A 72,089-nucleotide genomic window follows, 5' to 3' on the forward strand; every position below is an offset into this window, starting at 1 on the left:
TAAATCCTGATTTTTAAATCAATCACAGTCATTGCTTTTTTGAAAATTTTGATCATGTGCATGGACTCAAAATCTTATATTTTTCCATCTCTAAGGCACGTTGATAATAACGCCGATACTTTGGAGTCTGCTAGCGTTGCTGCATGTAATTTTATTATATAATCATGTAATTTTGCATTTGTACACGTACACATTTTTTTGCAATTATATTAGGAATACCCGCAATCGTTATTGCAACTGAAACACAAATTGGTACAACTACTGGTGCCATCATTGTTATTGTTAATAATAATACGCCGGTTCCAGCAATAACAACAGACGCTTAATAAACAATTATATCTACAATAACTACACGCATGAGACATTTCTTTATTTTTACTACATTCTCGTCAACGATAGTTTTTAATTTTGTTTGCCATTCACGTGCTTCATTATATATATATATATATATATATATATATATATATATATATATATATATATATATATATATATATATATAATGTTGCGCTGCAACATCACGTTGAATACTCATTATATTTTAATTAGGTGGGAACTTAGCTACTAATTCAAGACACCAATAATAAATCAAGCCGATTTTTTTTCTTCTTATGGTTCCTTCCACAGTAAATGTTACCTCGTCGTTTTGACCTAACATCACTAACAATGTACCACCTGACAGAGTCAGTGGATAACGTCGTAAAATCGTGGTAGATATTATAAATGCTGCAACACCGAGTACTGATAGCCTGTATATACCGGTAACGTCAGCACGATGTTTAATGGTTTTATTAAGTGGTGACCATAATACTTGGTCAGTTGCTACTGTATATACACTGTACGCTGATGACACCCAAATATACAAATCTAGCCACCCAACTGAAGTTGATGCTACCATCCAAGGTGTAGAGAGGTGCATTTCTGATGTGAAATCATGGATGACATGTAACAAGCTGCAGATGAATGATGATAAAACTGAGGCCATTCTGATCACAACACAAAGACTTTCTCATTCACATCCTTTACATCACACACTAAATATCAGCAACACCAACATTAAATTCACACAATCAGTACGAGACCTAAGTGTTACTCTGGACAGTACTCTCACATTGTACCAACATGTCATGAACATATGCAAGGTTGCATATCTTGAGCTGAAACGCATCAACTCAATTCGCAAATATCTTTCAGTTGATGCCACTAAAACACTTGTGTGTTCATTAGTGCTTTCAAGACTGGACTATTGCAACTCAATTCTGGCTGGTTCATCTCAATATCCACTCCAGAAACTTCAAAAAGTTCAAAACACAGCTGCTCGGATCATACTTAGAGTACCACGATCAGAGCACACCTCCCCGCTGCTCTTTCCCCTACACTGGCCATCCATTCAATCCAGAATCAAGCAGAAAATTTGTTCTCTGTGCTATGTTTCACTGTCGGACTCTGGTCCAACATACCTATCCGACCTCACCCATGTGTACACACCAGCAAGATACTTACGCTCCTCTTCTGACAATCGTATACTCATTATTCCCACTATGAAAACAAAGTCATATGGACAGCGTTCTTTTGCATACCTGGACCCAGCAACGTGGAATGAATTGTCCACTGAACTTAGACACAAAGACACAGTGATCACATTCAAGAGGGCTCTCAAAACTCACGTATTTCGACTGCAAGAACAAACTTAAAGACCTAATAATGTTTCCTACCTGAAATATTCTCAGCATGTTTTTTTATCTTTTAATGTTTTTCTAATTTCATGGTGTTTGTTTTTGTAATAATATTATTATATTTTTTTTATCTTAATTTTATTTTTTATCTTATAGGTGTTGTCTAATGTTGTAAAGCGCTTAGAGCTTCGAAAGATTAGGCGCTATACAAAGTCCTCATTATTATTATTATTATTATTATTATTATGATTATATACCATGTTGCTAATTTGCTTGTGGGGAATTTTATGCAGATTAATTTTTTTTAACGATATCAGGAATCCCATCTAGGTTTTTTCTGATCGTTTCAGTATCTTATAGCTCTATTAATAATGCCAAGTTTTGTGCTAATATCAACGAGTTTTACGTCAGCTGTCTATGGGGTGCCAAAGAAATCATCGGCGATTTTATGAAGTTTTTGAAAATTTACACGAGTATTTAAAACATATTTACGGGAACGTCATGCTCAGCTCGTAGGGTGAATAATTTAGTATCTACTGTTTCTACATATTTTTCTGCAGCATCCTCGTCAGATGTTGGACCTCTTAAAACAAATATCTTACTGTCATTCATGTTGAATTCACCTGTCATTGTATCGCCAGTGTTCCGCAAACGATTAGCAACACTTTTTGTAATTTCAGTTCTAATAGTTGCGATTGATATACTCGAGTCTCTGATTTTACCGTCATTGGTAAATGCTGGACTATTATCCGTAGTGGCACCGAGAACTTATGAACTATGTCATTCCATTTGATATTACACGTTTTTAAAACACCGTGTTTATCCTGAAAAATAACAACTTCATCTTGGTCAACTACAGAGAGGTTCATAATGTCAACGAGTACATCTTTAGTCGCGTCATTTGACAGATCAATATCATCTTTTTCCTTGCCCTTAGTGGTACCACTAAGAGAAGATCTTCCGTAAATATCAACCATTATACTTTAAGATATGTTTAAAGCGACGCGGTTACTTGTATAATCATGCACGACCTTATGATGTGGTAATGCTGATTTTGATATAGCACTGAGCACATTAATTACTTCACGACCACATATTGGTCGATCAGTTAGTGTTTGTGTTGACAATGATGAATACCAAAGTGGAATGTTTCTGGCGTATTTTAAAAATTATATTGGATGAGGAATCCCGTATGAATCAAAATAAATAGAACCGCGTGGATCAAATGCGTATGCAACCCAATGAGTTCCAAAACCAGAATTATCATCAAGATTTATAATTCCCGTCTCAGTATCATGCGGTTGTTTTGGTAATTGATCGCGCATAAAAACACTTCTGAAATTTTATATATTTAAATTTTTAGCAGTATCAAGTGAATCAAAATTTGACATAGGCAGAATTAGCGAAGTGTTCCTGGAAGTCTCATACCTTTTCGTACCGATAATGGGTCCCTGGTAATATTAGGCCTCTTCCCTTTCTTCTCTCCCTGTCCTGTTGCTTTCTTTAATGCCATTCCAGCGGCGGTTCCTACAGCACCAAGTGCAGCTGCTTTTGCTACAGCGGTGGCTTCAGCGGCTATTAACGCTGGTATAGCCGCAAGAAGTGGAAATATACCGCCTGTTTTAATTGAGTCTTTAATGGTACTCGGGCAAAGATGAAGTTTGAACTCCGGGTTTTGATTCTAAAGCCTTATTAAAGTGTTTAAGTTGAGTCTTGGTTAATGATACTTTGTTTGGACCACCACTAGAAATTTGATCTTTTTTAGTGATATTTTTGTTCCTCATTTACTTGGAAGTTATGATTATAATTTTTTCACCTGACCGGAAGTCAGACTCACATTAGCGTGACTGTACGACATTTTTATAATATGATAAGTGATTTAATTACATGTTTTCTACTGGAATGTCAACAACTATCATTCTCCTACCAACACCTTCAAGTAATATTGATTTATCTGAAAGAATAACTGCGATTGCTCTGTAATTAACACCACCAGATGGGTTTACACGAGCTCGAAAGTGAATATCAACAATAGATTGTTTAAATAAATCTAAATGTTCCAACGAAAAGTAATAGATCGGATACAGATTTCTAAAATCTAACTGCGATGTATGTGAAACAGTATCTATAGTTTGATCACGTCACATAAATGTCATTAACCGATGACACGCGCAATATAGTTATTTTCAAAAATTTAAAGTTATATCTTAAGATGTTATTGATGTCCATTTATCCGTAAAGAAACTTCACTAACTGCAAGTGTGTCAAATATCATATGAGTACGTTCTTGATTGACACAGAAACTACTTGTTGCTTTGCTATTTGCCACGTCAATAACCCAGCAAGATTGCTCTGAATGCTATCAGTGGTCATTGTTAACCATGATAACAATGATTTACCACCTGAATCCATAAAAGAATGTAATATTTGTTCCTCAGCAATTGATGGAGTCATTACTGGCATCCACAATGAAAGTTTAAATAATATTACTTTACCAGCAGAACTAGGGCTGGTCGCCAAATACCATCATTATCGTTACCCTTTCTTACAAGTACAACTTTATGTTTCGTTCCAAAGATAACGTTTCTGACATTTTTACAAAATCCGAAGATGTGTGACAGTGGGATCGCGCATGAAAATCTTATGCGACCATCTTTCAACATTGATTTACGTGTAGCAAAACCTTAGTTGTAGTCTGCATCGATTGATACAATTGCTGGCCCATCAGCTGCTCCTACAGCTGCTCTTACATTTCCCTCAACCTCTCATATTTTGAGGATGACCTGTATTATCTTTGGCAAAGATTATTGATGGACCAGCTGATCTTGTATACTCATCTGAATATCTTGCTAAACCTATTATCGTTGTAGCAACATCGACGTCTTTTTGAACTGATTCAATATTTCTTCCATCAATCATATAATTATTAGGACAGAACTTTTAAGAAAATGTATTACGACTGAAATTTATTCTGAATTGTATTAAAAGTAATTTTTCATTAATTTATATTGAAAATAATTTTCAACTAAAATGTATGGAGATAAAATGTATATATTTGTGTAATATAACTGCATGCTATTTTATAAAGATCGCACTTTATAAGCAGGTGCAGAAACCCATACAATACATTTCGCTCGTAACTAAATATCAACAATTGTCAGTACAAAATACATTTCGCTCGTATCTAAATGTCATCATTTAAGATGGGGGGGGGGGGGCTGCTGAACAGACACATTATTATATCAATAATGGATGCGTTACGCAGATGGTTCACACGATTGCCATAGAAAAGTTCAAGGGGCATGTCCTCACTAGACTGGGCAAACGAAAAAACTGTATAAATAGCGAATCAGGCTTACGAAGAATTAGTTCGTTGCTCGAGTCAGAACAGCTCTGTATTTTCCTTACAGTTAAGAATCGTCTGCATTCGCAAACTTCTTTAAAGAATGTGTACTTTTTAATATTTGAGACTTTAACGGTAAAGTTCATATTTTCCAACATTTTTGTGAGTTCTTTTTATTTTATATTATAATATAATGGAATGTTTAATTGTATTTGTGGTATGTATTATTGGAAAAGATGAATTCGCTACCAACTTTACGTTTAGATTTAATTTGGAAATAAAAGATTCTTTAAGTAATATTGAGTAATGTTTAGTAACCTGTTCCAAATTAGTATCCTATTTTAAATTTAGCACGATACATTTCTTCAGAATGATTGTTGCATGATTCGCAACTATTGAATTTTATACTCGTTGGATATCATGAAGTTAATCGAGATTTAACTATCTATATTACATTCTAAAAGGCAGATATTATACAATGAAGTTGGTAAGCACGATGGGAAAGTGTAAGTTTATATGTATTTCCTGTATTAATATAAAGGCTTTATTAACGTATCTTTAGAATTTAGCATTATATATATCACGAACAGCCTCAATAGACTTCATCCCTAATTGTTTTGCAATTGGTATTGCTTTTGGGGCTATCCTTTTAAATAGACATTGAACAACATCACCGAGAAAATCTCCGTAAATCTCTTTGTAAGTTAGTAATCGTGAGTTTACTACTCTGATAATTACAGGCCCACGTTGAGCAGTGTGTATGATCACTTTTTAAATTACGTGATGATTAATTAGTTGTTATTTTTAGTCGCTGTGATAATCATCAGCGATTTCATCAATGAGAGAACGATAAACATTGATATCCATAATACCGCCTGTAAATAATCTTTGACAAATATCAGATATTTCATTAATGATTTCTGGAGAATTATTCCCAGAACGTTTTCCTCCAATCAGAACTTCTAATCTACCTGCGTCAGAAAGAATATTGTTAGGACAAGCAATAAGACCGCTTCCTCCAGTCGTAGTTGAGTAAAAGCCACTTCCAGTAGCGCCGGGAGGATCTTCTGGATCATGAAATTCTTCTTCGTCCTCTTCATTAGCATCATTTGCTTTTTATCACTCACAGCCCGTCTAAAATTCTTAAAATTTGTAATCGTCACTAATATAACCAAGAGCTCTTTTAACAAGATAAATATCTTTTATCCACTCATCTTCATTCTTCCAAGAGTCAATATATCTAGGACTTGCGTATTTTCCACGTTGTGGAAATCCAAGTGCAGCAATACCTACATGTTTTGCGAATTCTGTAATTTCTTTAATAGTCTTAGAGGTAAATATTTTCGTAATATACGATGATTGAGCTTGTTTAGGAGACTGTGGTTTTTGTTGAGGAGGATGTGATTGTGGTTCTTGTTGAGGAGCATGTGGTTGTGGTTCTTGTTGTGGCCAAGGAATTAGTGAAGGAGATTGTGTTTGTTTCTGTTGTCGTTATATTTATTGCTGCTTTATAGAAAGTCGAAAAGAAGGTTCTTGCTGAGAAGGTTGAGATTCTGATTCTTTCAGTGCCTCATTATAAAGTCTTTTTATTTTTTTAACAAAATTTGTATATTTCAAATCATCATATTTGACTTGTTTTTGTTGAAATATATACGATATACCCACTTGATGAATTTATTTTCACATTACATTAGCATGTTCCGGTTTTAAAAAATTGTCTTTTTGAAAAATACCTTTCGATGTCAACTAGACAAATCTTTCTCTTTAATTTCTTTAATTTTTTCAATAATACCTTCCCTACATGTTTTAATCAGTTCAGTATTTTATTGTATTACTTTAGGTTTCAGTATACGAGCTTTTATTTGACCAATACCTTCAAGTATTTCCTCATCTGCGGGGGGAGGTTGAGCAGCAGCTATTTCAGTTGTAAGATCTCGTAAAATCTTTTTTTTTCTTTCTTTCTGCTATTTTTCTAGTATCTGTAGCAGTCTGTTCTAACTTTGGGCGAAGACCTTCAGTTGTTTCTGCAACTCTTTCAGTAACCTATGTAATAGGTTTAAATAATTTTTCTGTACCTTCTGCATATTCAACATGAGATTCTTGACGTTCTTGAAACTTTTAAGAAAATCACGAACAGGCCAAACGTTTTGATTGCTTCCAATCTTTCTCTAGCTAATCTAGCTGTATAATATTCCGTACCCGGTGTCATTATTGATATGTAATGATCTAATTAAAGCAGCAGAGGAGGCGCGACTTCAATGAGACGTCTGGTGGATAAACAAAAACACATACAAATTTAGACAAAAATAAAGTAACCCAATTAGAGGAACTCTCGGTAAAGTTAGAGGCTTTGGTTTAGCGTCAGTGACCTTAATTTCTTTATTTCGTAGGAAGCTTTTATTTTAAGCAAATGACGTTTCAGCAAAAGGTCTAATTGCTTCCATTGCTGCTAAAATGAAGGTCTGATTGCCTCCTTTGCTGCTAAAATGAAGGTGAAATACTATTAATTTTAGCTGCAAAGAATGCTCCCGATGGCGCCCCTTGTGCCTGTTGCATAGGTCAGTTGCCCCTCCCAACCCCCCTCGCACCGCCAATTGGCTTACTATTTTCTTACTTGATTCCTGAATACATTACCCATCTACAGTTATCACAACGTCATGTGAGGTCAAACTACGTCATTTACTACTTCACATAATAACTTCTCGAGTTAGGATTACATTAGGACAACACACGTTTCACCTTGACTCCGGAATAGCTTTTTAGCTAGTAACAGTCGTTACACATTTTCCAGACATTAAATTTTGAACGCCATATCAAAATACATAAACTGTCTCCTATACTAAAATATCTTATTATTCAGGTGCTTTTCACAGATTCGGGTAAAAAATTTAGATAGAGGTCCTGATATAAAATTATAAATACAAGTCTTGACACCAAAAAGTATAAATACAAGTCGTGACACCAAAAAGTATAAATACAAGACCAGATTGACGATAATCATGACTGAAATAATTTTAATGCAATCCAAAAACTATTTGGACATAAATCCAGGTTTTAAAAGTTTACACATGGTCCTTACTCAACACATAAGTTTGTTTTCGAATGTATACATTTTTGTTTTTCTTTTGGCAGCAAAAAGTAAATAATCATTTTTTTCTAATTTCTTTTCACACAAAATAACACTTTTCGTTAAAGAATAAGAAAAGAACATGTTACCCGTAATGTAACTTGGCATCACTTTCTGCTGAAATTACAATCGAATCGTTTTAGTTCGCTATTAAGAATATGACAACTCTCTCTCTCTCTCTGTTATTTAATCTAGAGCAGAATAAAATCATTCCAGCGTATCTAACACATCAGAAAAACTGCTGGACAGGTCTGAAATACTGTTCTGTAATAGCTTAGAAGCATCTAGAGATCTGTCCAACGTCGAGGAATTGCTATTTCTGTCTACTGATTGAAAACTCAAGGCACCCATAATTCCACTGTATTCCCAGGATCTATAAAGGTAGCGGAATGGTGTTTGAACTATCCTTTTAATACGGCCTAATGTGTTCCAAAACTTCTCTTTAGTAGAGGACATGCCACTTGGAAATTGCCATGATGACTGGAAAATAGAAATTGGGTAGAATATATACACTTGTTCAATGGTTCAATGGTTGACACTAATACATTTTTTTAAAAAGTGAAAAACATTCGGAAATATTAAAAAGAAAACCATAAATATAATTTGCTTTCTCTTTATACAAACTATCAATACCATCAATGGTAAACACCAAAGGCCTTTTCATATAGACCTTCCTTTATTTGAATTTCTCCTCTCTCGCTCAGATACACACGCACAAACACACATACTCACGTACACACATACACCCAGTCTTTCATTACATGAAGTGGTAAAACGACAGATGAAAAATTTAGTTTCTCACTCATCTGCAAGGAATTTAGTTACAATTCTCAGAAAAATAAATGTGTATTCATGTTCTACCATCAGTTAAATCAAGATTTTATTCGTATCTCATTTTCGATTTATGTGTCAATAGCTAAGATTCAAAACAGTTTCCTCGGATAAAGAGCATCGAACCTAGCAATGCCTTTATAACTACAAAACATTCTATTACCGTGAAGAAATATATATTAATTTCATATGACTAAAAGCTACGTATCATTACCTGGCTCGCAGACTGGTCCTCATCTGTAGAAGTCCGTACTGACATACCCGTTTCGTCTGTAGTTCCTGATGTATGACTAGCATTGGCGAATCTTTGTTGGCTCAATCTCTTTGCGTGGTACACACAGGGATTAGACGGGCCAAGGAAATAATCCAACTTTCTCTGACAGTCTTCACAGGAATCGTCAACCTCAACAAAGCTGGAGTTTGCAAAGGGTTTCCAGTTCTCAAAACTTGAATCGAAATCCAGACTTTGCTCTTGATGAAATTCGAAGGACCTGTCCAAAACGTGAGATGGCTCATTGATTCTGTTCTCTTCTTTTGCAAGAAAGGGCGAGTCACCGGACCCTTTCGACGAGTTCAATCCGGACACATCTCGGCTGTAGTCGGTTAAGTACTCTTTTTGTGGCTTCACACTTAGGAGAGCATCTAGATTCGCCTTTTGTCCTTCTCGAATGTTTCTTTCTGCATTTGGAGAACCTTTTTGCCAAGGTGAAGTGTTCATTAGCTTGAATGGGGCATGGCATGGTGAAGGATTTGTGGGAGCACACAGATCGGATCTCGTTTTCTTTTGTGGTGTCCACAAAGGAGATTCTCTTTCTCTCTTGACACCGCGGTTGTCTCCCGTTTGGAGTCCAATTGATTTACTTTTTGGCTTTTTCATCTTGGGCCTCTCCATCGTTTCGTGTGTCCTTTCCCCTGAAAGTAACAACTTATAATTGAATCCTTTTTTCTTTACCAAATTTTTGGACTGCATTAGCCATTCAGCTGTTGAATGGTATATATCTAACTGCCACAGATTCTATTTGAATGAACATTTAATGGGGTTGAGAGACCTTTAACTTTTTTCCCCACCCCACTCACAGGGGACACTATTTTTTTTAAAAACTCTGACAAGTTTATGGCGCTTTCGTTCATCATAGTATTTCATGATGTTTCGTCAAATATAATTGCAATGCCAGTAGCTGGTACAGGAAAGTAACATTTCCATTGGTCAGATTCTTACCACGTGATCAAAATGAATTGCGTTCATTTCTGTATGAACTGTAAGGAGAACTACTTTTCTAAGAATACACACTTCTATAAATAGAGTCACGTGTACAGCATAATATAAACACTGCTAGTGAAGGCAGACACGAAGTAAGCAATAAAGGAAAAGAACATTCTTACAATTTAAACAAAAAGAATTAAATCTTAAAGACTAAAGCAACCGATATTTCTCATCTTTTATGAATAAAATCATTCTTTCTTTGGGGAAATTTGTTAAAAATATGGATAAAAATGTTTGAAAGTGCGCTAGGTCAAGGTCACCAGTATACGGTATTTATAGCTATCCAACGCTGAAACTGATATGTCAGAATTTGGAGATATTTCGCTAACTTTGCCTTATCAGATAGATTATATGCAGGAAGATATTGAAAATTTTGACCCATCCATATTTGACGAGCCTTTTGAAGTGGAAGAATCACAAATTGAGTTACCATTTAGTTTGAATGAACCAACACCAGTCACGTTCCCATTTGATAACAAGGATGACCACAAACCAAAACGCTTCAAATCCCTTAAAGAGGAAGATCTCTTAAACATATCTGAACAGCGGTACTCAAAGTCTACGAAGAAAAATACTCAATGGGGCTACAACACTTTCGCAGGTAGATTTATTCATTCATTTAATAATCATAATAAATTAACAACAACAACAACAACAACAATAATAATAATAATAATAATAATAATAATTAGTAGTATATTGGACTGTTCATCAATGTAAGCTTAAAGTAACGTTGCTTGATACTTAATTTGCTCTTATTTATTATTTTCTTAAATTATGTTATGAAAAGGCATTATTTTGTTAATTTTTATGCAAAAAGAAACAACAAAAAATAATTATAAATGATTCATGCCATTTTTTTTTATAAAAATGAGACTTAACTTTCTCTGCAGTGAATAAGGTGTACTTTATCTTTAAAGTAATACTTGTGATAGCCTAAAAATGTAACCAATCTTTTATATAATAGTAACTAATAATAAAAAAATGAAGAGAAGATATGCATGAATGATTCTTCCCAAAGATCTAAATATTTTAAATGTTAAAAAATTAGATACTACCAAGCTGAAAAACATGAATTTCAGAATGGTGCAAAGAGAAGAATATTGAGATTGATCTGAAGTCAGCTGAGTCTTCACATTTGGCCCAAATGTTAGCCATATTTTATGCCGAAGCAGCCCCCAAGGTCACCGAAACAAGAAAGAGGATGCTCCCTGATGCCCAAGCTGAGGAATACCATAAAAACACATTAAAAAATGTCCGTGCTGCTATTAATCGCTACATGCAGGTTGAATGTGGTCGTCAAATCAATATTGTTACAGACCCTGAGTTTAGAAAAGCAAATGACATGTTAAATGGAAAATTAAAGTTTAACACAAAGAATGGTTTATCAAGATCAACTCAACACAAACCCATTATTCCTCCATCAGACATGTATGTAATCAATAAGTACCTGATGCAAGATAACCCTATCACACTCAGATACAGGATTTGGTTATATCTGTCCATCCACTATGTTACTCGTGGATTAGAATTTCACAGTCAATTAACACCCAACAGTCTTGAAATCAGGTGTGATGAAACAGGGGCTGAATATGTCATTCTGACCCATCAAACTATACAAAAAAATCATCAGGGAGACTTAAATGCTAAGGAGGAAAATTATGACAAGAGAATGTATGCAACTGGTGGTCAAAACTGCCCAGTCAGGTCAGTAAAATACTACCTTACACGCATTAATCCAAAAGCTGAATCATTATTTTGTCACACTGATAAAAATGCTTTTGAAAATCACAAATTTTGTCAAATATGGTACACAACAAGATGTGTTGGAAAGAGACAATTTAGCTGTTTTATGCCTGACATATGCAAAAATGCCCATATATCTGCAAGATATACTGCTCACTCTCTTCGTGCCACAGCTTTGAATGCAATGACAGATGCCAACCTTCCAGCTAGGCACATTATGTCTTTGTCTGACCACTCCAATGAACTATCACTGAAACCATACACAAGGCCCAGCACTCAACATAAACAACAAATGAGCAACATTCTTTCCAATGTATGTTCAAATGTAGCATTGTCTGCTCAAGACTCTTCAGCAATGCTATCTCATGCAAATGTAAATGTTCAAATGACCCCTACAAACTCAAGCGGTACTAAGCAAGCAAATGTTAAAATGACCACTACAAACTCTAGCAGTACAAATCAAGTAAATGTTAGCACTGAATCTGCTCAAAATCACCTACAAGCACTGTCACATAGTACAATGAACTCTATGACAGGTTTCATTACACAATCAACCTGTCATTTCAATAACTGCACATTCCAGTTTAGTTCCAACTAAAATGAGTAAGTGCAAACAAGTTAAGGAAATACATGATTTTCAAGTTAAGTGCCCCATCTCAACTATCAAGGCTAGAATAATAATTTACAAAACATCATGTACAACTCCTGGTTTTTATTATATGGCAATTTTCAATGAATAATTATAGACAAATTAAGAAAATGCATAACAAATAGTTAGATACAAGTACAAATATCAAAGTAGTAAATACATGAATGTGTCATACAATTTTTCATTTTTATAGTGATATTGCTGTATTGTAATTATTGTTACACTATACTTAGAAAAGTGTGTAAACAATAAACACAAAATTCAACAAATTAAATTGTCTTGCTGTTTTGAACCCCTGAGTTAAAAAGTCATAGCTTCTTCCACAAGGAGCATTCTATATCAGCATTTGCCTCAGTTTGCATCTGTCCTTTTGTGTGTCTATTTTCAACAATGATGTCACACATTTGATGAGAGGGATCAGGTTATAAACCATTGTCACTAATCAAATCATAATAATAACTTAAGGGATAAAATAAATACTCAGTTATATTAGATGTGTGTGTGTGTGTATGTCTGAACTAACAAAACTGATCACAGACTTTATATAACCTAACATCATACACATAAATGTATTAGTCTATCTTGTTTATAAACACGAAAATAGGTTTTGAATAGCGAAATTAGATCACTCATGTGCCAGAACAGTGATGAATCTGCCAAATCACATTCAGTCAGTCTACGAATGCATACATTCTTACAGCCATGACATCGTGACTTTAAATATTGATCTCTCACTTTGAATAAACGTGTCCATTAAGGCAAAATATACAAATCATGGCAGCATTGTTATAATTCCTTACATGGGCTATCATTGGTTGAAGGACTGGTATTATGGTGACCTTGTTACGATCAAGCAGGACAAGCCTAACTGCTATAAATAGCTACGTAACAGAAAAACCCCAAACATGTATTACTACGCTCAATTAAGATTTATATTTTTTAATGATGCAAACAAAATAACATAAAAAATAATTAAAATTTCAATTATAAGAGTTTAACGTTGTTTTTTCTGAGTTCATCGTGGTATAAACTGTCAGTTGCCGACTCACACAGCTTACATAACGCCCTTCGGGCGTTATTTGCCGTGTGAGTCGGCAACTGACAGTTTATACCACGATGAACTCAGAAAAAACAACGTTAAACTCTTAAATAAATGGGGGCGCCACCTTGCACAGGTCGAGATATACACCTTATAGTGACCTCTCTCAAAAGATCGAAATAAGGGTGTAAGTATTGAACTGTAGCAAGCTAGAATAGGCACGTTTGTGCAACCTAGAAAGGTAAAAACAAAAATACGAGTGTTAAGGATATGAAGATCAAGTACTTAATGATGGGTTTTCCAAAGATAAGAATGAAAATGAAATATGCATTGCAAATAATGGGTTCAGCATAGTATATTATTTTATAGCCTCTGCAGAGTTGTTTCCCTTTATATAATACTACTGATGACAGAGGAATTCTCCCATTTTCAGATTCTATTGTACCGAGAAAATTGCTAATAAATTGAATAATTTTAGGTTACTTGATCAGATTGCAAGTGATTATATATATATATATATATATATATATATATATATATATATATATATATATATATATATATATATATATATGTATGTATGTATGTATGTATGTATGTATGTATATAATGAATAGGTCAGTGAAGATGGCGTTAGCGATGACCTTGATGATGATGACGACGATAACAATAGGTAATTTTTCGATCGAAAGACACAAATGAGGAATCTTTTCTCCACCTTTCTGAGCAGAATTTTATTGAACATGCCGATATAACTGATTTAAAATATTTAAGTATCAACGATTGTGTAAATGCAGACACAGATGTTCCAAGTTCACCGCAAAATTACAAACATCGGGGGGGGGGGGTCAAGACTGCGATAATGCTAAACAAGGTGAAATTTCAACTTTTAAGAGAATTTAGATTGACAAACCAAATTATTCATTTAGATGCGTACGTTCACGATAGAAAGAAGAACTTGTGTAATTTGAAGAAGTCATTATATGAAAAGTAAATGAGAGATATACTTGTACAATCAAGAAATGACCCTATACTCATTAAGGCAATTGTGAATGAACAAATACCATAACAGAGTAAATGTAGGTCAATCTAGAGTAGCAAAGTTTAATTATCCTCATTTTTATTAATGTCAATCAGAGATGAAAATATGAATGACAAGTCGGGTACTGCAAGAAAGATTGACAATTTCAATTGAATAAACCAATTGCAAATCAAAAAATAATTTATATCTCTCGCCCTTTGAAAAATGAAACTCCAGGTCCCAACTAAATTCCGGTCATTTGTAACCAGCAGACTTTACCATGCATTTGTTTCATTTCTTAATGTGATCTTTAACAGGATCTTTGAAACAGGCATTTCCATGGGGCTGGTCAAAAAGTATAATGTACCCAACAGGTTTAAGAATGGTAGTATGAATAACCAGAGTGTTTGCAGGGGAATTTCTCTAATAGATGAATCTCAGGCTGACTTTTGAAACACTAGAGTAAATGTGATATTATACTCAGTTTGCATGCATTTGCTCAGAATTATATATGTAAATCTAGTAGTAGGTTTCGCTTTGTATGTAATGATTTCTCAAATGATTTTGATCGTGAACAACATAATAAACCATGGCTTTCTCTTGAACAGAAAGGTATAGATGGAAATATTTTACAAGTTTAAAAAAAATATCTATTCTTGTTTGACAATCTGTGTACGGATACCAAATGGACGTCCCAGATATTTTAATTGCAATGTGGGAACAAGACAAACTGTATACGAAATACCAAATGGACTACACAAATATTTTAATTGCAATGTGGAAACAAGACAAAGATGTGTCCAAGCCCCTTTTTTTTTTTGGGGGGGGGGTACTGATGATTTAGTTAAAACATTACAAACTATGGGTATTTTCATCAAAGAAAAGATACCAGAGATCTTTGTTGCCGTACTATATGCAAATGATGTGACTAATTGTTCTGAAAACTGTATGGGTATTGCAACAACTAATTAATGTCACAGATGAATCTGTATTGAAATAGGAATGGAAAAGAATCTAGCAAAAACATAAATAATTATCTTTCGAAATGGCGATTATCTGTGAAATTATGAGCGCTGATATTATAGAAGCAAATCTATTAAAACGGTGTAATTTTATAATTATATGGGGATTGTTTTTCTCATCGAGGTTGAGCTGGGCTAAGGAAAAAAGACATGTTAGCATAACAAGCGTTGACATTTTTATGTATCTACAAATACACACCAAAGGCACATGGGTCAGTAAAGTAACAATTGTTTTAACCTTTCAAGCTTTTTGTTTTGTAATCTAGCGCAAGAAGCGCAAGAAATAGGCGACAGAAAACATATTATATTTTCAAACAACGTCTATCTGATTCCTCGTTACAATCTGGTCAAGTCAGATAGGCGAATCTGCAAAATATGTTTATTACAGTCAGTAAAAGACGTTATTAGATATTGAAAAATATTTAACATTAGTTCTCCCTTTCATTTTCAGAAAAACATGTACATCTTTTCTATGTTCTAAACATGATTTAATCGTTTAACGAGCAAGAAAAAATAAAATTGAAAGTGATGAAAGAGTTTGCAAATTATAACTAAAGAAAATATCCAGTGTGTAGAAGATGAGTATCATTTTGCGTGTACATGTACTTCATCTACGCGATGAGTTGCAAAAAGTATCAGTTGTTACATATATCTTATTTAATTCATATTTAATTAATTGTTTGTCAGTTTTAATTTTTTGAATTCTATTATATGCTATTATAATGTAAATTTATTCACTGAAGATGATATTTTTCCAGAAAATCAGTTGACCTGAATCATTCTTTCGTAAACACTAGGTGTTGATCTAAATCCCGACCTTGTTTCAGAATTTGTAGCAACCTTCATAAACAAGTTCTATTTTATTTTAAAATGATTGGTTTTCGTCAGGGTCATTTTTGGTGTACGTGACATAAACACGATCACGTGACCCCCGCATTTCGATTTCGCAATTCCGGTTTTTCCATTACTGCGCATTTGTTAATTTTAATAGAGATGCGTAGAGAGAGATTTCTCAGTTTGGGGCTTTTTACACTGATGTCAAGTTATTTTGTTGTAGCAAGATTTTGAGTTATAATTTTCTTTAGATCAGTTGGATTTCAAAAGGATTAATTCCTTTTTTGTCTGAAAATATTTTGAGGAGTGCTCACACAGAAATGTTGGAAAGACATTGCTTACAAATTTAATTTGGATTTCCAACACCGGAGTGTCATTTTTTGTATTTCTACAAGGAACTGTAGATAAAAACAGTACTGACTACAGCATATTTCATCGTCATCCATCTTGGATTTGCCATCAAGATTCGAACTTGAAATTATTAGAACATTTATTACTAGGACTTTTGCAATTTAATTCGTGGATTATTCTTAGATTATTTTTGGATTTGATTCTTGAAATCGTAATTTTGTCTCCTTTTTTTTATTTTTGCAGAATTTTTTCTGGGGAAATAAATTATTTGTAAAATTTTAAAAAGCTTGTTGTTTTCACTCTTTCTGTGTTACTGTTTATTCGAGCCTAAACACGTAGCACAATATCATTACCTAAACAAGTGTATTTTACTATACAGTTAACGGCCGGCGCATTGTGTTTCATACAGTGTTTTATTATGGCATTAATTATGGGCCGGGTGCCTTAAGTACTGAATAAAGATTATGTTCTGTTCTGTCGTAGATAAATAGTTCACATACAAAAATAAATTGACAAACGGTTACATTTAAAATAGTACATTTTTTCCTCTGGGCTGCGTGATCGTGTAAATAAATTAAAACTTCGATAAGTTTTGTCTGCTTGTTCACTGCTGTAAATTTAGTAGCTCATGGAGACTCGAAAGCATTATTTAATAAATTAAAATTACTAGATCAGTCAGACTTGGGAATAGTTTTGAATTAGGGCTTCAGGTATGGCTGTAATAACGTGTTATGGCATCTCAGCACATTATTGACTTTATGGTGCCAACTAAAGGTAAAGTATCAAAACTATAAATATGGATTACACTCAAAACTTTAAAAGTCAAATACAACAAAATAAAATAAACCTACACATATTAAAATTATAAACATTTATATAAGATAATGTATAATGTAATACAGCAGAGTGAAAGTATGGATTTTAGACTAGGCTTACCGATCTAGGTTTCCGTCTTCTATACCACTGACCAGGTCCACGTCGTATTTTCAGTCTTAAAATGTCAATATTTTTAATTTTCCATTCGTAACATTGTTTATTTAACACCTTAAAAATTATATGACCACAGTTGTTGATGTAAAAAATACTTCGTCAGTGTAGTTTGCAAGTAACGCCGTGTAAGAATTTTTTTATTTTCTTCTGGGTAGTGAGTGTTATTTCCTAACTGCTTATACCTCAAAAGTATAGAAAAGGGCTATTAATTCCCACAAATATTGCTATTGTGACCAGGACAGTGATATTTTGAAATTTACCTATTTTCCAGAACATTCCAGATAGATTCAGTACTGAGTAAACTTGGAGTAACTTCTAGAACTTTACAGTATTATAAATAGCAAAATAAATACAGGGGCCTTAAGCCCACCGGTTCAGCTTAGTTCCCGCTGCCTAAGTGAGTACTTATCTGCATTTTTCTGAAATGGCATCAAGAGGCTGCAAGCATCCGGTAAACGCACTTTACTATGTCTGCGGCCACTTTATCAAGACAAGTACGAACAATTACTCAGTAGAAGAATCTGCTGAGATGTGTGAGGCCTACAACGCATATTTCGGCATGATTGTCGTAAATTAAGACAAAGCCTGGGCACCTCATTTTTCCTGCGAGCATTGCAAAAAAAAAATCATGAAGGTAAGATGGACAATTGTTGCTCAGAATGTTATGTTAAAAAATTTGCTACATTTTTAAAATTGTAAAAGGTTTTAATTTTAAAATGTTTTACAATGTTCAATGTTTTTGAAAAAATATATCATATGTGTAAACTGTTTGGAGAATCTCTTATTCATAGGTGAAATAAATTTTGTTGTTGTTGAGTTTAATTATAGTAGCGTTCGCACAATTGTGCATGTGCCACTTTTTTCTGACTGCACCGCAGCCTGCTAGTTGTTCCTGGGGAAGGGGATGGTGCCACCTCCCCCAGGCTTTTATGGATTCAAGGAACCCTGATAGTTTGGCCTCAATCTGTGGGTCCATAAAGGTCCCTACAGTTGAATGGTTGGCTGTCATTAGTGGGAAGGAGAGCTCGGGAACGGTCCTGCTTGCTTTACATCGCTGGTTTCTTGTTGCATTTGCCTTTTTTTTTTTTTTTTTTTTTTGAGATTTTTTTTTTTTTTTTTTTTTTCCTCTTCAAAATGTTCTAAAAGGAGGGGGGATGTTCTATGCTGTTTATAGAGGTTCTTAGTAGATATCATGTATGAAGAGAGATTTTCAAGATTATTATGGTATTACTAGTCGAGGTGTTTAGGGTGTGTTTCCTACGTTATGTTATTTATAAGTTTTTAGATATTACCTCTTTAAGTTATTTATTAATTGATGTTTTTAGAGATTGAATGTTATTTATACTTTATTTAGCAAGAGACCGGAGTCCTAGCCGATTACACGGTTCGTTAAGGACATCTAGGACAGGAATCCTAGCTGATTACTCGGTTCGTTAAGGACATCTAGGGCATCCGATTTTGCGGTTTCCTTAGTTTTTTTATAGGTGCTTCGTAAGTGAATTATTTATTAATACTTTTATAAAATTGAATGATATGTTATGGATTTTTTATGTGGTGGCTTCTACATTTATTTAGCTAGTTACTGGGTCTTTTGGTTTTGTGGGGATAGTAATTATATTTTGTTCCTAAGTCCTGCTGAGTCTATGAATTGATTTATATTTTTATATGCTAATTGTTTATTTTTATTAGAGTCCATAAGTAACTCTGGGTATGTGTGTGGTAATCCAATCTCTTTTTGGTTTTTGATAAATATTTTCCGAGCGAGTTGATATTTTGGGCATATATTGAATACGTGGTGTAGATCTTCGGTGGTGTGGCAGTTAAAGCAGTTAATGGTTGCTGGTTTGGGTCCTATAAACCTTCCAAAACTGCTTGCTAGTTTAGTTTTTCCAGTTATTATCCTGTTTATGGTTTTCTGTTCTAAATAGGTATCCTTAGGTAGCTGTATGTTCCTATCTACGTTTTTTTGGGTTTCATGGTGATTTTTCCCTTTTGTGGAGGAGTTCCAAAAATCTTGCCATGTTTGGTCTATATATGTTTGTGCGAAGCTTATTGCTTCTGTAGAGCTATAGTTAAGCTTGATAGAGTTTTGATCTCCTAGTTTGGTTTTTGCAACTTTGTCTGCTGTTTCGTTGCCAGAGATTCCAATGTGCGACGGTATCCACATGAGCTCGACTAATTGATGTGCTGTGGTGATATCGTCGATTAATTGGCATGCTCTGTCGAGGAATTGTTCCCTAGAGTGTGTATTGCGATTTTGGATCGATTTGATAACGCTTAGGGAATCGCTTATAATGACTGCTTTAGGTATTTGGTTGTCTTTGATCCATTGTAGTGATTCAAGTATAGCCCAGAATTCAGTGGTGTAAATGGAGCAATAGTCAGGTAATCTGGATCCCGTTTGTATATTGAATTCAGGAATGACTATTGCTGCTGCTGTTCTTGGTGGGTTGTTTGTTTTTGATCCATCGGTATATATTTTAACATAGTCCGGGTATTTTTGGTTGATTTCGTTTACCAGTACAGGTTTTAGTAAGTTTTCTTGTCCTTCTTTATTGCCTAATTTGGTAGCTTCAATGTTAATCCTTGGTGGTTTTTGTAACCATGGTGATTTGTTCTGGTCTGTATTGTTTGTTACCTGTTTTTTTAGTAGAGGTATCTTTTCTCTTAGTTCAAGGATTACTTTGCCACTTGGTGTGATAGGTATGATTTTGGGTTTGAAGACAACTTTACACTTATTTATAGCTATTTTGGTGGGATGGTTGTCTGGGTGGGTATCTAATCGAATGGAGTATCGGAGGAGCAGTTCTTGCCTACGTAATTTTAAGGGTAGTTCTCCTGTTAGTGTTTGTAGTTCTTCTAATGATGTTGAGGGGAGTGTTCCTGTGCATGCTAGCAAGGCTTTTCTCTGGATAGTGTCAGGTTTTTGTAGTACAGGCTGCTTAGCCGAGTTATATGCTTGGCAACCGTAATCCAGTTTTGATCTAATTAGGCTTTTATATATCGTGAGGAGGGTTTCCTGGTTGGATCCCTAGTCAGTCCCTGTGATGTTCCTGAGTAAATTGAGATCTTTGTTACAATTCTGGGTGAGTTGTTCAATGTGCTGTTTCCATGTGAGGTGGTTGTCAAAGAACATTCCTAGGAATTTTACTACTGTTACGTATTTGATTAATTGATTTTGTATATAGAAGTTTGGATAGACTAGGTTGTTATTTCGTTTGGGGGTGAATATGATTGCCACAGTTTTTTCATGAGATATTTTGAAACCCCATTTGTCCGCCCATCTCCCTATGTTGTCTAGGCTCTGCTGGATTTCTTTAACTACTGTGTTATTGGCAGGATTTCCATTCCTCCATATGCCACTATCATCTGCAAATTGTGACAAGTTTATTTTTCTGGAGGCTACATTGAGGTCAAGGTCGTTTACCATTAGGTTAAATAGTAACGGACTTATTACACTGCCTTGCGGTGTTCCATTTTCAAGTGAAAATTCTTCCGAATGGGTGTTGCCTATTCTTGTGGTAATTTTCCGGCCTGTGAGGAAATCGCCAATCCAGTTGAACAAGCGTCCAGTTATTCCAAATTGGTTTAATTTGGCCATTAGTCCATTGGTCCATACTAGGTCGAACGCTTTTTCTAGGTCTAAGAAAAACCGCTATGAGGTTGCGATCGGTTTTCCTATGTGTGTTAAAAGCGAGTTTGATGTCTGTTTCCAATCTGAGAAGTTGGTCAGTTGTGGACCGTTTGTTCCGAAAGCCACATTGATTTATGGAGAGTAGGTTATTGTTTTCTAGGTGGTGTTTTAACCTATTTGCGATTATTGTCTCCATTATTTTGCAAATATTGTTTGTAAGGGAGATGGGTCGGTACGAATTTATGTTGTTGGGATCTTTACCTAGCTTGGGGATTGGTATTACTATGGCCTGTTTCCATTTGGTGGGTAGTTGGCCTTTATCCCATATCCTATTAAAGAGTTTGATTATGGCTATTGTTATATTGATAGGTAGTTTTTTGTAGATAATGTAACCTAACTGATCCTTACCAGGGGATGTTTCGTTTTTGGATCGTAGGGCTATCTTCCATTCATGTACTGTGATGTCGCTATTAAGGTGAGATTCTTTTGTTCCTTGGTCTTGAAACATTTGAGGTTGGGTTCCCTCCATTAGTTTTTTGTGTTCTTGAAAGTTTTTGGTGTGATTATTGTTGCTACTCATGTTCGAAAAATGCTTCGCTAGGAGGTCTGCCTTATCTTTATTTGTTATGACATTTTTAATTTTTGGGGCTGAGGTAGTTGCTTTCCCTTTTATGGCTTTTATCTTGTCCCATATTTGTTCTGAGTTTGATTTTAGACTCAGTTTAGAGCAAAAGGTGAAATAAATGTACTTTTGTAGGATGGTACAGAGGGGAAAAGAGAGCCATGAAGTTCGATGCCCTTAGAATTTGGCGGAAACAGGACACTCAAGCAACTGCTACTTCTACTAGGTGGACCCTTACAAGTGTCGGGCTGGCAAAATTGCACCTGCTATCAAGTATCAGGACCTTCCTTCGTCCATCGCCCCGGTACCACATTGCACTGAGCTCCCCGTACCCACTCCTCCGGAGAGAGATCAGCCGTCTTTAGAAGAAAGCAGCAGGCCCGAGAGCGAGGAAGACGTTGTAGATCCAGATGACAATTTCAGAAGTGGAGCTGAGGAAAGAAACCCATACTATCCCAACCAAGCAGACATCAACGACTTGATCATAGATCATGGTCTCACCAAGTCCAATGCCGAACTTTTGACGTCTAGGCTCAAGCAGTGGAACTTGTTGGATGAAAGTGTGCAAGTCGAAGACCAGAGAAAGATTCACCAAACTTTTTCCAGCTTCTTCACCCGTCAAGATGAGCTCTACCTCTGACACAATGTGACCAGTCTGTTCGAGGAAAACGGAATCGCCTGTAACCAGAATGAGTGGCGCCTCTTCATTGACAGCTCGTCCAGGAGCCTCAAAGCCATGCTGCTCCATAATGTAAACAGGTACTCGTCTCTTCCCCTGGCTTACTCGGTACACCTCAAAGAGGATCACAGCAGCATCAAGACCTTGCTGGACACCTTGAAGTATGATGAGTACGGCTGGGAGGTCATCAGAGCCTTCCAAATGGTGGTATTCCCGATGATTATCCAAGGCGGTTTTACCAACTTTCCCTGCTATATTTGCTTTTGGGACAGCAAGGACACCAAGGCGCACTACCACAGGCTGAACTGGCAATAGCGGATCAAGTTCTCTGTGGGGACGAACAATGTCAAGTGGGAGCCACTGGTGGACCCCCGGAAGGTGATGATACCTCACTGCACATCAAACAGGGCCTTATGAAACAATTTGTCAAAACTCTAGATAAGGTATTGGCAGCCATCAAGCACCTTCAAGACTTCTTCCCTAAGCTGTCTGAGGCAAGAGGTCAAAGCCGGTGTCTTCGTCGGACCACATATAAAGAAGATCCTGGAGTGCAATGAATTCCCCCAAGAAGCTCACTAGTAAGGAGAAAACGGTCTGGAACAGTTTTATCGCCGTGGTTAGGGTTTTCCTTGCCAATCACACAAGGCCGAAAACTATGTGGAACTGGTTGAGACTCTGGTGATGAACTACGGCACAGTGGGCTGCAGGATGTCCCTCAAAGTTCATATTTTTGATGCTTATCTTGATAAATTCAAGGAGAGCATGGGAGCGTACTCAGAGGAGCAAGGCGAGCGCTTCCACCTGGATATGCTTCATTTTGAACGCAGCTGCCAAGGAAAGTATAACGAGAACATGATGGGAGATTACATTTGGGGGCTGATTCGTGAAAGTAATTTACAGTATAATTGTAAATCTCTAAAAACTACTCACTTCTAAATCTTTTGTGTTCATTTTGGTATTATTTTAGTATAAATTCATGTTAATTTTGACTCATATGTTGCTTCTTTGTGACTTTATGTGAACGAAAAGATACAAATTTGCCCGTTTTCTCATTGGCAATAGGTAAATTTCAAAATATCACTGTTCTGGTCACAAACGCAAAGTTTGTGGGGAATAATAGCCATTTTCTATACTCTTTAGGCATAAACAATTACTAAATAACACTTACTACCCAGGAACAAAAATTGTGCTACATAGTGTATCTTATGGATAATTCAATGCCAGTGTCTGAAAAAGTAGCGACTCGGCGAGACCAAAATCATTTCTATTTAATTTCAGCTAATACATAAATGTGCAAAATAAAGCTAAACTGGACAAGCTAATAAAAGTACTGGACATCTCAATGAAGAAATAGAAATGTATTATACACTTCACTCTTGAATAATTTTCTTGTACTCAAAATTGTATTGTGATTTTATCAGAAGTGTGTATACCAATTTCTTCCTTTTTAGGAAAAGTAAAGCACTTTTATCCTGGCAATGCTATCTACATATCATTTATTTATTGTATATCAGAAGTGAAAACGAAACATATACAATTACCTTTAAACAAGCAACGAATCTTGAATGAGATACCCACAAGAAACACGATACCAGCTGTCACCAGAAATACTCCGACATATGGCGTAAGGTCGGCCGAATGATGGAGGAGGCCAATACACGCATTCCTTAGTTCATCTAAGTAATGGATACCAAGTTCTATAAGATTTATATCTGCTAGGCTTCCGTGATCGCAGTCATGATCGGTACTAACTTCTTTTTCAGTAATAAGATTGTCTGTCAAGATTCCAAAAGATTGAATAATTAAAACATCTTTGCCACATATCACGCTGATGATTATAATATCTGTTATCCAAAGTTAATGAGCTGTTACTTCAAGCTCGTGTTCAAAACATTTTTAGATATGACACTTGTAGTAAAACCATCTCATTCAAAGCTAGACAGAGAAAAAAAGCATTGAATAATGTAACTCTAATTTTATTCATCATTCTATATTTTCTTTCTCTACCAAGAAATGAAATATACTGTCCTGAATGTTCAAGCTGTGTTGAAACAGAAATCCATTTTGTTTTCGTGATTGTCAAACATATACACAAGTATACTTATTTTTCTGATTTCTAAAGAATTGACATACTCTTACAATCTCCAGAGACAGCCAGTCAGGATCTCAAGATTTGTCAGTCTGGAACCCTACCACAATGAAAACCTGTCTAGTGGAATTAACTACTTAGCTAAATATCTCAAAGTTAAGCAAGAAGTAAATTATGCATATAAGTGATGAGTTTGATTCCTTTTTATTCACCATAACCATATATTTACTTATCTACCTGTTATCAATCTATCTACCCATCCAACATATAAAAAGTTTGCAAATATCAATAGAAAATACTATGTATATATTTGACTTTCCAGTTCAATGTTTTTATTCATATTCTCTTTATAGTTTTAGAATATCATTGTTTTAGTTTTAATGCTTCGAGCTCAAGCTTGAGGTTCTTGCTTAGCAAGTTTAAGAGCATGGTACCATTTTTTAGATGGACCTCTGAATACATTATGAAACTAAACGAATCCATGTTTCTTGTCTACTAAACATATCAGCGTCGATAACACTATTGTTATCTGCTGCTGTTGTTGTTGAGTTTAATTATAGTGGCGTGCGCACAATTGTGCATGTGCCACTTTTTCTGACTGCACCGCAGCCTGCTAGTTGTTCCTGGGGAAGGGAATGGTGCCACCTCCCCAAGGCTTTTATGGGTTCAAGGAACCCTGGTAGTTTGGCCTCAATCTGTGGGTCCATAAAGGTCCCTTACAGTTGAATGGTTGGCTGTCATTACTGGGAAGGAGAGCTCGGGAACGGTCCTGGTTGCTTCACATCGCTGGTTTCTTGTTTCGAACAAAGTATTTAAAACTAGCTAGGTAGCTTTAGCTACATTTAATGACGCTGACCTGAAAAATGTACTGAGCTAGACCTGCATATAGATAAAATTGACCATCCTGTGTGGAACGAACTAGCATAATACCAAAAGGTTCGACATCGTATGCGTTTGTGTCTTTGTCTCTCTCGAAATGTTCTTTGTGGTGTGTTCTCAAAGATGGATTTACCTTAAGTTACTATGATTTTTAATAGATTTATTGATGTTGTTGTTGTTGTTTGATTTTAGTACAACTACGTCAGGCAGAGCAGAAGTCAACAAGGGTTTCCTTTTTTTAAAAGTGGTTCTGAGCGTGTGAACACCTTGACTGAGACGACTGGTCTGAGATGACTAGACTGAGATAAGAAAAGTAAGGTTAGCAAAACAGCTAGATTTCTCTGTCGCATGGGTGAGAAAATATCGTAAAGTATCCCTAATCACGAGTCCCGTCTTTCTCAGTGACAGTGTATTTCATCTCACGAGTAAACAATTTAAGTATTTTTCACTCTTGTCTTCATCAAGCAAAGTAAATATTCCCTATAAATTCAAGCTTCTTCCACAACGTTACTTGGAGTAAGTCTAATATAACCAATGAACTCACATGATAAATATTGAACGAACAACGACTTGGGATAATGTGTAATAGGGTTTTCTTGCTTTTTGTTGTAGTTTTTTTTGTGGTATTTTGTCAAATTTTTTGTACTAAGCTCAATTTTATGAATATGCAGTATTAAATACATGATTGAAAACTACGCCCAGTCGGCGATTGGCGAAGGACTCTCTCTCCTCTCACTCATGCGTTATATGGAAATGGTCCATTGTTTTCATTCCTTTCAAGTGCTCTTTTGTCTGTAAATTCAGTATATTCTTTTTAAACGTCCTTTCAAATGTAAATACAAATTTAGCCTAATTACATATGAAATGTCTTGTTTCAATCCACTTATATAAACCGATAAATACATAATAATAGAACATAGAAGAAGAATGCGGTTTGGATTCTTACAGCACTGAGTTTCCTTACAAATCGGAACCGTATCTGTATCCAATGGAAAGAAAAGGACTTTTTCCAACAATCCAAACACGTCAAATTTGCCTCTTTCCTTTACGCTACTGTCTCTTGTTGCTCTATAACAGACCATAGAAAGCAAATTCATCAATTACTAAAGAAAATATTAATAAATGCCATCATTATCATGTCATGAAAAATAACTTGCCTATGCCTATTGTTTTGAGGGAGTCACCTGGAATCTTTAATCATCAGTATATATATATATATATATATATATATATATATATATATATACCCACCATGTCGGCCAATTCTGCACGTCGGGTAATTCTGCTAAATGATACGTCATTTCTGTAAACATTGAATCACGTGATATTTTGGGTCAAAATCCATTTTGTATCATTACAGAATCATTTCAATTTAATTAAGAAAAGTGATATTCATAAAGTGTACAACAATATTCCACAATTCGACTCGAAATGCATATCAAAATGTGATTTCCAAATGTCAACACGAAGACCCACTCCATGACCTTCTTGTACCTGTAACCCATAACATCATATTTACTATGTATCTTTTAGAATCATACAAATAAATACATTATTTAAAAGATGGAAATGTTTAGCTTTAAAAATCTGCATCTTAATCAGTTTCCAATTTTGCAAAAATTTGTTTCACACGTACAAAATCGTCTTTTACCCAAAGTGTCAACTTTTGCCGCTAGACTGGGATTCACATGAAACTCCCCGTCATATAGTCTGTTTCTAAATTCTTTAGTAATTTGTTTCCCCATTAACAAGATGTTGTAAACACATTACATCATATCATTGTTGTCTCTCTTCAACATAATAGCTTATATGTTTCTAACGTATTGAACATTACTACATTTTTTTTTACATGATCGGTTTAGTTTGCTTAATATCTCTTGCCATTGGCATTACTACGTTGAATTTTGTATAACTATCTATAAACCTGACCTAACTACTTGACTGAACTGCTGACAGATACAATCCAAAGTAATGTATTTCATTTATATAGCCCGAACATTACATCTTTTCAAAGCTGTGCGCAGAATAGGCCGACATCTCGCGAGTCAGGGAAACATGGGATGGTATCCCGTGCGTCCAAAATTATTATTTAATAAGAATATTCTGGTGACAATTGCCTCTTTTCAAATGGTAAACACTGCAGTATTTCATTTTTGTCAATCGGTCGAATTCGGTATGCATTTCGCTTAAATATTGATGACGGAAACCTTAGGTGTGCAGAAATGCCCGACAGTATCCAATAGTGAGATATGAAAAAGACTAAGATTACTTCAGGCTTAGTAACTTCAGAGGAGATAAATATTTTATTTTAATTTTTTTTTTTTTTAATATAATTACCAGTGACAATTAAAGTTTTCAAGTTTCCGCATTATCATTAAGAACAAAATTATTAAAGGGGTGGAACTTCATCGTTCCTATATTCCCTGTGTTATATCATTTATAAAAATAGTACCACAGGAGTCTGACGTTTTATCAATAAAGTACGACGAAATCTCTGACAATATGAAATCCGCTTATCGGTAATATAAATAAACAAATGTTTAATGATTTAGCTTTTTTTTACATGCTTCAATAATTTCTAACTGTTCCTTTTGGGTCCTAAGTTTTCCATTCATAGTCGAAAGTACTAGGCTTTCGTTATGTGAATTCAAATTTCAGCACCAAAGAACGGACAGAAGTTGTTACAACCCTGCATGAATGACCCACCCACACAAATCAAGTGACGTTGCTATATATTTTGTCTGTAATTAGTAAAAGAATTCTTCTAAATAGAACTTCTTAACAAAAATGATTAAGTTCAAGATAAAATTACCAAAACCAGGTGTTGGCCGAAAATCAGTCAGAGAGGTTGCAGACTGTGCACCCATGCAAGGTAAACCCGATTTGACAACTTGATGGCGGGTTCAGCATTACAAGGGTCGTGACCCTTCGATAATGAATTGAATGCCTATAGCCAATGCCGGGGGGGGGGGGGGCATGAAATAATTAAAACTCGTGTAAAAAGAACTGCTGTCAGCGAAGCAGCTAATGTGAATATATTTTGTATGCATACCCGAAGACCATTCGCGATACCATTTGAAACAAACTTTAATGTATTTAATATGAGCAAGTAGTGGGAGAAAATTGTATAAACTTTAGAGGTGTTTAAATTAATCATTAGTCAACATTATGGATTATCAGTATTTTCAAAGAGTTAAGTAACCTGTTAAAGATGTCCATTGCTCCACTTTAATTTAAGCTAAGTGCTAATCATTACACTTTTGTTTATTTATATTACCGATAAGAAATTTCACATTGTCAGAGATTTCGCCGTACTTTACTGATAAAACGTCAGACTCCTGTGATAGTACCTACAGTGAACTTAAAATCTGAGCAAATAACAATCTCGATTTTCAAAAAGCATAGAATCAACGATCTGGGAATTGGTCAAACTATCTGTTAAAAATGACAAATTACAGATACGTTTATTACTAATTGATGATTTCCGCATTTGTAACGTGCCAAATGAAATAAAAAAATATCAGTAATGGTGTCAAAGTTCAAATAGACGGAAACGAATCGATTTTAAGTGCCCAAATATCTATACTAACCTGAAAAGGAATAATATAGATAATATTATCTTTAATGTTATCATTACTTTCCAAGCGGTTAACATACCTTCCATAAACATCTACAGTTAGTAACACCATGATGCAAGTTCTTAAAACGAAACTCGACATTGTTGCCTGTCAGCATCTTAGATATCCATTACTGTAGAGAAAAAGTCAAAACAAATGACGTCATCTGTTGACGTCATAACGTTAGAAGCATAACATCGGAATAGTAATTTCCCGCCATCTCATTTTGTTCATTTTATGTCATTCATTTTAATTTCATTTTATATGCACCCTATTTGACAAAACGTCATCTGTTGACGTCATCACGTTAGAAGCATAACATCGGAATAGTAATTTCCCGCCATCTCATTTTGTTAATTTTATGTCATTTATTTTAATTTCATTTTATATGCACCCTATTTAACAAAACCATAATATGGAAAATGCTAGTTTTAAACGTCGTTCTAAAGAAATATTACATGCAAAACAAACTGAAAGTTAAATATAAACTGAAAATAAATTAGACTGAAAGAGACATATTACAAAATATGACACAAACCATAAGTGACAGACATCACGTGCAATCATTTAAACTAAATACATCAATTCACTCCATATCAGTTCAATTAATTCCAGATTCATAGCACATATAAACTTTATTGAAGTTTAAGCATCTTTTAAACCTGAGCTTTACATTTAAATCGTTTAAGGTATTCACTGAAATCTCTTGATTGTCACCTCCTTTAAATTTGATATGCGACTCCCAATAACTCCAGATAGGTATAGTTTCATGCAATTAACAACAAAGCAATGATTTACCTGATGTCATTTTATAAACCCTTGCATCCTCGGTGTGTGTGTGTGTGTGTGTGTGTGTGTGTGTGTGTGTGTTGAAAGTGTTACCCTAAAATTTGTAGCAATATTCAATCCATACCATTAAAAAATGTCAATATTTTGCAAAATGTCTCAGAAGGAATGTGAAGTACAATCTTAAAATTACTATATTAAGAAATAGGTAATTCAATATTCCACGATTCTATTACTTTAACGCAATTAAGGTTTCAGTACTGTGAATATAGATTATTACAAAAATGCCGTAATATCAGGGTGCATTCAATTGTTTTTACTTCTATATTATTATCGATCAATTCGATCTAGGATACGGTTTACCGTATAGGAGTCGGTTTACTTACATTAAATTTATATTTCTTCTCCGTGCAACTGATACATACATGATTTTATTTTTCATTTATTGAATCTTCTCTTTTCTTATTGAAAGATGGATTCTTGTTTAAAGTTACGTGCTGCTTCTTTCTATTCAGAATAAGATGGCCATACAAATTTTATTTAGTAAAACGCACGAAGCAAATAGCTTTGTTCGAAAGTTAAAACAAAGAGGATGAAAGGTGGAAGAATCACAGCGGTTTATATATAAAATTGTTTAGGACTCCATTTACATGTATTTACAGCATTTTAAGTCTGTAAGTTTGAGTAGTAGTAGTAGTAGTAGTAGTAATAGTCCTTATTTAACGATGATAACACATTCGGTCTTGAAAGACCCATCTGCCATGTGGTTCTCAATTTTATTACAGGGTTAAGTTATATATACAAAGGTAAAATGTCACTTACATTCATGTAACCTCGCACACGTACTCACACAGGTTAAAAATGGATTAATATGTGTAACTACAGTGGTAATCAGATACATATATGAGCACTATAATATGTACAGTCAGACAGAGCGTATTAATCCACAAATGTGTGGCCTAGTGGTTAGAACGTCCGCCTCAGATGCGGGATTTCGTGGGTTCGATCCCTGGCCGAGTCATAACAAAGACTTACAAAAATGGTACGAACAGCTGCCTCGCTTGGAGCTCAGCATTACGAGGTTAGTGTTAGGACTGGTCGGCCTGGTGTCAGGATAATGCGACTAGGTGGGACATGATGCTACATGTCTGAGGCATGATGCCCCAGTGCCAGACCACTATAAACGGTCACACTGAAGACATCGTAGCGATACGACTGAAAAATTGCTAAAGCTACGTTAAAAATCCAAATCACACACACACACACACACACACACACACACAAATTTAAATGATACTAGACTACTAAACCACTTAGACCATGAAGACAATTTGTGAACACATAATAATAAAGTAACGTTTTAAACAGCATAAACAATGGCACAATAAAGAGCAAAATGGCAAAGAGGTATAAATTCCTTAGCAAATCTCTAAGAAGGTACGATTATACATTTCTGTATTACTGCCCTTGATAAAAGTTACCACATGCCATACATTATATATTTAGACGACGCTCGAGTCTTCTTCGCTAGATCTGAGATTTGTGCTTTGAGTAGTTATGGGCTGACCCTTTTCCCGAAGCCAAAGGGTGTTTACTTTTTGAGCTATTCTTCGCAGCTTTAAACAAGAAAGGTTTAAACTTATCAGGGAATTTGGTGTACCGAACAATGCACACAGAACAATGTGACTTACAATATTCGACTATACGCGTCAGATTAAAGAGAACGGTTCTCTAGAGAACGATTTAAAAGGCACTCTCTGTGTAAAGACGACAGTGTGCCCGAAAAGATTATAATTTAGTGAATGATTGCGTGAGTATTAATGCGATTAGCGGTGATGCATCAAATCATGTAAAAAAATGACGCTCTAAAACCTGATGTTTGATCTAGAAAGAAAAATACCCAATAATTCACTTTAAATAATTATATTTTCATATTTGTTCCTTCTTGCCTTCTCCAGTCAGACGGATTTTATAGTGCTAGCACACAGTCATTGGACACAGTGTAGGTTCCATTGGACAATGGGGGATTCACACAAAAACTGTTTGGTGAAACTTGGAATATTTAATGCTAGCTTCTAAATTCAGGCGCGTTGTGCATACAAAACAATGTTTTAAAATGTATTAAGTTATATTTATCAAGCGATCATAGTTTCTTTGGCACATACACATCGCACTGCAATCGCATGTGCGAAATTCCAGTTATCTCTGAATGGTATTCTATCCTTGGAGGAGACTGCTAACTATGGGCAAAGTAGTACACACACACACACACACACACACACACACACACATATATATATATATATATATATATATATATATATATATATATATATATATATATATATATATATATATATATATATATATATATATATATATATATATATACATACATACATACATACATATCCATCCATTCCACGTTTTCCTCTGACATTACCCAACCGTTTATTGAAAAGTGTTTTGACTCGATGGTCTAAAACTAAGTAACAAAAGAAGCGAAAGTTATTTAAAACTTAAAAATAGTTTAATTCTCCAAGTTATGAAATGAAAATTTAAGAGGAACTTACAGCATTTTGAATTAAATAAAAAAATAATCTTAATATATTATATTACAAGTCCAACAACTAGACCACTCCGGTGGCCTAGTGGTTAGAGCGTCCGCCTCGGATGCGGGAGGTCGTGGGTTCGATCCCCGGCCGAGTCATACCAAAGACTTACAAAAATGGTACTAACAGCTGCCTCGCTTGGCGCTCAGCAATAAGAGGTTAGTGTTAGGACTGGTCGGCCTGGTGTCAGGATAATGTGACTGGGTGGGACATCATGCTACATGTCTGCAGCATGATGCCCCAGTGCTAGGCATCACTATAAACTGTCACACTGCAGACATCGTAGCGATATGACTGAAACATTGTTAAAGCTACGTTAAAAATCCATACCACACACACACACAACTAGAGTATTCCGAATGAATTCCAGGTCTTGAATGCGCTGATATACCAATATCCCTAAATACGCTGTAGTGTAAACAGTCTTGACGTAAAACAATGGCATTTTACAGAATGTCTTTGAACGAATTCACAAATACGAGAATAAAAATGATGATAGAGATGATCGAACTTGAAATAAGACAATTTTAAAATAAGTAACTGCTTGATAAAATCGGCAAGCTATGGTTTGTGATTCCTAAGAGAACATGCCTGAAATAAAAAAACTGTTAAGCAAATACAGGTGAATTAAATTACACATAATTGGCAGAATAACCTATAACAGAAAATTTCTACAATAACATAACCTTTACTTTTAAAACATGTTTTAGAAATAGCAATATGAACATTGTGAAACAATTGATTCTGTAATTTAAACTTTAAACGGGCCAGCATTCTACGAAACTCAACTTGCAATGAAAGTTGCAGGCAAGTTGACATGAACCAGAAGACATTACTCCTTATAACGTCCAACAGGAAGACGTAAAACTAGAATGTATTTTAATAAATATAGATACCGTATTATAAAATTTATCACTCACAAACATTTGTTTCCTGGATTCGGACATAACACAATTTGTTGTGTATATTTAAGAAGATAGAAATTATACAATACCTAGTTAACAAGCAGAACTTAACAACGGTAAAAAGAAAACCAATTGACAGTAGGTAGAGGTTGTTGCATTAACTGATTTATAAAGATTGAAGTTTTAAAATTGTACAATAAACTTTTCTGCCAGTTAATATCCGCAGACATTATCAGCCATATCGGCAACTTTCTGGAATGTTCGGTGACAAGATTAGCAAGTAGTTTAAACCATCTTTTGGCAACGGAAAACGGTTGGAAAGGACATTTAGAAACTCTTCTAAAGTATTCGACGTTTAAGCGCTGACAGAGCAATAGTTACGGACGGATCTTTATAAAAAGTAACATTTGTTGAATATGGGGAAGTTTGATCTGTATCTAACTCTTGTCTTCTATGCAACAGACACTTACTGGCAACTTATACAAAAGTCCGTCCCGATCAGTAATTCTAAATACCTATGACCAAACAATATAAAAGATCTGAAAATAGAATACAGCTTTAACTCGTTGCCAATAAATTGCACAGAGATAAATGAGAAGAAAGATACATTTGAGTTAAAATAGAAAGCACTCCCCATGAGAGGTCCACACTTCGAATGCAGAATGTAGTAATTATTCCGTTTATAAAATATATTTTAAAAAAAACAAGGAGAATGATATTATGAAAATGAAACTTAAAACTGTATAAGCGGGAGTGGAATAATTTAGAGGCTTGGAAAAATGCAAAGTAAGTGCTATAATTATTGTCAGTTCTAAAGTTAAAGACTTGGCATACAGTAGGTTAAAACGATTGTTGCTTGACCTTAGCAAGGATCTTAACTTAAATTATACAATAAATACTAATGCTACAAAATTACTATGATCACATATTGTTCGTCTGGCCTTGCCAGTATTTGGCCGTTCTTACATTCGCTGATTTATAATTTCATCTTGGATCATATTAATGACTTTATTAATTTCGGGTTTGATCGAACTTGTGCCACTGAGTGTGATCTCTTAGCCCATAATATAACAAAACTTAGTTTCGCTTCTTGGTGAAACTAACGGGATCAAACAAGTAGCAGCTGGGCAGTTCTCGTTATGATTTATGCTCATATTCTGAGCAAGTGTTTTTATGTGAACATAGAAGAGTTCGTGTGATTGTTTGTCACCACCATGTTTTTAATGTTCTCTTTATTGTAGGGACCATGTGCCTTTACACATCAATGGTTGACGCATATATGTACGGAGTCTACTTGATGTCATCGGCTCTCGACGCAGGCAGCTGCCATCATATTAAACTCTAGTACGTCCTCATGAATAAATGCTCTTTCACCAGGACTGTATTTGATTTGTTTTAATTAGCATATTTCGTCCTTGTTCAGTGTATTTAAGGTAACGCTTCAGTCATTAGTGGCAGCCCACATTCTAGCTTTAAATATAACATTGTTCGCATTACTGTTGTTTCTTATGGTTCATAAATACTTTTCTACCCTTGCAGTTAGTCAATATCAGTATAAGAAAAGTAGGAATATCTCAATCTGAATGAGATACAGAACGATATCCCATGTCCTATCGTCAAACTGTAATTTTAAGAACTATTTGTGCATGCTTCGAATCAGCTTAACTAGTCATGGTTCTGATATGTTAACGCTATATACACCTTGGTAGATCGATCAGATAGATATTTATTGGTTCGGGAATTTGAATTTCATTGCATGCGGTGGCGCATCAAATCAAAATCAAGTTGTTCATATGTGAACACTGTTCCTACATGACTGAGACAAGGTGAGCAAAAAACTGGAATACACTCGTATTGCTTTCTCTCTAATACACATATAACCGCTTCTCTCTGGTACATAGCCAATCTCTCGATGTTAAACTTACAATGTATCCTTTTGAAGTCGATTGCTTCTACTATTTTCGTCCGATGTACAATGCACCGCTGTTACACGCTATTGGTTGGTTGACAATACATACTAAGGGAGACAACTAATGAAATCTAATAGATGTCGCTAGGACAAAGCACTAACATATCTTATCGATCCACTAATTTGTAGATAGGATTAACGCATCGGAACTCTGGCTAGCGAAGATGGCTCCGAATTAAATGAGGAATATTAGCTTGCCCCATTTGATTCATACATATGTAACAGCGGTATGCATTTAAACACTTTTTATCTTTGTTCAGTAAGGATATTCAGCCAGTGCAACTTCCAGGGTTGTTTATTGCTTTAAATAGCATGTGTATCTTAACCTATCATATTTTATTTATTTTAAAAACAATTATAGGTTACTGCATTTGTATATGAAATACTAACGAGGTTTTCGGATGGAAATACTACACTACCTTGGGAGTGAAGTATATCCATCCGACAAAACGAGTTCATATTTTCCCATACAAATGCAATAACTTTTTATTATATGCTCCGTTTCTTATTCTACCTAAGGCTTAATTATGTAAACAAAAGTTCACTTCACGAAACAAAGTAACTGAATGTATGCCGTAAATACACAAGCGCAAATTCGTCATTACACAACGACAACATTATTAATGCGCACTTAACTCCGCCCAGATAAATTTGAACTTAGTCACGCGCTAGACATACCTTTCGGAAAAAAATGGCGTTTTGGTCTACTTAAAATTGAAATTTGGAGTCATATTGTGAATGAATGTGCATTGCAACAACTTTTCCATTTGATCTGGAATGAATAGAGTTTGGTATGTTTGTCGTTTCTAAGAAATTTTGTGATTATGCACTGGATGTATGTGAAAATTCTACATGAAGTACATTGAATTTCACCGACGACGGAACAGCGTGTTGACATCTGCAAGTGTGTTTCTGTTCTGCCATTGAATGTTTGAAATCATAATGTGGGAAAAATATGAATTCATTCAATTTCAATTATCAAAAAGACGCTATAGAATATAATGTTTATTTCATTTTGAGTGCATTAAGGAGGATGTAATTGCACTTGGAATATAGTCGAAATTACAGTACAATTTCGAAATGCGTAATCGAGCTTAAGAACCCATGACATGGCTCATGCAATTCGGATTTGCAGAATTAAGAAGGTACATTCTGAGGAAATTCAGGATGCAAAACTGTAAGTATATTTTCTGCCATTCTTATTACCAGCTAAAGAAGACAGTTTATGCCTTGTAACTTGCATGTTAGTTGTAGGTACCCACCAATTTTATGAAATTCTACGTCTATCGCCAAAATCCGAAACATTGTATCAAAAACGTTAACGCGGAATGTAGCAAAGCAGCAGGTATGTGGCAGTCCACGAAACATCTGCTTTAGTTTATTCAGAAAAATTTAATTAACCAAAACGTAAAGCGTCTGCTACACGAGTGTAGATGATTTGTTTACAAAGTAGTTCCTAATACACTATTGGGCACATGTGTCCTGCACGTGAGTGCAATATGAAGGTGTGCAATATCGTAAAATATTCCACGGTTCTGACAATGTAAAGTTAACGGAGAAAACAATGAGCATATACTAATTATATAGTGTTCGTTCATATAGTGTTCACATTTGGGTCCCATTGAGTTGTTTTCCGTAGAAAAGTGACCCCATCAAGCAGGTTTTTTTGTTTGTTACAAGGGTCTGTAATCTACGTTAACCTACACCAACAAGTTTATATCATCTCACTCCCGTTATTCACTATGCAGTGCGTTGTTATGGCACGCCATTCATGCTTTCCTAAGAATTAGCGAATTGAATATATTTCAAAATAAATCCTTTGCGTAGATTGTACAGGCTGTAGATGACAGGCGTGACTGGCAAAACACCATTAACACTGACAAGAAAGTTTCCATTCCCCGTTATCAACACAGCAATGTATATCGTATCGGAAAAAAATATTGCCCTCATCGGCCGCTTTCCTACTAACACAAAAGAAAAACATCAATCAGTCTGGTCAGTTTCTTTTCAATTTCCTGTAAGTCCATAGTTTCAGCATTGAAGCAGATTACACAGCTCCGAAAGGCATTTCTAAAACTTTAAATTTTAAAACATGGCTCAATGTAAGTTAGATAAAGTTGGGCAAACATTCTTTTAAAAACATACTATTGTTTAGAGTTATAGCCACAAAGCACAGATTATATCCATTTCATTAGTAGGATAAGTTAATAAATATCTTAACATAAAAGAAAGAAAAGCAGCCAAAAGATAACCCCAGTCCACCTCCACCCCTTAAAATTGAATAGTAGGTCATTTATCATTTGAGTGCTGCTCTTCCGTCACCTGCACTCAGTCGACATACCAACCCTAGCACTTTCCCATACGTATGGCACTCCAACCAATACTGATACAAGCAAATATGTGGGCATCTCGTGATTTGCAGGCTCATGAGCAGCTTGCTGAATGTATAGGTATAACGTCATTTACCCCTATCACTGCCAATATCACATGTAAATTGAAACCATCGTAACTTTACCATTTTTCAACCTTAATCAAAGCTTATCATTACAGATAGTGGTTGGAGTTCAGTAATACCAAACCCTAACTGAAACTGTATTCCCTTGCCCTATAACTATTGATGCAAGTGTATTCGTGCCAGTTTCATATTATCTTGAGAGTTATCGCTGTTTAATCATGTATAATTTAATCCTTCTCTCCCCCCCCCTCTCTTTATATATATTTAACCACTACGGTGGCCTAAGTGGTTAGAGCGTCCGCCTCAGATGAAGGAAGTCGCGGTTTCGAACCCCAGCCAAGTCATACCAAAATTCATACAATTGGTACTGGGTACATAAACCTTAAGGCTGCCTATTAGATAATTTGCAAGGTATGTATGTATGTATGTATGTATGTATGTATGCATGCATGCATGTATGCATGTATGTATGTAGGTTTAACGCATATCGCTACGATATTTGCAGTGTCTCAGTTTATGGTAATGTCTAATGTCGATTGTCATGGTCGATTTGTTAAACATACATACATACATACATACATACATACATACACCACGCTATGCGCTCACCATTGAGAGGTTAGTTTTAGGGCTGGTTGGCCTAGTGTCAGGATAATTTTGGCCTAATTGTCATACCCTGTGCGCGGCCCTGCCCTCACTCCCTCTGGTCCAATGCCGAATGCCATATCATAATGTCTTCAAGGAAAATGTAGCAAAACCAGAGCATGTAGATATAAACAGTGGTGCTATCCAAACATGTCAATGTGATTTTATGATTAATGACATCAATATTATTATGACACACACAGTACAAATCTCATGAACCTGTCATTACTAATGAATTATCTACAGCTTGAAAACTGAACCCATTGAAATCTGACTTTCCCATTCTCACAACTGAACTATCATCCTCTGTGAACTGGACAACGGAAGCCAGGTACGTTTGTTTACTGTTTGGATAGAGGATACTGCTAGAAACCCATCATGGGGGTGGGGGTAGTAACCCACTCTTGATGAGAAAGAAATACAGGTGGGCATGGTGTTCTAATTACCTGCGTACAAATGTATGCATTGACTTGACATACGAGGGGTACGGGTGTTCCACAACATTTGGAAACGCATCGGAGCCACAAAAATGTTCAGTGATAATAGCAATGTCAAGCAGAGGTACATGGACGAAGGGGCATTCTTTATCAAAAACTAATTGGTATAAAACTCAAGTGACAGTCCGAATCTGTCGCGTGATTTATATTCTCTGTTCGTTTTCTCCTTTCAAACTTGATAATTTTAGCTTGCGTTGGTTTCCGAAAGCACACATATCTTTCATTCCGTGTGACAGTTTTGATTAGCTCAGAGAAAACATGACTTATTTCACGGCACAAAAGTCACGAACAGTAAGACTCGCTTGGAAAACAGCACTTTGTGGCAATTAGTTAAGTACCGTACAAAATTTAAATTTAGTGATAATTTCGCTTTTTACAGATTAGAATTTAATTCAACAATTAATTTGGTCAGAAATTATTAAAAACAGAATGATCTAAGATCCAACTGGTAATATCAGCTGGGGTTAAACTGTAAAAGTCACTAATTATTTGAAAATGTACGAGATAAATTAATTTCAAATAAAACATATTACTTAAAATGTTTCGAAAAACCAATTTACTTGTACACGGATTAATAGTGCTACAAATTGTGTATTGTCTTAAAATATATAATGCACACACATTACTGTATTTTCTTAATTTCATTTCATTGGACAGCATTGAATGGAAAATCAATCATTGGCACGTGGTATTGATGACGTCAACGATACATGTATTACAGAAGCAGGAAACTGTCATTGTATAAATGTTGTTATCAAAAGGCACATATGTGTGAATCTTCAGCAGGCATTGGCAATTTCCTCCAAGGCACGTGCCGGATAAGTGATGTTTTTTAAAGCAACACTCTATGATGTAAATAAACGGACATAATTAGGTCACCGGCCTTATTTTGCCCAACACTATCTTAGTATTCTGGGAATGGTTGCATGAAGTTCTGCTTGTGCCATACTTGCGACAGATTTTTATGGTGTTCATGTGAATAGATAGTGTGCTTTACTTTACTTTTCTCTTTCTCACGCTGACAAGGCTCTCAGAAAAAAATATGATGTTCTCTATATCATGTATCTTCCTTGTTTGACAACCATTGCAGCGGCTCGCTTTGCGCTGCCTCCTGAATTGCCTTTCGGCCCATTGCATTATTAAGTTAATGAGTAATTGTCTCACTGCCCATTGCATTATTAAGTTATTGAGTATTTGTCTCACTGCCCATTGCAGTATTAAGTTACTGAGTATTTGTCTCACTGCCCAATGCAGTATTAAGTTATTGAGTATCTGTCTCACTGCCCATTGCAGTATTAGGTTATTGAGTATTTGTCTCATTGCCCTTTGCAGTATTAAGTTACTGAGTATTTGTCTCACCGCCCATTGCAGTATTAGGTTATTGAGTATCTGTCTCACTGCCCATTGCAGTATTAGGTTACTGAGTATTTGTCTCACTGCTCATTGCAGTATTAAGTTACTGAGTATTTGTCTCACTGCCCATTGCAGTATTAAGTTATTGAATATTTGTCGCACTGCCCATTGCAGTATTAAGTTACTGTGTATTTGTCTCACTGCCCATTGCAGCATTAAGTTATTGAATACTTGTCTCATTGCTCATTGCAGTATTAAGTTACTGAGTATTTGTCTCACTACCCATAGCAGAATTAAGCTATTGAGCTTAAAGGTGTAAAAGGCGTTGTGTAACGTTAACGGAAATTTGGGACAGAGTACAAAACAAGCTTTTTTATTTCTTCAATCAAACTTTCATACACGTTTAATGTTTTATTTGTATCCAAATAAATAACAATCTTATGATATAATACATCCTAACATGGAATGCGTAGGTCATCTAGTAAGCAGGACATGACAGATAAACCCCACCCTGACAAACTTGAAGCAGTCAGAGATTCTCCTTGACCATAAACCAAGAAGCAAATTCAATCGTTCCTTATCTTAATCCTTTTGTACTGGATATTCGTCGCAAATTTCGCCACTATAGTTTGCCCGTTGACGGACTTAACTAGGAAAGGGTAACCAAATAAAGCTTCTTGGGGTTCGTGCCAGGAAATAGCTATTACCGCTCTTAAGGGAAAACTGATCAATGCACCAATCATGAAGTTGCTAGAGCTGGATTAATGGTTCATTTTGAGAACTGATGCGTCCGACATTACGGGTAGTTTTACTAGGGGGACAAGAGGGGGTAAAGTTGCAAAAGTTTGTAGGTAATTACTCCGTGATAAAAAAATGGAATAGGAAAATTTAACTATTAGCCGTTTTGGCAGTAAATGTGTCTTAAAAAGGGACCATTAGTAAACATCAATACTATACATCAATAATATATATCATTCTTGTGGATGAAATGTTCATTATTCATATCTTTTTACAAGTTAAATTCTCTGATCACTTTGGTGACAGAATCGTATATTGGTCATATTTGTGTATAAATCCTAAACCTTGATGACCTTTTATGATAGAATCATACGTTGCTTATATTTGTGCATAAATTCTATGCATAGATCATCCATGGTGATAAATCCATATATCAGTCATATTTTTATAAGTCCTATATGTTGATGCTACTTTGATTACCCATTGAAGTTACAAATTATGATGAGTTCCATTTATGAACGATATAATTTCCTTCTTTTAGTTGTTGAACTCGGAACACATCATTCAGGATAATCCATTGCTGGTCTTTATGAACACAAGTATGTATCGAATTCATTCATCGTTCAATTACATTATACATAAATTTCTCAGTCACGAGCTTGCGTTCAGCAGCTTCGCTAAAATCCAATACCAACCAGACTTCATCCTGTTACATACTTGAAATACATGCTTCTCATGTTTAGCGTTTGCAATAGACACATTCTGCAGTTGAATACATGTATTTAAAAAAGTCACATGCGGTTGGTTAATACATTGTGAATACAATCATTTCAGTGCTACTATTATGTTAATTGTCCTGGTTTAACGTATCGTCGTATAAATTGTCATTACACGGTGTTAAGTATGACTAACCTTAGCTTAAAACGATATTCCTTTGTTGTGTTTCTTTTGAAGCTATCAATGTGTGTCAGATTATTTTGGTACTCGTTATACAACAAAAGCTGAAGCTAGTTTCATGCTAATATGAAGTTATCATTGTTTAAATTCGTGATTGATCCTTGTTTTATATATTCAAATATGTACTTATATTGTCGTTAATTCCTTTTTATTAGCATTTTAGCTCATCGGTCCGAGTAATATTCATAATATGGATCCAGATGGAAGCAGAATAGTAACAAAACATTTGTATATTAATTACAATTTTGTTAGTGACATCGATTGTATGAGATTTTGCCTACGTATAATATGTTGTTGCTCAGGTGTTTGCTAGTAGTGACTGAAACCTTCTTCCATGCAAAATTTTGATGGCTTTTTTAATTCCTGTAGAAATTTTTCTTCACCTGCTTTGAGCAATTATACATTCATTGTGAACCAAGCTACATTATATGTCAGGTCTTTCTTGTGATTGAATGACAAAACTCTCGAATTTCAGCGTCGCCATGGAGTATCGCTAGTCATGGTTTTTTACTTCAGCAATTCATTTGAACTATTACAATATTATTTTACAATGTAGTGATAGGAGGGATATGCGTGTGTACCGGCGGAATGTTATGATGAAAATGATATGCGTGTGCATTGCCGGAAAATCTGTATTGTTGACTCGAACGCATGATACCAAGTAATCTGAACTGCAAAATAGGTTGTCTGCTTTTATTATACTCTTCGTCTGTTGCACTCAAGCATATGTGGGGAATTCGTTTTTCCTTTATTGATGAAGTCGTAAGTAAATGTGATTGCAACATATTTTGTGTTTGTTTTTTAGATTCTGCTCTAAAATAAAACTTCACGAAGGACAATGTCTTGTATGTATTTTTCATCGCTTGCTTTTCAGTACAGATGTGCCAGCCTATCTTCCTCAGTGACCCTTATATTGCATATTTCTGTTGTGTAGAACATCATCCGGCTAGGTTCAGATTGAAATATCAGATATTGGAGTTTCTAAAATGTTAAATAATTTAGCGGGCCTTTGGACAGAATCTTTCTGATGGGGTACTGACATTTTCACCCATTGTAGTGTCAACGGTGGCGTTCGCGACTCCCCATCTCGTAGCCACCACTGTTTATGCTGCAGCACTTAAAATCGTATTGATAACACATTTTTCACATTAAAAAATATATTCACTATGTACAATATGTAAAGAGAGAGTGTACAGATGTAAAATGCCTTACGCGCTAGAGATTTCTAGAGAGGTAGGCTTATTTATTTCAAATTATGTTTACGACAAGGAAAAAAAAAGATGCACAGAGACCCAAGTATAGCTTTTAGGATAAAAGCAACAAAACAAAAGCAATGTTAAGAAGTATTTAAAAAATTTAAATATCACAATAGTTAGGGATCAAGAAGTAATACTTTTTAAAGATGAGTGCATTTCGATTGTTTGCAAGTGACAGATAAACGAGGTAACTGTTCTATGCTTTATATAGTTGCAGGTCGTTTTTAAACATTAATTTTCTAATTAATTTCAACAATTTCAGATTCAAATCTACAATTTAAACCTTATTTTTTATTTTTCAAGTTAACTACCATGATATAAATAATAAAACAACAAAAATGTACATGTGGCTGATTTTGTGTAACAGTTATCTGCTGCATTAGCTTTTCTCAGTCTCCGGTGGCCTATTTGTTAGAGCGTCCGGCTAGGAGGTTGTGGGCTCGACTTCCGGCTGAGTCATGCCAAAGGCTTACAAAAATGGTACTAACAGCTGCCTCGCTTGGCGCTCAGCATTAAGAGGTTAGTGTTAGGACTGGTCGGCCTGGTGTCAGGATAATGTGACTGGGTGGGTCATCATGCTACACTACAGACATCGTAGCGATATGACTGAAAACTTGTTAAAGCTACGTTAAAAATCCAAGTCACACACACACACACTTGTAAATCCTACCTAACGAGGACATATGAATTTTACCATCAAAACGTGGATATTTTTATTTTAACAAATTATGAGCGAAAAAGATCTATTTTAATATGCATTTGATACATACATGTCATTTCTAATTGATTTGTGGTTGATTTCCACGACACAGAACGGGGACACACAGTGCTAGAAATTATACAATCAAAATGGGGACATTCAAAAAGTATGTATTTTGAATGTAAATAGAAATCAATTAAATCTAAATACTGCAGTAATATCACCTGATACATATAGTTCCCATCGATATTAATAAACTAAATTAAAATTATCATGTTTTATCTTTATATAATGTTTGTAATGTATATAAAAATGGTGTCCAGGAATTTGAAGAAGTTGAATTGTCAGAATTGTGTGAAAATAACAGAGAATGCGTCCTTTTTTTCTAATATGAGATAATCAAATTTCTGCATGCCAGTCTTCAGTTAAAATAATTTTATTGGAAAGACTACGGTTTAGAATTTAAAATGTCCCACACAAAAACACATTGTTAACTTTGTTGTACAGAAATTTGCCACTTTAGTGCAATCCCCTTCATTAATAAAGCAATGCATGATAAAATCTCATCAATATGAAACACACCAAAATTTTATTTTGTATGATGGCATGGCTTAGTTTTAGTGAGTTCAGGTCAGAGCTGCATAAGTGTCCCTAAAGCCAAAAAGTCCCTACTGAAATCTAATTGTGTGGATTGATTGTGTGCCGCCCTGTGCAGTATTCATGATATAGACTATTAAATCGTACAGTTGAATGATTGAGAAGGGACTGTCCCGTTATCTGGAGACGCATTTTAGTCTTACTATGATGGTAAATATGGTGTCGAGTTACAGGCGAAATGAGACTTAAAATCATGATTTGACTGACTTTAGGTAGCGTAGGAAAAATAATTTCCGGTATTTGGTGTTTGAGTTGTGATTTGTATTTTATGGTAGTTAAGTACTTTCGCTACGTTACGGAAATATATTAAGGAGAAACAATGCATTTGTGAGGTAATCAGGCAATTGTAAATTTGTGATGTAAATGTGTAGTTGTGATATTGGTGGTCATGCATTAATTAGAGGAAATGTCTTATAGTTGTTTCATTCGTTCACTCAAGAGACCTCTTGTATGTAACATTATTAATGTTCTGCCTTTCGCTTAGTTAAGTCAGTTGTAAATTTAATGTTGAGTATTTGTGGCCACTGATTGATTAGATAAAAAATGACGACTGTTATCATCGGGTCCATAGAACAAAAGGAAAACAAGGGTCTTACGGCCAGAAAGAAATGAAGCTAGCAAGAAGGAAGAACGACCGACAGAAGTAACGAAGCCAAGAGAGAGAGAGAGAGAGAGAGAGTATAAAAAGGCACTGACTAAACGAAAACAGAATGTGAAATATTTGATAATTTACCTCTGATCAAACAAAATTTATCTGATTTTTTTGTTTCACATTACTTAGACTTCAGCCAGCATGCACATTTATAATACATCGAGAAACACTAAATTTGAGCGTAAAAATCTTGTATTTTTCAGCCTCGTGACTAGTGCCAAGTTCTAGCACTTACAAAAATTATTTTTATTTCTTCTTGGCTCAGTCTTAACTTGTCGGATTTTCCTCTCATGCGGTTAACTGGAGGAATGAAATGGTATTATGTTTTGATTATCATGTAGACTGTTCATTATTATGCCTGTAACCTCATTTGAATGAAATCAGTATTGATATTTTCCAAATGTGCATGGCTCAGAGTTAAATAGGAGATAAAATATACAAGCACAGATGAATTGCTAGAATCTCTTGTCTGTCGTAAAAATTGTGCATGATATCTGCATGAAACCTTTGATTAAATTTTCTTGGTTCCCGATCTAATCTGGCAAAATGTGTTATGGACGTTGGACTACCCATTAATAAACATGTATATCGATGCTCTCTGTGTTAAAATAGAAAATATATCATATATATTTGTCTATGTTTATACAAATGATTTAAATCCTCTTAGCTCTTCTTGATGCCATCTTCGGTCAGTAATTCGGTACCAAAGTGCGCAAGCCGACAGTACAACAGTGTGAAATTTTACCACGTAAACGGGGACGCAGTTTTCCAACTGATGCACACGAGCTTTTGAGTCAAGTGGGACGTGTGTATTGTTGTAGCAGCAGAGAGGGCGAACAGGCTCTATTTGGTTCACTGTCCGTTTCGCACAAAAAGCCTTCCTGGAAAATCGCAAAAAAAAAATCACGATGAGACAACCCCGTCGACTTACCCGGCCTATCGCTGATCGCGAAAAATCGCGGCGATCGCGTCGGTGTCAAGTTGGAGGCAGCGCCCTCTCTGCTGCTATTAATTTATCCAAAATTTTTATCAAGTCCGATTCGATATCTTGTTCTGGGATCATGTAAATTTATTGTTATAAACCCGTGTGGAGTAGCTTGCGCTCGTGAAAAAAAGTTTCTAAATTTATTTATATCCATGTCACCGCCACACCAAGTTTGATGAATATTTCGCAACATATGAGTATCGACTCCATTAAACACAACTAAAATATTACAGTTAGCTCTGATCACCTTTGGTATTTGTGTGTATCGCTGAGTAACATAAATCACATCAGTGTTTTTGTGTCTACCTCGAGAAAAAATTCCAGCTGGATTTGATTGTTTGCCCAGCATCACATCATCATATACAACCAAATTATTAATAAATCCGTCTAAATCATCAACACTTGTCGCTTCATCAATATCGGTAAAAATTTTATGACGTCGTCATCCAACAATCTTGCACTTTCATTAAAATCCTTGAGTACATCATAACATCATTGATCATCAGCTGATGGTGCTACCAAATACAACTTATCCCATCTTAACCATCTCATTATCAAATTAAGTAACAGTTGCGTCTTACCACTTCCAGATGGACTTATGATAATCATTCGGATAGAATTTGGTAGAGCTGCATGATGCTTGACCGGCTCTTGTTTTCTTGTCGCTGAGAAATCAATTATATCCATGTTATATATAAAATAATTATGGATCTATATTGTGTGAAATGCAGGACGCGTACCCCAACAAGTGATCTAACAACTATTACAACAAAAAATAACAGATCAGCGGTTACGGGTAATTGTACGCGGTGTGGTACAAAAAAATTTAAATGTATTCCAGCACAGTCAGCGCCAAATAATATTTTTAAAAAAAACGAGGAGGTGATATTGCAGCAAAATTAACAAAGTTACCAGGAACTCCGTGGGCTAAATACCCAGGAGAAAAACATCTCCCAGGATATAATTACTGTGGCCCTCGAACCCGACTTGATATCAGACTTGACAACCAAGACCAACCAAAACCAGGTGAATATCCGATAAACGCTATTGATAAAGCGTGTCAAGCTCATGATGTAGCTTATAAAAGTAAAGATCTGCAACATAGATACATAGCAGATGTAAAATTAATTCACGCGTTAAATTTCATTACAAATAAATCTTTCAAGGAATCATTGGCTAATTGGTTAGTAAGATCTACAATGAAAGGTAAATTAGCGCTAGTTGCTGGTAATTAATTATAAATGGAATCGATTTATTATTCCCCAAGAGGATATTGGAAAGGTAGAGCAGCGATTAGTAAACTCGCCGAAGCAACAAAAGTTATACGTGCCACTGCTGAAAAGTGGTTAGCACGACAATCAATATGGCAAATTTATATACCACCACCTAAACGAATTCACTTTGCACATTTTGATGTTGGAGTTCCTAATGAAGTTCATCAAGCTGATATTTTATTTTTACCGCATGATACTATACGTCGTAGCACGTACAAATACACGTTAACTGTCGTTGATGTTGCAAGTAGATATAAAGAAGCAGAGCCGTTGTCAACAAAGACTGCTGCTGAAGTTGCTTCTGTGTTTAAACAAATTTATCAATGAGGTGTTCTACGATGGCCACAGCTGCTACAGGTTGATTCTGGCAAAGAATTTCAGGGTGCAGTATCATCGCTGATGAAGCAACATAATGTCAAAATACGACGAGGACATACTGCAATTCATCGTGATCAGGCAATTGTTGAACAATTTAATCGAACACTTACTGAGCTGTTATTTTAGATATCAGTACGCGAAGGAATTCATTGAAGACAAGAGATCGCGCGAATGGGTTGCAAGATTAGCAGGTATGATAGCCGCGCTAAAAAATAAAATAACTCGAACAACTGAGTTGAAACCAATTATTGCAATCAAAAGAGCGCGTATAACAATACAACGACGTGATTTTTCAAAACAACTAGTGCTGGACAATGTGACTGTAAAATATTTATATGAACCCGTGGAACTTGAAGGTGGTAAAAGAAGAGCAACTGATCCTATTTGGAGTATCACGACGCACAAGATATCTAACATAACAAGATCTACTGGTAGACCCGCAGTCTACAGACTGGATTCAACTGCTCCTCAACGTTGATTTACACGTGAACAATTACAAGTAATTCTCGAAGACTCAATTACCACCGTGATCACTTAACTAGCACAAGTGTGCCAGCACCCCTGCATCGATTACATCCAAGATAGGTCAGCATCACATTTTCTCGTGTATGACCGCGACTGTTATCTTTCCTATCCACGGTAAATCGTCTTGGATCATTTTTCAGATACCGCCATAACATTAAGCAATTACAACTCGCGCAGTGATTATTCTGCTGCTGTTTCAGCGTGTTAATAAATTCAGCATCGATATCAAATTCCCGATTATGTTTATGTCACTTTGTTTATAACCAGCTAATTTTTTTCTTATTATATCTTTGTCAGTATCATCATTAATGGTTTCTGACGCGTCCATGACAATTTCCGCAACTGAGAAATTCTTCTGACTCGAGACACTGTGAGATAAACTAAATTTGACCATTCGATATAATCATCAACGATCCAAACAATTGTATCAGAGATAGTTAATCCTTGAGATGAGTGAATTGTCATCGCGTATCCTAGCGTCCACGGAGAATCGTCAGCGCGTATCGCATCCTCAACAACATTGACAGGAACCAAAACAATATCATTTAATACAAGATTCTGTTTCTCGGGTTGTCTTGGTATATCAACGTCGATATTCTGTAGTCGTGTATTAGTTGGTCTATAACAATACGGTACACGTGACGCTGAGAATTTTTCTTTATGCGCTTCAAACAACTCCCGTTGAAGTGTGTCTGACTATCTTTCTACTTGCCACTATCAAATCGTTTGGTCTCCACCTTTCCCAAAAGTCGTTCAAAGAAATTTCTTGAATTATTTTATTTGGTTGTAGTCTGATTAATTTTGTAAACTCTTTTAATTCTTCATTAAGAGATCTGTGATCATCAGTTATCTCCGAGTAATAATCTACAAAATCCTTTAGCCAATGATGTGGAGATGGTCCAACAAACGGAGGTGGTTAACCGTGACCGCCGCACATTATCACAGCTGTATTTTTTGTTAATAACCAATCAAGAAATGTTTTTAATATTTCCAACGACATATCTCGTACCAAATAATGATGCCAGGAACATATTTCTCTCCCATTCGGTCAGGAGTCCATATGCCACCGCTGTATTTGAAAAAGCTGTGATAAGTACAAGAATTAACTCCTCGTTGTTTCATCTCCCTGGTGAGTCTATGTGTTGATGTTAACACAATCATGTCATAGTGTTTCTGCCGAAATAATTTGATCACTTACCAGAACCTTCCGGTCCGTTCAAATAGACTGTCTTGTGCAATGGTACTGGATCATACACGGATGGCGCCAACGACAATTCTAATATCACAAAGTATATCTTTCGCTGTTGCATCAGTGACCACTAATTTATATTCGGCGGGATCCATAATCAATCTTGCACAATGTTGTTGATGATCAAATGCAGCGCCTTGAGTAAACTTACCGATTATTCTTCTACCGAGATCTTTCGCGGTTTTTTCACTGTTACCAAGTTTAATCCTGAGAATATTAGAAGCATCATCAACGATGACATCAATAGGAGTATTTGGACATGCTTGTTTGTATTCTTCGATTACCTCATCAATACTGATACGTTCCGGTGTTGGTAACCAAACTTCTGTTTGTTTCCGATATGATATAATTGCCTCAATAACCGTCAACGATATTAATATTTTACTGTCAAGCATATATCGTAATAACACTATAAACTTTATTCTGAAAAAAATATTTCTGATTATCAAAGAGGTATTCGATAATCGTTTTCGCTCGTGTATCTTTCATTGTAGCATCAATGAGTCGTTGGCACGTATAGTTTTAAATGTCGACCACGTGTGAGATGCACCATCATCACGAAATTTTTTTTTTAGCATTCCTGATGATAATAATTAGATCAGTCAGAGCTCGTCTCCGCAAGTCAGGGGTTAGTCTATCAAGATCAAGATCGAATCTGGAAGTTTTCAAAGGCTGGATCATGGACAATCTCTCAAACTCATCCATGTTATAATTAAGACAAACATTTAAATAAAAAATAGTATATATAATGAATCGGTGTTAATAGTTTATGGTAGGATCTTCAACTCCTTGTAACAAATCCTGTGTAAATGAATTCTGCGGACAACATTCGCAAAGTGTAATTGGAGGCAGTCTTGGTCCACAACCGTGTTTAAGATGTAGTGTCGGAATTAGAGGTAAAACACAGCTGTAAGCGGGTAGTGGTGGTAAACGATATAGAGAGTTAAAACGTTATTATGGCAAAAAAATAACACCCTTGACACTGTCAAGGTGATAAGAACCCCCGAAAACTATATAGCAAGATTTGAAGATAAATTATAATTTAGACATAATAACATTACATATAAATGGAGCAAAAAGAATTTGTGAGACATCCCATCATCAAGAATTATGAAGCATCTCGTGATGGTGTAATCAGACACTGTACGTTGAAAAAACCAGTTGGTTTTGCCAATAATGCTGGTTTTCTCATGTTTACTGTTGGGGAAAAGAAATAATATTACTGTCACATACGAGTGTTTCTTTGGGGAGGTCAAAGATGGTCTTGTGATCGATCATATTGACGCAGACCCTCAGAACAATTCTTTATCCAATCTGAGAGTTGTCACGCAAAGTCAGAATTGCAAATCCGGTAATACTGGCTGTAATGATAAGAGCGCTAAAGCAGTTGTATATTTCAATCAATGTATGCAGCTGGCAAATATTTTGACATCAGCATACCTTCAGTACGAAGAGTAGAAGAAAATATACACAAATCTGCATTCTCAAAAAAAATATAAACAAAAAATCACCTTTCAGTACTGTTAAGGTGAATATACCGCTTGTACTCGCTAAAATTTGAACTTTCAGTGTTATTCAGGGGAAATAACTCCGTTGAGGCTATGTCGTGCGATTAGTTATCTCCTTTTGACCATGTCACAGACCCACAGACATACAGACACACAGACATACAGACTTGCGAACATATAGACCCACAGACGTACAGATTTGTATACATATTTTACACATACAGACTTGCAATATATATATATATATATATATATATATATATATATATATATATATATATATATATATATATATATATTCTTTTTTTGTGGGTTGTATATTTCCAAAGTCAGTTGAGAAACCGTAATATTCGACAAACCGTTCTGCGTTTGCCGAGAATGGGTTACGGGAAGAGCATCGGTTATTTCCCCTGTTCTATATCAAGGAATATCAGTACGTACGTGTAAGGGTAAATAAGAAATAATATTTTCTTTCTAAGAAACAATATTTTCTGTTTTATTAAATTCGTTCGGTTTTCTGGTTTATCTGTATTTTTTCTGCGATAGTAATTAATAAAACAAAAAAATACGAGTATCCATACCGTTTCCTGAATTATTTTCGGGTACATATATTATCCCGAAAAATACTCACTTTACAAATCTGACTTCTTGGGTAGGAATACGTTCATAAAGTGTTTTTCTTCCCAATTTGTGTTTCAGAACTAAAATTCAGTTGTATTTTGCGATCCAAATGGGAAAATGTAAACGGTTAACTATATAATAATTTTTGAATCATATACCAGTAGACTGGAATATGGCTCAGTGGTAGAGTGGCTAATTCTCGTTCTCGACGAGTTCGAATCCAATGACCGGTATATTGTCGACCTAGGCGATATTTCGCTTTTTTATATATAATTGGGGGTTCACCCCAAGTCGAAACTCAACAGAAAAAATTCGCAATCTCCCACGTTGTCACCACGGCTTGGTGCCGTTTTTACATCCCCGGAGTTGATTTCTGGGGGAGTGTGCAAAAATCTGTTGAATGTAGAGAAGGCCTCCGTATGTTGTGCTGTCCTTTGGATAAGTTAGAATTAAGATTATATGTTACCCGTCAAACCTACTAGAATGTCATAAGACAATCTAGATGGTACTGTGTAAACAGTGTAAATATATATGTTACCCGATAGGCCTACTAGAATGTCATAAGACAATCGTGGTGGGGGGTTTACGATGTAAATAGTGTAAATACAATGTTATGCTATCCTTAGGATAAGTTAAAATTTCCTCTGAACCCGCTATCATATCATTTGGTAAGCTAGGGGTTCACATGGGAAATTTTTAGTCGTCTTCGCAAACACGCCCTCCTGGACCTTCTAGACTGTTGTTTCACAGGTTAGGGGTTCACATGGGAGGTTGTGTTTCAGTGCCCCTGAGCCTGGTAGGATGTTATATGGCACCCTAGAGGCTCATATGGGGTTGTTAGTGTAAAAAAAACATTATTCTGGCTTTGCTAGGATGTCATATGGCAACCTAGAAATTCACATAATGGCGGAAAAAATTCTTTTAAATATATATATTCGGTGTATATACATACATACATACATACATACATACATATATATATATATATATATATATATATATATATATATATATATATATATATATATATATATATATATATATATATATATATATATATATAATGAATTTCGAAAATCTCAATGATGTAATTTCTGCTATTAGAAAATTAGAACAAGACGGTATAAATACATCCGATGAATTAAATCCTGAAAAAATTATTTCTGATTTTGAAACAGTACAAGACCGAAACCAGGCAGGAGCTTACACGCTGCCATCTCAGTATAGATTTATAAAGAAGATTCAGACGGCTATGTGTCAATTGCTGGCTACAATAGAAGAAGAGCGAGTAAAGGAATTTGTCAGTCTCTCTCATACAATCGAAAAAATTAGATCAGAATTATCTCATGAATATGAAGCAAAGAAGATAACTAATTCTCGCTTGAGGCAACTAAGAAAAATTCTGTCTAATGAAAACGAAAGTTAGACTTATTCGTGGAAATGAAAGTGAAAGTATGTCCCTGACTCTGTCAGGAGGATTTTTTTCCCTTGTCCTTCACCGCCGACAAATTTCAGTAAAATATTATAAGAAATATTTTTTTACTGAAAATCGGTCGAATTTATATATTCTAAATTGTATAAGGTAGTCAGAATCGTGTAAATCGACTGATTTCTCAATTCTGAATGGTAATAAGGTAGTCAAAATCGTGTAAATCGACTAATTTCTCCATTCTGATAGGGTAGCAGGTAGTCAAAATCGTGTAAATCTAGCAAATGTCAGGAAAAAATAAATTTCTTATAATATTTTCCTGAAATCTGAGGAGTATTTGTCAATCCATCTCGCTGATTTTATCAAGAACGGAGAATTATTCCTTAAAATCATATATTTGAAAATCGTAGATTTTCACGATTGGAATCGTAGATTTTTACGATTTCACAAGTAAATTAATATTTACAGTCCCATACCTCAAATCCAGCAAGTGGCCGGACTGGTCAGTTAGTTTGAAATTTATTTTTGATAACAGACGATTATGACATCATAGATAGACCGGGTTGATCGGTTCTTCTACAATCAAAAATCCCGGTGGCTCTTTCGGTGTGAACCAATAAAGAATAAATCCTTGCTGCGCTTGATTTGACATTCTTGTGTCCGTGCTGTAACTTCCATCGATTACATCACACACAAGACTGACCGCGACCACCGGGGTTATATTTGCGATTTCCGGGGATACATGTCGGCCTTGCCCTTGTGGATTATTGTTTTGTCTGAGAATGGTTGCCGGTGGTAGTGTTTCTTTGTACCGTGTAATTATATCAGAAAAGTAATCATCGATTACATCATTGACTGATTTTCTTAACTCGGCTGCGTTTTACATGGGAAATTTAAAATTTGGCAGCGTAGCTTCTGTTAACGAGTATGCAGTTAAAAATGCTTATATCTATTTATATCGTCTGTGTGATCAATTATTGCCCGAATTACTCATTGGTTAATATATTCCATGTCGGATACAAGCTGATTTAATATTTCTATTTGTTTAATGATTTCTTCGCGTGAACTTGCTATATCAAAAGGATGTTCTTGGAAACTTTGCCGTAGTCGCTCTAGTTGTGTTTTATGTTCTTGATTAATGATTTTAAAATATTCATTAATTTGATCCCGGCGAATAGTCATAGATTTATATCCGCTATCGAGTCGTTCATAAATAAAATACCAGGTTACATGGTCCTTATTAACAAGGCTAAATCTACTACCGAACGTTGCATTTTTTATACCAAGGAAATGTTGTTTGTATGATGGGGTAACATCGTGGTATGATTGTTTGTCCGTGACGAAATCAGACATTTTTGGTTCAGGTGGCGGCGGAGGCGTCAGTGGTGGAATTTCAGGCCATCCTAACACTGTTCTGATCGATGATTGATATATGTCCACGGCGTAGTCGGGGGAGTTTATCTCGATTGCAGATGACAGCGTTGGTTCGTGAGCGATTATTGCTGTTGTAGTCGTTGTAGTTGTGTTTCATGTTCTTGATTAATTATTATAAAGAAACAAATAATTTCACTTAGAAAAACGGAAACAAAATTTTCATTGAATCGTTTATAATACCAAAAAAATACGATCCTTGGTGTCGAATTCAAAATCGCCCGACGTTGCATTTTTTATATCGAGTAATCGTCGTTTGTAATACGGGTAAACATCGTAGGATGATTGATTGTCCGTGATGAAATCAGACCTTTTAGGTTCCGGTGTTTCAGACCACCCGCCCCCTCCAACGATGACTGATCATGGTCGGTGGAGTTTATCTCGATGACCAAAGTTGAAAATTCAGGCTTGTTGTTGAAGCTTATTGATATTGTTGTTCTTGGTGGAGTTAGTTCAGTCATTAATTATTTTTTCTTTTAAATGGTGGTTTATTATATATTAACCATTAGCACGAATTCAGAATCTGATAATTTATCGTCGCTGAGGCTTGTTGATAACAACAACGATAATTTCGAATATGCGCCCGTGGCTGCTTTTAATTTTACAACTGCGTCGTTGAGTTTTGTGCTCGTGCACGTGGATATCTTTTTCGCGATAATATTAAAAACACCTGCGATTGCAGCCGATGATGAGATGCATATTGTTACTGCTATTGCAGTTGTTACTGGTGTCAGCACTGATAATACTACCCCGGTGGACACAAATACCGCGGATACCGAATAAACGATAGCATCCAGCGCGATTACACGCCGCTTGTATTTTTTTACGTTTGTTGTATACTGGTCAATGATGGTTTTTAAATCTGAGTGCCATTCGCGTACTTGAACGTATCTGTATTGTTGAACATTCGTTGACGCTGCCATTATTATTTTACGCAGTAACCAATTGAGGTGTTTCAGCTACAAATTCTAGACACCAGCAGTACGATGTTGCCGTTAATTTTTTATCAGCTGTTTCCAGTATAAATGTTTCTTCGGTTCCGCTATTTAAGATAACAGACACAACCCCGGAAAACTTATCGGTTGAATGCCTCCAACAATATGTTGTAAATATCTCAAATTTTGTAGCACTGAACACAGACAATCTATACACACCAGTGACCGTTGCGGTATGTTTGAGAGTTTTATTTTGCTGTGACCATGTTGCGAATCCAGATGATACTGTGTATACTATGTTGGTAATATGCCCGGGAGTTACCCCGGGTGGGATTTTATTCAGACTAATTTTGTTAACAATCCCAGGAATTCCACTTACGATGTCTTCTTGTGTTTTCGTAATCGTATCCAATGTTATTTTGATATCAGAGAGTTTTGTGTCAACGGTCAAAGGGGTACCAAAGAATTCCTCTGCGGTTTCATTAATTTTTCTAAAGTTTCTACGGAGATTTGTAAACGCGTTTACGTGAACATCAAACTCGGCCCGCAACGTGGATAATTTACCATCTACGGTGCTGTGTCGCGAGCAGAAGATGCCCCTCTACATTGCCTTCATAGACCTGACGAAGGCGTTTGACCTGGTTAGTCGGAGTGGACTCTTCAGACTCCTGCAGAAGATCGGCTGCCCCCCACGTCTGCTTGCTGTCATCTTGTCGTTCCACGAAAACATGCACAGCACAGTGTGCTTCAATGGCGCAACATCTGAAGCATTCTCAGTCATCAGCGGAGTCAAACAAGGCTGTGTCCTTGCGCCGACGCTCTTTGCCATCTTCTTCTCCATGCTTCTCCAGTACGCATCCAAGGACTGCAACGAGGGAGTGTACATCCATACCAGGGCTGACGGCAAGCTGTTCAACATCGCCCGTCTCCGTGCTAAGATTAAAGTCACTGAGGTACTCATCCGTGAATTGCTCTTCGCCGACGATGCAGCCTTGACATCACACACGGAAGATGGACTTCAGCAGCTGGTATGCCGCCTCTTCCATGCTTGTAAGGAATTGGGACTGACCATCAGTTTGAAGAAAACGAACGTCATGGCGCAGGACGCAGACTCCCCTCCCTCTGTCACCATCGATGGGTACAACTTGGAAGTTGTCGAGAACTTCACATACCTCGGGTCTAACATCTCCAGTTCACTCTCCATTGATTCTGAGGTGAATGGCAGGATTGCCAAGGCAGCAGCAGTGATGGCCAGACTTAACCAGAGGGTCTGGAACCACCCCAACCTCACAGAGAAGACCAAACTGCGTGTCTACGAAGCCTGCGTGCGCAGCTCACTTCTCTACAGCAGCGAAACATGGACCATCTAAGCAAGACGCGAGAGGAAACTCAACAGCTTCCACCTGAGATGTCTGCGGCGCATTCTGCACATCCAGTGGCAGGACAAAGTACCCAACACAGAGGTTCGGTTCTAGAACGCGCCAACATGAACAGCATGTTCTCCATTCTCAGCGAGAGGCGCCTTCTCTGGCTTGGCCATGTCAAGAGAATGGACCCAGGCCGCATTCCCAAGGACCTGTTTTATGGGGAGTTAGCAGAAGGTGCACGACCAACTGGAAGACCACATCTGCGCTACAAAGATGTCTGCAAGAAGGATATGAAGACGGCAAACATTAATGTCAACGACTGGGAGAACTGTGCAAACAACCGTTCCAGCTGGCGTCTAGCTGTCAGGCAGGGAGTTCAAAACGCAGAGGAAGAGAGAAAAATAAAACAAGCTGAAAATAGAGCTAGAAAGAAGGATAAACAAAAGCTTACTTTGGAGCTACGCCATCGTCTCCGGTAGACGGACGGATGCCAAGAAGACGGTGCTGTGGTTAACGTCAACATATTTTTTTGTTGCCACGTCTTCATCAGATGTTGGATCTGTTATGGCTACTATTTTATTTCCGTTCATGTTGAGTTCACCTGTTATTGTGTCACCGGTATTTTTTAAGCGATTGGCAACACTTTTTGCAATTTCATCTCTAATGGTTGTAAACGATATACTTGAATCCCTGATTTTTCCGCTGTCAGTAAACACAGGGATGTTATCCGTCGAACTATGTCATTCAATTTGATATTGCTAGTTTTTAGCTTGCCATATCGGTCCTGAAAAATAACAACCTCATCTGGGTCTATCAATTTCATCTTTGATCGCATATTTTGATATATCTACAACGTCGTGTTTTTTACTTTTACTCTTGCTGAGAAATCAACCATTATTATCCACGGGATTGTTTAAAATGGTAAATTTTGCTGTGGTATACTCGTGGACGACTTGGTGAGGTGGTTTGGTTGATTTTGATAACGCGTCAAGTACATTAATTACTTCACGGCCACATATTGGTGGATCGGTTAATGTTTGTGTTGGTAGCGTTGAGTACCAAACTGGAATTTGAAACGGAGTACTTTGTGCGCATTTTAAAAATTCAACGGGAGGTGCTAACCCGTACGAATCAAAGTAAATAATTCAACGTGGATCGATTGCGTAAGCAACCCAATGAGTTCCTGGACCATCGCTGTTATCAAGATTAATAATTCCAGTTTCGCTGGTATTCGGTTGGCTCGGTAACTGATCTCGCATAAAAACTCCTCTGAAATTTTTTATTTTAAGTTGCTTAGCAGCATCGAGTAAATCAAAATTTGACAACGGCGTGAGACGCGCTGAGTCTACAACCGTTTCGGGTACCATGAGGGCGGAGTTCCTGTAAGTCTTAGACACACCCGTATTGTTCCACTGGTAATCTTAGACGACCCGGTGGAGGCATATTTGACTTTTTTGGACGCCTTGTTGTGTCCGTGATGATCTTTTTTTAAGCTTTCCTTGTGTAAAATTCCCTTTACAGTTGCTTTATTTAATGCCATTCCAGCAGCGGTTCCAAAGCACCTAACGCGGCTGCTTTTGCGACAGCTGGGGCATCAGTAGCAATTAATGCTGGTATTGCTGCGAGAAGTGGAAATATACCACCGGTTTTAATAATGTCTTTGATGGCACTTGTAGCTAAATCAAATTGAACTCCCATTTATGCTTTCTGCGCTTTATTGAAATGTTTTAGTTGAGTTTTAGTCAATGATAACTTGTTTGGGCCACTACCAGCAATTTGATCACGCTTCAATGTTATTTTTTCCCACATGCACTCGCGTTTTTTGATTGTAATATTTTCACCTGACCAGGAGTCAGAGTGACATTAACGTGACTATACGACATTTTTTTATAATAACGCGGTTGGTCTAATTGTCTACATATTTTCCACTGGTGCATCAATAACTCTCATTCGTACACCTTCAAGTAACATTGATTTGTCACTGAGTATAACAGCAATTACTCTGTAATTAACACCACCTGAGTTTACGCTAGCTCGAAAATGTATATCAAGGACAGATTGCTTAACTAAATCAAGATGTTCCAGCGAAAAGTAATAAATCGGGTACAGCGTTGTAAAATCTAACTGCGATATTTGCAAACCAGTATCAATATTTTGATCACGTCCCATAAATGTCATTAAACGATGATATGCACGTGCCACGTGATTTTCTTCAAAATTCAATAATATATCCTCGGATGGTTTTTGATGTCCGTTTATTCTTAAAGATACTTCAGAGACACCAAGTTTGTCAAATACCATTGGATTTCTTTCTTGATTGTTTAATCGTGTAGCATCTTGAAAAGAACAAAGATATGTCGTGATGCAGAAACACCTTGCTGTGATGATATATGCCAGGTAAATAAACCGTTGACAGGATTTTGATTACTATCGGTAGTTGTTGTTAACCATGATAATATCGATTTGCCTCCTTGATCCATAAAATAAAGTAACTTTTGTTCTTCAACAAGTGATGGAGTCATTACCGGCATCCACAACGAAAGTTTAAATAATATTATTTTACCAGCAGCACCACCTTCTCGCCAGATAGCATCATTATCTTCTTTTCTATGAAGAACAATTGTATGTTTAGCTCCAAAACTAACCTTTCTGACATTTCTGCAAAATCCAAAGATGTGGGACAATGGAATTGCACATGAAAATCTTCTACGATCACCCTTTAACATTAATTGACGCGTTCTAAATTCTAAATTGTAATTTGGATTGCTATGAACCAACGGCCATACATCGGCCTCAGCGTTGTCGGCAAAGTTTTTTGGTCGTCTTACAATATCAGGTCTCCCATCGGGAGAGTCACCATTATCCTTGGCGAACATCATAGTCGGACCAGCTGATCTAGTATAATCATCTGAATATCTTGCTAGACCCATAATCGTTGTAGCAACGTCAACATTATCTTGGATTGTCTCAGTTTCTTTTCCATCGATCATGTATATAGCACTTTTGTATAATGCCATGATGCCATTATTAACAAAGCCAACTCTGGCATTAGTTCCGTATGGTGTATTAGCGACAACGTCTGTTACAAGTTAACCTGTGACTTCAATAAATGCTTCAGCGGGCAAGAAATATCTACTTGTATCCTGAACTCGTAATTCAATTCGTCCAAGTTGATTTGGCAATACTGCTTCATAAGAATAATACTGATAATCACGCACAAACTCACCCTTGAGTACTGGTGCATCCATGTCAATATACGCTTAAACATTTTATTATAATTTGTTATCGTCTAACACGAAGACTACTTCCTGATGTCAGACTTGTATTTATTTGTTCAGCCCCTTGATTTATCAAGGCTTGCTAGTTTTTGATTTGCGGCTTGATTTATTACTATACTGACATTTGCAGGCATCACTTCAGTGCTTGGTAATTTCACTGGTTGCGGTTGGACCGCTTTTGGTCTGCGTATTAATCGTGCTAGTCTGTCCTTGATTGCCAAGAACGCTTTACTGGCAACATTACCAATAGCACCAGGAGCTTTATCACGAACAACGTCAATAGCCTTCATTGATAATTGTTTTGCGATCGGTATTGCTTTGGGGGCTATCCTTCTGAATAAACCCTGAACAACATCACCGAGTCCATCTCCGTAAGTTACTTTATAGGTTGGTCATCGCGAATTTATCACTCTAACTGCTACAGGTCCACGATGAGCATTATGTACAATCATCTTATTTGTTATTCATTTATCTAATCGCGATAACAACTAGTCACTATGATGGTTATCAACGATTTCATCAATGAGTTCCCGATACACGCTAACGTCCATGATATCGCCTTGAAATAATCGTCGGCAAATATCAGCTGCTTCATTGGTTATTTCCGGAGAATTATTTCCAGCTCGTTTACCCCCAATCAGAATTTCTAACCGTTGCACGTCCTTGAGGATATTATTAGGACAAGCAACAAGACCACTTCCAAAACCACTACCAGTAACAACAATGTCAGGCTCATCGTAAAATTTTCCTTCTTTTTATCTGGATAATACATTTCTTCTTAAGTTTGTTGAGGAAGTTGATATGAAGGTTCTTGCTGGGAAGTTTTTTGTTTCATTTTTTACGTTGTTGTTTTCGTCTTCTCTTTTTTTGTCGTTGTTTTTCTTATTGTGGTTTTTGTTTTTGTTGTTGTTGTTGTTCTTGTTGATAACTATAATATTTTCCTACTCCTTCTAAAAATGTGGTATATATAAAATCTTGCTTATCTATCTGATTAATGTTTTTGTTTATTTTATACACCCAATCAATCCATGCGACACGACTTACATTTTTAATATATTCGGGTTTGAAAATGTATCTCTTGAAGGATAACCTGAAGCAGCAAACGCACCAAACTTGATTATATCATCGGGTTTCAACAGTTGAAATTGTTTTATTGTTTTTATACCGTTTTCAGTAAATTTCTCCATAAAGTTCCCTTTTCCTCCTTTGGTTTTCCACCAGCAGCACCTTCAGGTTGAGGCGGTTGAGGTTGTGCGGCGGCTATTTTAGTTGGAAGCTCCTGTAAAATTTGTTCTGTTCGTTTTAATACTGGAAGAAGATCTTCCTTCTCCTCATCCTTAATATTTCCCCATATAACTTTTTCGCTAACTTTAGTAACGGGTCTAAATAATTGTTCAGTACCGGTTGCGAATTCAACTTGAGATTCTTGACGTTCTTAAAGTTTTTGTCTTACAGAATCACGAACAGGAAGAACTATTTTGATTTCTTCTAATTTTTCTCTAGCTAATCTAGTGTATATGCTTCTCCGATGTTTGCCATTATTGATATAATAATGATTTAATTTATAGCAGCAACGAGAGTGCAGCCTCAAACTTGACACCGACGCGATCGCTGCGATATTTCGCGATCAGCGATAGGCCGGGTGAGTCGACAGGGTTGTCTCATCGCGAATTTTTTGGGCGATTTTCCAGGAAGGCTTATTTTGAGAAACGGAGAGTGAACCAATTAGAGCCTGTTCGCCCTCTCTGCTGCTGTTGTGTATATCATGATGTGAAAAAAATGCCAACAAAACGGGGACTTGCTCAAATACGGTTTTTATAAGGTGTGTCCCCGCTCTGTTGCTGTGTATTCACACCGATGTCCCTGTTTCGCGTCTTTTACAAATGCACACACACGCATACACAGACACAATCTGTGTTGAAAGTAATGAACAATTTGAGGATCTGGTGTCATATTGTATCCATCTGGATATTTTATGTTGGTAATTTCCCCACTCCACCCCTTTTCATTTTGAGGGGGTAAGTGACCCGGTGAATGTCGTTTAAGGTGACTGATGGATGCAACAGTTTTGCACGGGAAAGCACTTCGTGATGATGTTACGGCTGGAAACCTACAGGGCTCTTCATAAAAATACAGATTATATCAATTATTTGAGTTTTTATTTTGCGAATTTCCGCCTATTTATTACAAACATCATTGTTGTACACAACGTGTATTACATTAAATACACATGACACAGTATAACATACATACATACATACATACATACATACATACATACATACATACATACAGCCACGTTTGTATTTTTAAAATGTTACCCTCTGTTTATGTCCGACTGTACGGTTCAATATTGCTGAAATTATCAATTTGTTTGCTGAAGATGTTATCTTATTTACTAACGATGCTGAATATATAATTTTGTCTTACTATCCCGGTACTGAATGTTTCCTGGTACAGAACGTTACTGGTACAGAACGTATCATCTTGTCCTACTTCCCGAGTTCCACTACCTGTGCTGAACGTATCGTCTTGTCCTACAACCGTTTCAAACTCCTTATACCATAATAAAACAGAGAAAGCTATTCACCTGATGACAGTGCTTTTTGCCTACACTGGTAAGAAAAACTGACTTTATTATATTGATTGTGTCCTGACATGAATCATCCAATGACTACATTAATCGGTATACATGACACAAAATAGTAGAGCTATTTTGGTGCAGGTAGGTATAGAATGATATTAAATGTTATGACGATGACGTCAAATTTAATGTTAGGTAATAGTCCATGTGATCGACATACTGATAATATTGTTATCTTTGCAGGTGTGCTATCTCTAGATCAATATTCCTTGCCTGTTGCTGAATATTGTTTTTTCACCTACCTAGGGAACAAACGACTACAGTTTATAGATTCAGACATAACGCTTTCTTTATTTTACTTGTATAACAAACAAGAAAACTGTTTTCAAAGTAGGGTGAATGTGGGCTTGGACTGCTGTGCTATAACCAAATATACTCATTACTCATCTTATGTACTACTGTATTAATGGACTGACAGACTTAAAAAAGAGTACTAAGATAGCTAGGGTGAGTATTAATAACGATTTTCTTCTCCACACTGTAGCCCAGAATATAAAGTCTACGAACTTTTGTTTTATTCTTAGAAACTTGATTCTTAAAAGACGTTTCGTTGCAAACTTCATAATATGGTATTATATCATCAGAATGAAATACTTATAACAAAAGTTACTTTACACAGATTTATTCGACATATATTTTATCTGTAGATAATTTTTGCCCATCGTTTTATTTAAATATGAATATAAATCGTACTTGTGAGAAACGGGTACTTCGTATTTCTTAATTTTGCTGTAATCACGATTCCAAAGTGTTGTTCTTCATAGTCCCTTCCAGAAGAAACTATTTTGTTATATATATATATATATATATATATATATATATATATATATATATATATATATATATGGAAACGTCATGTAGGATTCAAGAAATTTCGAGAACTGAAACTTAAACAGCAAAGAATATAATTTTTTCGGGTACCATTCCTGATAAACCTATCTGGAAAGGAAGAATGGCAGATCGAAAAGACAAGGAAACTTGCTACAACTAAAACCAAGTTACATATAATACATCATATAGGAAAATCAACAGCCAAGTTAACACAAACATTTATGCTAAATGGCAAAAGAAATGGGAAACACGTAATGAAGACAGGAAACTATTCAGTTTGCAGAAAAAGCTTAATAGGAACATTAGTAGTGAATGGGGTGAGATTAGCGACAATGGGAATTAGCATTAAAAACACCCCCTGGGTAAGATTAGCGACAATGGAAATTTAACATTAACCACCCTGGGTAAGATTAGCGACAATGGAAATTTAACATGGGCAAAAAACCCTGGGTAAGATTAGCGACAATGGAATTTAACATTGGAGAAAGAAAACAAAAAAGGAAATATCCATTTTAGCGACAAAGGCATTCGAACAATGGAAAAAAAAATATCGATTCTAGGGACAAAGGCAATTGAACATGGGGAATAGAGTTTGGGTCTGTCTAGGGACAAGGGGAATTGAACATGGGAATAGAGTCTGGGTTTGTCTAGGGACAAAGGGGAATTGAACATGTTAGAAAAAAAAACTACTTTAGGGACAAGAAGAATTGAACATGGGATTTTTTAAAAAAAAATTAAAAAAAGGGGTAGGCAATCGAAAGGCTATCTCTTTTCGAGAAATGTGGGTGGCCCTGAAAAGGGCCTTTGGTTTTATGTTAATATTAATATTAACATAGACGGCATCTGTCACATCTTCTTCTTCTTTAACTCCTTCTAACTGCAGGTCCATACACAAGTACCCTCTTGAGGCATCCTTGTCTTTCTATGTAAACTCTTCTCATCCATATACTAGTATCTGTCCTATCAACAACAGTCCACTTGGACCGGACATACATGAGCATGTCCGTCCTAAACATCATTGAAGACACAAGGGTGGATGATTCAACTGTGATCCACATCGTGAGGCGACGAGAACAGGTGAATCAATGCAGTGAACTGCGCTTATTTATAGGTAGAGGAAGGATTGAAACGGATTGGTGAACAATCCGAACACGCGTTACAAAATTCAGTCAGTGCGCATCCAATCCGAAGAGAGCAGTCTGTGACGTCATGTGGTCTATATAGATTCGCTAGCGCCTGTGTGCTGTCAATCTATGCGACAGTGATTCAACATGACGGAAACTCAGAAAACGATCCATTGAGGTGCACCAGCAGTGGAGACCGCCCAAGGGAACCCGGACTTACTTTCAGAAGAGGTACATTGGGATTTTGTGGATTTTCTTACCTCGCAAGAATTTGTTCCGGAACCTTCGTCTCATTCTTCATTACCGCAAGTGGAGAATTTTAGACAGAGACAGAAAGAAGAATTGGAGAAATTTATGCAACGACAAAAGGAAGCGGAACAAGCTTTTCTCCTACAGCAACAGCAACAGCAACAAGAAGAGGTAAGAAAAAAACAACAACAAGAAGAAGTAGCAGCAAAGAAACAAGAGGGTGAAAATCAAACGGCCACGGTACTGTTGGACATTTTAGCGGAGTTAAGAAGTCTGAAACAAATGCATCAGACTTCTTTATCACGACCGAAGAGAATACGACCTTCCCGAGCTAAACACGCCAACCCTGTGACTAAGCCTATCGTACCACCCTCAGTGATTTCAACCCAATCATCATCATCAGAAATAGGCCTCGGCCGTGGCAAAGGCTTAAGGCAGTTAAAGTTGATTGCTTAAACTCACCCCTACACCAAAAAAGGCCCTTTTCAGGACCACCCACTTCTCTCGAAAAGAGATAGCCTTTCAATTTGCCAATAACTCAAAAATCAAAAAAAATACAAAAAAAACCCAAACATTTTACCCTTATAGTACCTGTCTGTGTATGAGTGCGTGAGTGTAGCTTCTTATTTTAAAATCAAAACTCAAAGACACTTACCTTATATAATTAATGTTTTCTTTTCTCCATAGTTACAATACAATTCACAATTCACAACAGAACACTTTATAAATTACATTCACTTCTTCTGTTTCTTTTTTTACTCTCTCTTTTTTTTTTCAATTTCTTCACCGTCACAGTCTTTTCCTCCTCTTCCTCCTCACTTTCTTCCCTTCTTCTTTTCTTCTCCTGTTTCTTTTTCTTCACCTGGCTGCTTTCTTCCTTTGAAGAATCTCTCTCTTCTTCTGAACAATCCCTCTTTTCTTCCGACTCCTCTTGTTTCTTTTTTGGGCAATCTGGAGACCAATGTCCTTTTTCTTGACAATAATAACAGGTATCTTGACTTTTGTCTTTTCTAGCCCCTGTTTTGTTCTTTTTTGACGGTCTGGACACTCTGAAGACCAATGCCCTTTCTTCTGACAGATATAGCAAGTGTCTTGACTTTTATCTCGAAAGGAAGGAGAGTAGTCCGTTGGCTGGTCTGAAGAGAATTTTCTAATGACCCCTCGCAAAGCTCTGATGAAACGTTCCATCTGGGTAGTCTCTTCCATCGTTGTGCTCGGTTTGAGAGTGAAATGAATAGTGAAAGGACAAGACACACACCCTTTTTATATACGCTGGTTTGCCATGACTATAAATTAGTCTATGGTGTTTAAACTTGAGTCATTTGACGTTTTGCACTGAAGATGAAACGATCCTATTCATTCGAGAAGAAAGAAGAAGAAGAAAGTAAGAGGCAGAAACGTGATCTATCGCCTCGTACCAGAGCTGAAGTCTTGGCACAAATTCATGCCAGTGATTTTGAAGAGGACATGAGTGAACCAGAATCCGAACCCTCTAAACAAAGTTCACCACCCTTAGTCAACCCTGAAAAGTACTATTCCATTCGAGAGACGGAAAAGCGCTCCTCTAGAAAATTTAGAACCACGGCTTACAAATACACAGTGAAGTTTAAAGATTTCAAGTCCGACGTACCATTGGAGAAAGCAGAAGGGTTTATCACCGAGATGTGGGATTCTTTGCTCACCGCACTCAAGCGACAATGTCAACCCAAAGAAGACGATCGCTTGACACTATCCATAGATCACGACAGCTTGAAATCCCCTGTTTGGATCGAGTTTAGCAGACCCGCAGAACTAACCCCTTTCAAAGTCATGGACAAGATTCAACACGTACAACAATCTAATGACCAGTTTGACATCACCGATGGTAAAGCCACACTGAAAATGGCCCACGTCTCTCCTCCTCAAGGGACCGGACAACGCAATAAGGTGTTATTGGTGAACGACCTTCGCAACACCAAAAAGAGTCTCGTCCAAATTCACAATTCTCAAGACCAGATGTGTTTAGCCAACAAGAACGACACGGTAGAATGGAAAAGAGCCTGGAAAACTATTCAACGATCCGACCGAGCCAAACAACGAAACGAAGCAGAACTCCTGTTACAACAAGCCGACCTGTCCACAGACACACCCTGTGGCATTCCTGAGATGCAGAAATTGCAAGATGTCCTAGCTCCACTCTACACCTTGAAAGTGCACCCTCAAGAAATGCGCGGACCTCTGTTGTTTCGAGGGAAAGACTTTAAGGACGGAAATACATTCATGTCTATTATCATGATGACTATTTCGATACCATTACCACCATCACTGGATTCCTGGGATACAGTTATTACTGTGAGAAATGTGACTATGCTATAACAATCGAGAGCAACACAAACATTGCGGATGGAAATGCCCAGGATGTTTGGCCTCTCCACCCTGTCTGAGCGAAGGACAAGAAAGAGTACATTGTCCTGCTTGTCTGCGCACGTTTGTCAGCCCTGCCTGTTATCAACAACATCTGAAGACGCAAGGTTCACAGCAGAAATGTGCTTGTCAACTGCTGAGATTGTGCCCTACGTGTCGACAAGGCCTACGTACCAACAGTACCATGACACACGTATGTTCAGGAAAAAAAATGTCACATTTGTCATTACATCGTGGACTTGAAACACGAATGCTACGTGCAGAAATACCAACTCCCACCAGAGAAAGAGGACAGTCACAAGAAGAGAGGCAATTTCATCTTTTTCGATTTCGAATGCATGCAAGAGACTGGCATTCACATTCCTAATTTCTGCGTGGCTCATCGAGCGTGCGAGAAGTGCATTCAAGAACCTATCTTCAGTCATTGCCCTCACTGCAGCAAGATTCCCGGAGGGCGTGAAAAAATCTTTCGAACACGTTAGCCGATTTTGCCCAATGGGTCTTAGATGCCATCGACAAGACGTGGAGCCAAGAGGACATCGAACGTTACGGAGATTGTCATCGTCATGCCACAGTGATGGCTCACAATTTCTCCGGATACGATGGACAGTTTCTTCTCAGATACTATACGGAACATGGCACCGAACGTCCTAAAGTCACTTTGAACGGAGCCAAAATCATTTTCATGCAAGTGGGACAAATGCAGTTTAAAGATTCGATGAGCTCTTTGGCCATGCCTTTGAGTCGAATGCCTAAAACGTTTGGAATGACAGAAATAGCTAAAGGGTACTTTCCACACTTTTTCAATACGGAAGCCAATCAACACGCCGTTCTACCCCATTTGCCTGAGGCTCACTATTACGACCCCGACAACATGCGTACCGAACAACGAGAAGCTTTCTACGCTTGGTACCAGGCTCACGCCTCGGACCCTTTCGACTTTCAGGAAGAAATGCTAAAGTATTGTCGTTCCGACGTGGACATTTTACGGCGTTGCTGTGGAAAATTTCGAGAACTGTTCATGGAACACGGAGGGGTCGATCCTTTGAAAGAAGCTTGCACCATTACCAAAGCGTGTTCCTTAGTGTATCGACAACGATTCATGCCTGAAAACACCGTGGCTGTCATCAGCCCTCAAACGACCCACTATGTCAAACGTCAATACTCGGTCAAAGCCCTACGTTCGTTACATTACTTGTGCGACAAGGAAGACAAATGGATTCAGCATGCCCGCAACGGAGGAGGCGAAAAGACCATCGGAACGCATTCGGTCGATGGCTGGGACTTAGAAAACCCCAAGATCGTGTACGAGTTTAACGGTTGCTTATTTCACGGATGTCCCGTCTGTTACCCTATCGTAGCACTAAAAATCAGTTTTTACAACGAACCATGGAAGACTTGTACCAGGACACTTGTCAGCGGCGCCTAAAGTTGGAACAGGAAGGATATCAAGTGGTGGAAATGTGGGAACACGAGTACGATCACCGTATGAAAACCGATCCCGTGTTTAAACGCCTCGTGGAAAGTTACCAGTTCATGGACCCGCTGAACCCGAGGGATAGTTTGTACGGAGGAAGGACCAATGCCACCTGTTTGTTGTACCAAGCCGACGAAGAGAAAGGAGAAGAAATCAAATACTTGGACGTGTGTTCGCTGTATCCCTATGTGTGCAAATATTGTCCCTTTCCTGCAGGGCACCCACAATTGCTGACGGAACACATCGACCTGAAAAACATTCGACAATACGAAGGTCTGATCAAGTGCAAAGTTTTACCGCCCACGGACTTATACCATCCCGTCTTACCTCACCATTGCCAAGGCAAACTGATGTTTCCTTTGTGCCGTACTTGTGCCGAAACGTGCAACCAAGACCAGCCTTGCCATCACACCCAGGAAGAACGGGCCTTGACGGGGACGTGGGTCAGCGTGGAATTGTTCAAAGCTCTGGACATGGGATACCAACTGTTAGAAGTGTACGAAATTTGCCACTTTCTCAAGACACAACAATACCACAAGGGTGACCCCACGCAGAAAGGCATTTTCGCCGACTACATGGATGCCTTTTTGAAACTGAAGCAAGAAGCCAGCGGCTATCCGTCCTGGTGTCACACTTCCGAAGACCAAATACAATTCAAAGAGAAATACTACGAACAAGAAGGCATCTCTTTAGACCACATCGAGTAAAACGAAGGCAGGCGATCGTTTGCCAAAGTGATGTTAAATTGCTTGTGGGGTAAAATGGCACAACGACCGTGTTTACCCAAGACGGAATATTTGACAGAACCTTCCCGCTACTTCCAGATGATTCACAACAAAACCAAATACATGAAACACGTGGACATCGTTCGCGAGGATTTGATCTTGGTCAATTACGAAGAAGATCTGGACTTTGTACAAGACGACCCTTTTGGAAATGTCATCATTGCGGCTTACGTGACAGCTCATGCTCACTTAAAATTGTACGAAGCTTTAGAACTGTTAGGGGAACGTGTCCTGTACTTTGACACGGACAGTTGCATTTACATCGATCACCCGAGTCAACAGCACCCTGACATCGAAGGAGACCGTTTAGGAGCCTGGACAGACGAACATCCCGACGACAAGATTCTAAGTTTCGTCAGTGGCGGTCCCAAAAATTACGGCTACGAATACTGGGACCCACAAGGAGAAGTGCACGCGACGTGCAAAGTGAAAGGACTGACTCTGAATTATCGTACCAGTCGTGTGGTGAACTTTGGGGTATTGAAAGAAGCCTTGCAATCGGGAGAGGATGCAAACTTTAAAGTGACCACCTATCAACCGAACAAGATTGTACGTTTACCCACTCACCACATCGTCAGTCGGCCCTTGGTAAAAGTCTATCAAATCGTGTACCAGAAGCGAGTGCGACTACAAAACCACTTTACATTGCCGTATGGACACGATGGTATAAAACTTTGGTTGTAAGAGGATAGCCACCCACCAGAAGGATGACTTCGCCACAGCAAGAATCGAGTTTGAAACCCGATGAGAACTCCAAGTTCAAACCCGACCATTTTCCAGTCTTCTTACCTGACTATTGTGATTGTGCCTGTCGATTGGACACGTTTCAGAAATGGCCTACGGATAGGGAAGGATTACCTTCTTCGCATGTTTTAGCTAGAACAGGATTTGTCTACTTGGGACCTGAGTCAGGATTGGGATACGAAGTACAGTGTTTCGCTTGTGGCCTGAAGTTACGAATGGATCTATGTATCTACAAAGATTCAGCTATTCTGGAACATACTCGATGGTCTCCGCACTGCCCTTACCTTTCTATGGCCTTTCCACCCATGACATTACGGTACAATGTTGACGGTACCTTAGAGACGGTACCTTCCAAAACAAGACATAAAAAACATAAAAAAGGAAAGATGTACAAGCTGGAGACTGCATTGCGACTAGTATAAAAAGGGGCTATGGTCAAGATCGATAGTTCATTGTGACTACCAAGACCGAGCGAACAAGATGAATACTTTCTGAGAAACACAAAACAAGTTTAGACAGGCACAACTCAAGTGTGGGGCTTCTGAAGTGGAATGCGATTGTGAGCCTTGCGACTTTTCAACCTGTGTTAGTGACGGTGCTAGAAGAACCCGTCACCCAAGACAGTACTGTCGCGGACAGGCCTGAAAGACCCTTTCGGGAGGACACTTGTGTGACCTTACCCCCTATAGAACTGGTCAGAACATTACCCAAAACATGTTGTACAGACACTTGTGTTTATTCCACGTTGATGGTTATCATGTGCCTTTTATCCTTGTACTTAAGCCTTTGGCTTTTATGTATTTTTTTTTTGACTTTCGTATTCATGTTTGAAACATTCAATAAACGTATTCTGAAAAAAGTATATAAACTCTCGTCTTGTTTGTTTTCGTGTCACAAGTGACATTCCTAACACTATGGCTACCTCTGCTGTCTCTGCTCCCTCTTCCTCTACTGTCAAAGTCATCGACGAACACTTAGATCGTGCCAGTTGGGAGGCTTTGTATCTTCGCCATCCCTTTAACATGCTCATTGCTGGACCTAGCGGTTCAGGTAAAACCGAATTCGTCAAACGTTTGATCGAACATAAACATCATTTGATCGATCGACCCCCTCAGCGGATCGTGTGGTGTTACAAAGAGTGGCAATCGGAGTACAGCCTCTTGCGAGAAAGTCAAAGCGATTCCATCGTGTTTGTGGAAGGCATTCCTAAAGAAGACGACGGCATCGTCTCTGACTCCCGTCAAACCCATTTGGTCA

General features: G+C 36.8%; 2 protein-coding genes across 5 annotated transcripts; one reads left to right on the forward strand and one right to left on the reverse strand.

Moving 5' to 3' along the window:
* Positions 1-8,018: 8,018 nt before the first annotated feature.
* Positions 8,019-29,570, reverse strand: LOC149773337 (uncharacterized). 4 transcript variants are annotated; one of them, XM_089946436.1, is made up of 5 exons: positions 29,454-29,570; positions 26,761-26,864; positions 24,370-24,603; positions 9,192-9,889; positions 8,019-8,626 (listed from the first exon to the last, which is right to left on the reverse strand). In XM_089946436.1, the coding sequence occupies exons 1-5, from the start codon at positions 29,513-29,515 to the stop codon at positions 8,354-8,356; spliced, it is 1,371 nt and encodes a 456-aa protein (XP_089802562.1). In that variant the 5' UTR covers positions 29,516-29,570; the 3' UTR covers positions 8,019-8,353. The 4 variants fall into 4 exon arrangements, with proteins under 4 accessions (XP_089802562.1, XP_089802563.1, XP_089802561.1 ...); XM_089946437.1 differs by having other exon boundaries at positions 24,370-24,504; positions 26,743-26,864; XM_089946435.1 differs by having other exon boundaries at positions 26,743-26,864.
* Positions 10,576-12,910, forward strand: LOC149773338 (uncharacterized). Its single transcript, XM_089946434.1, has 2 exons — positions 10,576-10,842; positions 11,324-12,910. Exons 1-2 carry the CDS (start codon positions 10,593-10,595, stop codon positions 12,583-12,585), a joined length of 1,512 nt encoding a protein of 503 aa, XP_089802560.1. The 5' UTR covers positions 10,576-10,592; the 3' UTR covers positions 12,586-12,910.
* Positions 29,571-72,089: the final 42,519 nt, after the last annotated feature.

This window comes from Sinohyriopsis cumingii, unplaced genomic scaffold (assembly GCF_028554795.1).
Source record: "Sinohyriopsis cumingii isolate HCF-2022 unplaced genomic scaffold, ASM2855479v2 utg000663l, whole genome shotgun sequence".
NCBI classification, from domain to species: domain Eukaryota; kingdom Metazoa; phylum Mollusca; class Bivalvia; order Unionida; family Unionidae; genus Sinohyriopsis; species Sinohyriopsis cumingii.

What these genes read in the sequence shown, in the direction of transcription:
- LOC149773338 (XM_089946434.1), top strand. Translation starts at nt 10,593, where the DNA reads ATGCAGGAAGATATTGAAAATTTTGACCCATCCATATTTGACGAGCCT. An exon ending in GGGCTACAACACTTTCGCAG is followed by an intron (nt 10,843 to 11,323) that starts GTAGATTTATTC and finishes CATGAATTTCAG; the next exon opens with AATGGTGCAAAGAGAAGAAT.
- LOC149773337 (XM_089946435.1), bottom strand. Translation starts at nt 29,515, where the DNA reads ATGTCGAGTTTCGTTTTAAGAACTTGCATCATGGTGTTACTAACTGTA. An exon ending in ACTGTAGATGTTTATGGAAG is followed by an intron (nt 26,865 to 29,453) that starts GTATGTTAACCG and finishes GGTCTGTTATAG; the next exon opens with AGCAACAAGAGACAGTAGCG. An exon ending in TTGTAAGGAAACTCAGTGCT is followed by an intron (nt 24,604 to 26,742) that starts GTAAGAATCCAA and finishes GAATCTTGACAG; the next exon opens with ACAATCTTATTACTGAAAAA.